The sequence below is a fragment of the Coturnix japonica genome, chromosome 5 (assembly GCF_054131305.1).
Source record: "Coturnix japonica strain WE chromosome 5, WE-NBRP24, whole genome shotgun sequence".
NCBI lineage: Eukaryota > Metazoa > Chordata > Aves > Galliformes > Phasianidae > Coturnix > Coturnix japonica.
This window is the reverse complement of record NC_140667.1, coordinates 24,073,495-24,134,001: the sequence shown is the minus strand read 5'-3', so window position 1 is coordinate 24,134,001 and position 60,507 is coordinate 24,073,495. Positions and strand designations below refer to the sequence as shown.

Below are 60,507 nucleotides of genomic sequence, written 5' to 3'. Positions count from 1 at the left end.
AGGCATGACATGAAGGCAGCAGGATTTTTCATCACAGAAATGTGGCCAGCTGAGCTCTGGACACAGCAAATCTCTCTGCTCCCAGGAGATGAAAGACATCTTGGAGAGGAGTTTGGTGGCTCAGTGTTTACATGTGGGTCTGAGCAGCTGCAGGGCAGGGCAACCTGTGACAGCAGGCAGAGAACAAGAGCCACATCGTGGCTCAGCAGGCACCTACAGCTGCCTTCTTTCCCACATTCTGGCTTAAGCATAATCCCAAGTCAACATCAGATTTCACCAGAATCAAACAGAGATCCCCATGGGGGCTTTCTGCCATCCCTGTCCCAGAGTAGCAATAACACACAGAGGGATGCAGTGAGGTTTTGTGAGGAGAGACATCTTTAGGCTTCATCAGCTTTGCTGTAAAGCAGAATGGAGATGGATGAGAAGTGGATGAGAAGACAGCTAGACTGTACTTCCACACAGATGCTGAGCATCACGCATTTATGCTGGAGTGCAGGTCTCAATTAGATACACTTAGATAAGGACATATCACTATCAAAAATTTAGCTCTAAGACTGAAGATGCTTCTCTTGTAATTAGAGCCATCATTGTTTTCACAGCAGAGACACATCTTCATTCAAGAGGGCTCCCATTATGCTTTCTGCAAAGCAGAAGTGTCCCACATCAGGCATTGCATGGTGCCAAAATCTCCTCAGTGGTTCAAAAATGTCTTACTGCTTCCTTTCCTGACATCATCGTGCCCTGTGCAGAAAGGGTGTGGGGGACGTTCAGAGAGGCACACTCCCTGTGTGACCAGAGAATGATGTTCTCTGGCTGCCTGGTGCTGCTATATTTGGGCTATACCACATGGCTCCAGACATCTTGCAATGCATATCAGAAGTCCCACCCACCTTTAAAGAAAAAAAAAGACACAAAAGAAGGGAGTGCTGAGAGTCAAACAAAGGTAGAGTTTATGGGAAAGTGGAGAGGGGTGGGGGGGGAGCAGGCACAAGGAATAGGAAGTCAGGCTTTGAGCAAGCCCTGTCATGTTGCAGGGACCTGCTCTACCTGCCCTCCGTGTGACCGCAGCTCTGCCTGCCCGCTGCAAGAGGAGCACAGCATGGCAAGAAGGGATCTGCTGGTTGGGATGCTCCTGTAGAGCCGATGCACCTGGCAGTGAGTGTGTCAGTACCTTGCTGAAGGTACACATGTGTGTGTCAGGTGGCTCTAGAGAGGAAATGAATGTTTATGGGTGATGTTGCCTACTGGGCTTAGGAAGCTGGCTGTGGGATGGTGACAGAAGACAGTTCAGTCATCTCTGACCTACAGGCACAAATGGTTGCTGAAAGAGACCAGGCATATTCACAAGTAATCACAGCTTATCCTCCATTCCCCTTTTTATAGAAATGAACAACCCCAATACCCATAGCATCCACCTTTCTCCAGTCCTGCAGAGCACAAGTTCATGGCCAAGCTCTGAGCTCAGTGACAAGAGCCAGCACTCAACAAAAAGTAACTACTTAGGCACACTGGACCTTCTCTTTGTCACAGCAGAAGCAGCAGACTCCAAAGACAACTGCAAGCTGAATTTAAGCATTCTGCATTTCATTAGAATCACCAAGGGTAGAAAAGACCTCTAAGATCATCCAGTCCAACTGTTCACCTATCACCAATACTTCCCATTGAACCATGTCCTTCAGCAGAACATCTAAATGTTTCTTGGACAACTCCATCAATGAGTCTATTCCAGGAGGGAAAGTCACTATGAGATCTACAGTAGAAAAGGCATCTCTTGGAGGAAGCCTGGTGGGACAGAGACCTCCAGGGAAGGACAAACACGCTGTGTTCCCCACTGTCCTCTTTTCCCAGTTACTGCTCCTGAGTCAAGGTCCCAAGGCACACCCAGCTGGACAGTCCTCATCCTAATGACTAAAGTCAGCTGTGCAGGATAGGCAGCTCCTTTTGCTCTAAGTACAGATCCTGCTTGAGCCCTTGCCCCATACTGTCCCATCCAGCTGCCTTTTGCTGCAGCAGGCCCAGCTGCAAGGCAGAACGTACAGATTAATACACATTGTTCACCACCACTGCTCCCTGGCTCCTTCCTTACTGCCAGGATGCAGAGAGCTGTAAGAAGAGTTTCCAGCCCACAGTCAGTTAATCACCCACAATTAGCATAAACCCAATGCAACAGCGGGGGAATAAATGAAAGCTGGGAAAGCCCCCTCTTCCCAGCAGCGGGATGAGGCAATTTGCAGAGGGCCCGGAGGTGTGGAGAAGAAGAGCCTTTCATGAGGTTGCAGGTCCATGTGAAATGCTGGGTGAGGGCAGTCAAGGGCAGCACTCCCTCAGCCCAAGCTGGGTTAGCCATCCCAAAAGGCACTGTGGTTTCTGTTTCTGCAGGAGCCTAGAAGGCCTCCTCCTGCCATCCTGTGCTCAGCTGGTGCCCCAGGAGCTGGCTCAAGGAGTAGCACTAGTGGGAAACACATCCCTGACAAGTGGAAGGCATTTTGCCAGTACGTTGGGGGGAATTCTAGAAGAAAGAAAGCAGGGGATTACCCTTTTGTTCAGCTTTCTCAGATCCACTCCTTCCATCTGTGGCCTTGTGGGGAAAGAAGGCCCTAGAGGTGAAAACAAATAGGTATTTTTTCAGAGCTCCGGCTTCTGTCTGGACCTCACCTCACTGCCCCAGGGTTGGCCAACAGAGGAAGTTTCCCTCTGTTAGCATTCAAAAGGCAGTATCTGGCTTCATGGGTGGTGTGCAAGCTTACTAATTTTCCTGGTGGCCAGGTGTCATGGAGTTTACAGCCTTGTGTGCCTCATAGTGTGACAGAAATGCAAGAGAAAAGGAAGAAGATAAAGTCTTGCTGGCTGTGAACATGCATGTATAAATTGATGGGGAAAACAATATTGGGCACATGTGTTGTGCCAGCTCTTTCCTCTATCTACAGGCCTGTTCTCTGAGCAGATCCTGTCTCCAGTTCATCTCAGCAGCTGAGCAGGGAGATAAGGGAGAGGAGCATGGAAATGGTACAGCTGAGCAGCAGGGTGCGGTGACGGACCAGTCAACAGAAGACACGGCAGGGAAGAGGCACATTAGTTGTGTGTTTAAAACAGATTAACTTGAGCTTCAGGGAAAGGTAGAAAGACCTCCCCCTTTCCCAAAATACCAGGGCAAGAAGGAAAGGAAGGTTTGTCGACAGGGTGTAATTCTACAGTGTGAGCAGGGATAGTTTCTAAATATGAGAGAGAACCAGTTCAAACTGGTTTAACAGATACCTTGTGCACCAAAAACCCCTAGCAAGGGCATTAGAACAGCAGCTGTGCATAGAATCATAGAATGGTTTGGGTTGAAAGGAACCCCAAGGATCATCAAGTTCCAACCCCCCTGCCATAGGCAGGGCCACGAACCTCCAGATCTGGTACTAGAGCGGGCTGCCCAGGGACCCATCCAGCTTGGTCTTGAACACCTCCAGACATCCTCAGAAGCAACTCCAGCTGCACAGCCACATGGTCCTGCTACAACCCTGGTGCTCTCTGGTGTCTGCCCTTGTGCAAAGACCATAAATGCCCCTCTAGCCCCTAATATAGATTTTTCTGCCTTCTGAAGGTTATCCCAGCTCTCTGCTGCCTCCTAGTTGGTTATGATGCTTGGAGACTGGCTGGGATATGGTAACATTGACCATAATGGATGGGGAGGAAGGGAACAAGATCCTGCAGCTTGAGGGACTCATTGATGATCATGGCATCTCATACTGAAGTGTCCAGTGTCAGCAGCACAAGATGTCCCTGTTGGTTTGACACTGCAGTGTTCAAGGCATCACCAGTGGGACACTAGGAAACTGCTGCTCCTCCTTGTGGACACCTCAGTGGGGCTGGAAAACCACTTTGGGAACCTGCTCTGGCTGCACAACACCCAAATGAATAAAAAACCACATCAGTGCAACCGGCAGACTGTGGTGGAGGCACAGGGAGCAGAGCTTGGACCCGGCTGCAGCTGGAAAAAAAAAGAATGGCTCCCACCAAGCCTACATGAGAGGGACACAGTGACGTAATGTAAAGAAGGGATTCCGGCTGGGGGAGTCCTGGCAGCTCAAATTCTTGGGCCAGTACAGTCAGTGCTTTACTAGAGAACAGCTGCAAGTACTTTTTTTATAGTCTTGAAGCACGCAGCACGTGGGTCAGGTGTGTCAGAGGAGAACAAAGGCACAAGATACCTCGTCTATGCTGAGATATGTGGAAATTTCCCCTCTTCCATCTAGAGTGCCTGGCTGGATGCACCAGAACCCTGAGCCTCTGCAGCATAAGTTACCTGCTGGCTGCCATCCCCTACAGCCTCTCATGCAGGCAGGCTCTGGCAATGTGGCATACACAGTAATTAATCACTGGGCCTGGTCTTTGCTAGAAGTCCTGGAGATCTGTTAAAGGAATCAGTGGCAAGTTTCAAAACTTCTGATGCAGCTTTGGATGAGGACATTTTGTAGCAGCAGTCATTGATGAAGTTCTACAGTAACTCGAAACACCTCAAGTGGCACCTTGCTTAGGAAACAGATGTCTCCCTCTGATGCTGGTCAGCCAAACTGCCTTGCAAAAAAGCTCCTCCTAACATTTTTACAGTCCATGTTGCAGAACCAAGTGGATCAGCTACAGTTTCTCTTAAATAAATGTTTTCACTGCTGACTCTATTTCCCAGTAACTGTAAATTATTACAGTAACACACAGTTCTGTGCTTGAAGACCAATGCAGAGTATTTCCAATTTCTCTCTCCATTTCGTCAAGGAAAATAAGAGTGCCTGGAAAGCTTTCATAGCCCATTTCCCACACAGGCACCACTTTAGCAAGCAGTGCTTGCTTTCTAAATTCTGGAATAGCCATGGCACTTCAAATCTGCATCTGATCTAACTCTAAAAGAATGTCTTCAAACAGGACAAGTGTTGCAGACACAGGCCCTGAGTGACGCCAACGCCTTGCACAGACAACCCCAGATCAGTTTGTGTACCCCCTTATTTAATGATTGCCGGGGTTCATTTACTCATTCAAACCCCAGGAGGCTGTTACCCAAATGTGGAAGGAAAGAGAAGGGCAGAACAATGGAGCTTTGAAGCTGCAGAGCTCTTCCTCAGTTGGGAGCCACATTTAAGAGCTTAGAGCACGTCTGTAGAGTAAGTCCTGTCATTGCCAATGCTTCTAGTTAGGGGGAGAAACAGCCTTCAGGATTTCTTTTTACATTCTGCAGAGCAGGAAGACAGGCCCACTCCTCCTTCTGCATGGGCTGAGAGCTTTCTTGATAACCTGAACAAACTGTTTGACCTCAAAGCCAAAACAGTTTCTTCCTCAGGCAACAAATTAGCACAGGGAGCAGAAGCAACATATCAGAAAGCAGCACATCGCCGTGTCCTCTGTGCAGGAGACAATATTCCAGACTGCCAGGCAGGGCCAACCCCTGCGGTGCCAGCTGCCATGTTTACAGAGCCGTTGTGCCATAGGGGAGACAGAGACATCCAATATTTATCTGTGAGCTAATGCTTCCTGCCTCTGGTCCCACACAGCACTGCCAGGGACCATTGGGAACAAGTCACTCAGAAGCTCAGACAGTCGGTCCCAGGCTGTGGGACCCTCTGGGCAGCAGCACAGCAATGCATTTGCCATGGGGTGATATGGCTCTGCCTTGAAAAGACCAAGGCAGCACAGAGCTGCTTGTCTCTGGCTGCAGGCAGGGGGAGAGCTGAGATTTGCACGTTGTCAGGCAGAAGCAGGGAGCCAGGGCTCTGCTTGCAATGGGGTGTGCAGTCAGGGCAGGGTGACCCCACATGGTGCAACTTGGTCTTGCAGGGCTTGGGTGTGCAGCTGAGCAGCAGCAGAGTTTCTGTGCTTCACTGTGCTGTGTTGTAATGACTTCCTGATGCCCCTCGTGCCCTCCATCACAACTTGAAACACAATGGCATGTCTTCAATGAATGAGAGTGTAAAAACACAGTCTTCTCTCTTAGGGTATATCGAGGGAGGCAGCCTTGGCCTCTAGCGTCCACAGTGAGTTGCCCACTCCACACTGGGACTGGTGACTCCATCAGCAGGCCTGAGTGCCTCCTGGGTGACCCTTCAGAGAGCACACAGGGGCAATGTGGGTGTCAGCAGCTGGACAGGGCAGCTGGTGTGCGTTGGGGGATGGGGTGTTGTGGGGGAGGTGACAGTGACAGCAAAGCACAGTCTGCAGCTAAGAAAACCCTCCTGTAAAGGGGAGCAGTGCTGAGACACCCTGTGCTGCCTGTTCAGTGAAGTTTAATGTACATCCCTTGCCATTATCTTGTGCCTGAGCCATTGCCAGCCCAGAGATGCAGCTCGAGCAGGTTCTGTTTGAAGTGTAGTGTCTGCTCTTGGTTTCAGACCAGAACCTGTCTGACCAGCTGAAGCCCAGTTTCAGGTTACACCCTGCCTCATCTCTGAATTAGTGGGCAATGATCTCACTCTCAGCACTCCCAAGGAAGGGCTTCTCTCTCTGGTTAATCCTACCTGCTGCATTCACCTGTTCGTGGTGTGCCCCCCTCCCCCCCAAACCGCAGGACCATGGCTGCAGCAACACCTGCAGATGAAAGGGTGGGAGATAGCAGGCATGGGAACAGCACCTTCCCCTCTGCGGGTCATTGGTTTTCAGACACCACTCCCAAGACAGATAAGATAAACAATTCCCTTTTATTGCAACTTGTATTATTGGAGCAGGTGCACAAAAAGTAAATCAAGATGGTAAGTTTATTGCATAGGCTGGAAGAAAAACAGAGCAATGGAAGAAATGATACAAGACAGACCATGAAGAGCCATGGGGGAATCAAACAAGCCCTCCCGCAACAGGGAGAGACATGCAGCTGGACTGCCACCAGGCTGTGGGCAGCCATTTCCTCCCTTCCAGCCTTGAAAGGGTCCAAGAATTTAAACTAAAATCTGTACATGAATTTGTGCTTTCTTACACCCATACACACACACACGCACACACACACCCTGATTTCCTCTTTTCACAGCAGTTTTCTAGGAGCAGCAGGCACAGGGGTTCAGGGACTGGTACCAACCCCACAGCAGACAGAGCGTACCAGGGACTACAGGAACATCAGCTTCTGTTCACAGCAGAAGCCCTCAGCATCCAGAGGCACAAGCCTGATGCTGGAGATGCAGCCATACAAAGCTCTGGGCACCCTGCTCCATCAGCCATGGGGAAGACACAGCACCTCAATGAGGTGGAGGCGTTACACCCTGCCACAGGGCCAGGGATGAGCTCTGGGCCCACTGGGGTGGGAGGACAGTTGGGGAGATTGTCTGGCCATGTTCCTGATGCCAGGGACTTAGGTGTGAGGCTGTGTGCTCAGAGGAGAGGGCAGTAACACTGAAGCAGCAGCACAAGCTTCCTGCAGGAAGCATCAGCTACCAGCTCTGCTCACTGGCACAGCCAGGACTACACAGGTGGCATCAGTGCCTCCAGGAAACCCTCTGGTTCCTTCAAGCATCCCTTCACTGTGCCCCACCAACATCTCCTTCCCTTCCTCCCTCAAGCATGTTTCCTGCACTGCAAGCAGTGCTTCCCCCGGGGTTTCTCTGGGAGCAGAGATTTCCCATGGGCAGCACTAGCTGGCACCACAGCAGCAATGAGGAATTGGATCCTTCTGCCCTCCCCTCACCATCAGCGGGAAAAGGTGGGGCATTCCCTTTCATTTCATGTGAGAATAAATAGGTATTTTGTCATTGTGTTCAGGGTCAGAATGAACACTGGAAAAGCAACCAGGGCAACTCATAAGTGGAGGACACATACTATCCTTAGGTGGCTGCAACATGGTAGCCAGGTAGAAAAACTCTAGGTGCGCTTTTCTGTTAAAAAGCAAAGCCTAGTAATTAAAACAGGTTATTTGTTTTTCCTTCCGTCTTGAGAACAGAAACCACTGGAGAGTGTCGCAGGGCTCTCAGAACAGGTCCAGCCAGTTACCAGAAGCATGCAGCCCACACGGGGCTCACCACGACCAGAAGGACAGCTGGAAGGCAGGGCAACTTGGCACAGGTTTGGGGAGAGGGCAGAAAACTTGAAGCAGAGTGGCAGGAAGTGGCACTGCAAAAAAAGAATTGCTGGCCGTGGTGAGCTTGTACCATTCACCATTATGAATGCTACACAGATTCAATCTCGGGGTCCTTCGGTAAGCAGAGCTGAGCTGCGCTCCAGGTTTGAGCAGGAAGAAAGATGTCATTCAGAGTTTCACTGGATTGTTTGAGGTTAGGAAGGGATAGACCTCAGAGAGCATCAGAATGCTCTCAGATCTCAAGTCCAGAGCAGCCATTTAGCCAAATTAGAACCACATTACTGCCAAACCATGGCTAGATCTTGGCCTCAGGCTACCAGTGTCTTCTAAGAAAGAGCCGTACAGACACAGGCCCCCATCTAAAAGCAAAACTCCAGAAGTTCTTGGGAATGTCCCAGTGGGTGGCTGGGGAGAGACAGGAACAGGTCAGACTGGTTTGGTGGCACCATTGTAAAACAGATGCTCAGTGTCCTCCGTGGTGGACAGGGTAGAGTTGGTAGCGGTGGTTGGCTGGCGGCGGCGGCTGTTCTTCCTTCTGTTCTTCAGGAAGAAGTAGCCTATGATGGCCAGAACCACCATGATGCAGATCCCAAGGAGGACAGCTATCACCACTTCAAAGGCACCTGCAAAGGACACACGAACATGAACAAGTTAGGGGGTCTGCTCCACAAGATCTGCAGCAGCACACTAGGAACAAGCAAGCACAAAAGCTGCTGGAGAAGCTCTGCTGGCAAAGAGGAGGAAGTGTGGGCTGACAGCAGGGTGGGCACTGCAAAACTAAGTGAAGAAGACAACTGCATGAAAAAGGGTCTGGCAAGAGTATCACCGTTCTCCCAGATCACAGCTTCCATCATTTCTTGGATGCACCACGCCCTCTAAAGGCTATTTGGTGACTCTGGCAGAATTGGCCATTTGACACATCTATAAATGTCAGACTCTTCTCCAGCACTGCCTTTTTTTTTCTTTTTTTTCTTTTTTTTTTTTTTCCAGAATTTAGTGGTCCTTTTGTAAACACAGCTCCAAGGAGGAATTTACTGTGACATTTTTTGATGTTGAACACTGCAGCATTCATGCAGATTGATGGAAAAGAAATGAGAAGCCTCTGCAATGATCTACAGAGTCACAAAGCAGAAATTGGACCAGAGGTGCATGAAAATTCTCTCTAGACCCTGTTAGTGTCCTACAAACACTGCATTGTTCCCTTGGTCTCAGAGGGGGAGTGGGGAAGAGGTTAATATTTCCAAGAAAGGGCAAAATATTTTTCAGGGCAGAGTGAAAGCAACAAATAAGCTCTGTATGAGGAGCTGTTACTCACTTAACATATCAGTGTGAGGTTCAAAGGTTTCCCATCTCCGACCAATGGCATCTCTTTCTGAATTGGGAATAAGAAGGGAGAAAAGAGTTTTACAAAAAAGGGAACAAGTGCCTAGACAGGTTTCTGAGGAGTGCATTTCCAGCACTGTGAAAAGACTGAACGCATACAGCATCAGAATTCCTCCTATTTATGCTGTTAGCCTCCACAGCACTGCCTGTAGAGCACTACAGTGTGAAACGTTTCCCTCTTGATTGTTTAGAACTTTTGCCTAATATGGAGAATTTTCTTCATTTCTCTCCTCCCACTTGTGGGGAACTGGAGCCAAGCTAGAAAATGACATTCTTTAGAGTGGCCATTCCATACCTCTGGCTAGTTTTGTCACGCTTCTCTGCACCTTTCTAAGCATTAGCATCTACAGAATTTTATCCAGCTCTGACAAATGACAGGCTGCACTGCAGACATGCTGTAGACATGCACTGTTGCTCATATCAATACACTGCAGAACATTGTGGGGCATGGCCAGGATTTGAGAACAGAGCTGCTTTGTTTGAAGGCTCCAAGTCACAGCCTCTTTGTCACCACAGAAATTAATCTGGAGGGATTTTCCAAGATTGATCGGTATTCCAGCCCTCACTGTTCCTGCTTACTTGTGACACCTGAACACGATTTCATGCACTCTTCCTCTTCTTCAAAGTTGTTCATGTTGCCATCACAGCCCCCATAGGTGAAGCGGTCACATTTCTCAGAGAAGGGATTGTAGTACCAGCGAGGGATGCTCTCTGTGCACTGTCCAGTGTCAGGCAAGTCCACGCAGTGAGCTGGTAAAGCAAAGGAGAGGTGCTCTAGCCCAAGCAGCATCTTGTTTGAGCACCAGCCTCTGCTCATGATAGAAGAGCACGAGCACTGCAGCAAAGGGCAACCACGGTGAGACCCATAGCACTCAGGTGCCCACTGCCCAGCAGGCAGATGCTCAAGTTGGCAAAGCCAAGGTGAGCTGCCACTATGGAACACCGGGCTGAATGAAAAGGCAAGAGCTGGCAGATGTCAGCCAAAGTGCTCCTGACAGTATGTACCTTGCTTACGTGTGACATTGATTTTCTGCAGCCTATTGAACTCACGAGCATCTGCAAGAGAAATATTTTATATTAATCTTAGTTGGGGCACTGCAGCACAGTTATTTGCTACAACAAGCCAGGGAAAGGGAGATACACCCTGAGGTTTGTAGGTAGCTCAAAGCTATGATAGGAACATGGGAAAATACAGTGTAGTAACTAGAAATGATTCCCAGTTTGAGTTCAACTTTCTTAGATTTTTCCACCAAGAAAAAAAGGGGAAAATATTCTCACTCCAGGTTTTAAGAAGTATGAAAAAACGCTAGTCTAGGAAATAAGAGAGGGCAAAATAGGAAGCCTGGAAAGGTAACAAAATGCCCACAGATAGGGAAGAGATTACGTGAATTCAGTGAAGAGGATGAGAGAGGAGGAAGAGATTACAGACTTTGGCAGCTCACCACTGTGCATTTATATTAGCATAATGTGAGGGTGTTAAGGGGATTTTTGATGCTGGACCATTTGGGAGAAATCATGGCTTAATTTCCCACCTCCATAAACTAGTATGATCATTCAGGAATAAAACATTGGAAGGGGAGGGGAAGGCAGGCTCTGAAGTCTTACAGGCAGGCACAGGGAAGAGAGTAGGAGGAAACATCCCAGCGGGGAGATCAGCTGTAGCAGTCAGAGATATGGGAGATGGCAGAACCTGAAAATATGGCAATAGTGCAAGCTCATGCAGGATCAGGAGAATACAGAGCAACAAAAAGCAGAGTCAAACATTGAGCACTGCACTCATCCCTGTGCAGATACTAAGTTTTCTAAGCCAGAATGTGAAGAACTTACACTGTTCACAATACACCTCGTCTGATCCATCAGCACAGTCTGGAGTTTCATCACACTCCAGATAGGCATCAATGCAGCAGCCATCCTTGCATCTGAACGAGGAGGCCTGACAGTTCCCATTGCATACTGTGTCAGAAACAGTTCAGATAGTTCATTAAAATTTGTTCATTTTCCCTGCCAAGCAGATGTGTTATGAAGGGCTTAAAAAGCGGTGATAGGGCTGGCAAAGGCTTCTCTTCTGTGACACTCAACTCAAAAAAGAAGAAAATCATTTCTTGCTTATAAGCCAAGCACTGCTCTGGGAACAGCCATGCTTCCCATCAAAACAGCACCGAAGCTGGAGGCAAGGCATGGTAATGCCCCAGTCACCATGGGGACACAGTGACAAAAGAACCAGATGTGGCCGAAGTACTCAATACCTTCTTTGCCTCCGTGTTTACTGGGAAGGAGTGCCCACTGACTTCCCAGGTCCCTGGCTTAAGGGCAGAGTCTGGGGCAGTGGAGCTGCAGAAGAGGAAGATCACTTAGAATTTTGTGAGCAATACAAAAAATGTGGGAAGCAGGGAACTCAGTGCCATGCAGGGAGAGCTGAGCAGGTGGAAGGCTTCCAACTCTGCTCATAAAGTGCAAAGGCAAATGCAAAGACAAAGCAGAGAGTTAAAAGCCCCACACCTGAGACAGAACAACTCCACGCAAGAACAGTGTCTGGATGCCAAGAAGAAATAAAGTTGTGCAGAATAGCCCTGGGAGTCAAGGTGGACATGGTGAATGTGAATTAGCAGAGAGCTCTTGTGGCAAGGATGTCCAAATTCACAGCAGGCTGGGAGAGCTGGCAGAGACAAGTGGCCTTTCTCCTCTGCCCCTGAGGTGGTCCCAGCTGATCAGTGCTCTGCCCAAGTCTGAGCTCTCCAGTGAACAACAGACACCAGCATGCTGGAATGAAGCAGCAGAGATGCAGCAAGAGGTTGGAGCACATGACCTAGTGTGAAGTTTTGGAAAAAGACAGACTTTTTTGGAGATGAATAGTAATAGGGTGAGCAGCAACAGATACATGATCCAATAAGGGAAACTGATTCAAACAGAAGGGAAAACAAATAAGAGGGCTGTCCAGAGAGAACATAAAATCTCCTTCCTCAGAGATACCCAAAAGTAGCTTGAATAGAGCCCTAGGCAACCTGACATAACTCAACCCTGGCCGTACTTTGAGTAGTGGGTTGTGCCCCAGGCATAATTTCCAACCTGAATTATCCTATGACATGAAAGTGAAAGGTTTGGTAAAGAAATTAGTCCTAGACACCTCACTTTCCACACTGAGTGCTAATCAAAAAGCCACAGGAATGGATATGAGACACTAAGCCTGAGATTACAGCAGGATTACATAGAGGAGCAGAAGGCTTACCTGGCATTTGTCGCCCACTGACAGAGCCTGAAGAAACAAGAGGAAAAATAAGTAAATTTACCACCACACTACTTTGTCAGCTTAGGATCAGCTTTATATTGCTTCATGTTTCACCTAAGAAATGTGTATTTTCTGGAACACAGCCCTGTAGTGGTGAGGAGCAGAAATACAGAATTTAGGTTAAGGATGCTGGATGAAAATTTGGTGAGGGTCTGTGCAGCCAGGGACGTAGCAGGGACATCTGGCACTGAAGACACTGTGCCAGAAGGAGCCAGTTCTTGCCGATGCCCATCCAGGTTGGTTACACCAACATGTGGCCAGTGGTGATGACTGATGCTAAGGAAAGCTGATCTGTCATCAACTAGGGGAACAGAGATCCAGGAGCTGGGCACTGTGGGACCCTCATCAGCTTCATCTCCCCAGCTCTCCAGACTCTATCTGCCAGCCACAGAGGTGCAGTACTTGCTCATAGGGACATCCCAAACCTATGAGAAAGAAGGGACTGATTTTTGAAGCAGACTCACCTTTAACATTCCTGCAGGCAAGTTGACACTCCTCTTCTCGTAAGTAGTTATTCTTGTTAGGTTTGCAGCCACCAAAAATGAACTCCTGACACTGCTGAAGAGTTGGGTTATAAAACCAACGTGGAAATGAACCCCGACACCAGCCAACCTTCTTTGGACTCAAGCAATGCTCTATCAAGAAAGTTAAAATAAAGGGGTCTGGTTAACATGTTTTACCTGCACATACAGAAAATAAAATCTTCCAAAGGAAAGTTTGTCAACAGTGCAGATGTTTGTCTGAAAAAGAAATTACAAAATCCCAAGTGACATGGAGAAGGTAAGTAGGGAATCACATATTACATTTTCTTCTATCAGAGGACAGAGTACTAAATCAAACTGGAAGGTGCCATATGCATAAAAGCAAACAGCAAAGAGTTCAGCTGTAAAACTCCTTGCTTCAGGAGTCCAAGAACTTGTCCAAGAATTCATTGCCCCAGTGCAGTTGTAATGCTGAATACTTTGATCATTAAACAAGGCCACTATATTAAAACATACAGATAACGCCAGGGCCATTTTGAACATCGCACAGATGGCTTCACCTGTCCTGTGGCTTAAGGGAATTGGGCCCTTCCCAATAAAACCATGGGGTCAACAAGTCCTTTTAGCTTCTTCACTCTTTTGCATTCAGATGTACCCCCAGGATCCAGCTACTCTGGGATTACCCCGTAGAGGGGGCAATGGCATGCAGAGGGGATCAGATTGCAGGCCACCTCTTCTATGAGAGGATGAGAAAACCCTTAAATGCAGAGACTCTCACTGTTTCTCAGGTTCAGGGTTCTACAGTGAGAAGTTGACATGCAAGCCCACCCTGCTGACTGTGCTCTTTTCCCACCTGCCCCCTGAGAATAGGGCTGGCAGAGCTCCCCAGCTCAGGCACACTAACAAGATGTCTGTGGGCTCACCTTCAGTCTGCTCAGAATTCAGCACTATGATGGTGATGTTGCTGAAGTCTTGCTGCTGGGCAGTGTCCGTGACAGTAAGCTGGAAAACGTAAGTGCCCACCTGTAGGTTGGAGACTTCTGCCTGGTCTTTTTCATGCATCTGAGAATGCAAAATAAAAGCAGAAAAGGCATGTGTAATGAGAGGATGAATGAAGCCCACGTTTCTGCTGTATGAGGAAGAAACAAGCTTGGTTGCAAATCCCCAAGCAGAACTCTGGCATTAAAAATAGCCCAGTGCTTTGGCTTAGGATTTTGCTTTTTGAGTTGTTTTTTTCCTGGAAGTTGCTTTGGCTGAGCTAAGGGAAAGGAAGAAGGAGAGCAGCATCTCCAGATTTCCACAGCCCCTTACAGCTAGATATTGCTGCTCCTCAAAATCAGCCATTAGCTGGTAAATTAACTCTCCCAAGAAGGTGCCACAAGAGCTCCACAGGCTTTCTAGAGTATTTTGCTGAAGTTTTACAACAACTGTTTGCTCTTCTAAAGCCACAAATCCCATTAAACATCTACAAAGTAGTGTCCATGCCCTAGAGATGCTGGAGCTAGTCAGGAGCCTTGGCTTCTGCTCCAGCTCAGCTAAATTGGAAATCCCAACACAGAGCAACTGCATGTGACAGAAACCAAATTGCTTCCTTTGTGCAACTCCTTACCGTTATCTCTACAGAGGGGTCACCAAGGACCTGTTTCCATTCATACGTGACAATCCCATGGTCATCTGTGCTGTCTGCACCTCTCAGCATCACTGGCTCCCCTGGCTGCACCCGCATGTCCATGCCAGCACGGGCTACTGGAGGACGGTCATCTGTGGAGGAAGAGAAGAGCAAAACATTGGTAGGAGGCAGACCTCCAGTCCTTATTCACATTATGAGAAAAGGGGACTCTTCCAGGGTAAATCAATATGGATGCCATCCACTAAAAGGAGAACGCTTTGATACAGCTGTGCTTCTTGCAGCCTGTGCAAACAACACATGATCAGTACCGTTACTGCTGCCCTCAGCCGTTTAATAAGTCCACAACTCTGGCAGTGCCTTTTGAGCCACGTCTGCCCACAGGAATCCCAGGAGGAGGCTTTCCTTGTGGCTACAGCCGCTGCGCTTTCAGCAGCAGGACCACAGCCCCGCAAACAGCACAGAACAATCTCCACCCCATCACTTATAGAGATGACCTGATGTGGGCGGTAAAGAATGTGGAATGGACTCTCATAATTCCTTCTGCTGGTTCTGTGCACTGCGTTGTGTGCTTAACTGGAGCTGTGCAAGGTGGGATCAAGTTGGACCCCACCTCATCTGCCCCACTCTCTGACACAGGTGCCTTAGAAAAAGCACACAAATGCCATTCACGCCATTGCTATTTTTTGTCTCATTCCACAGACTGGCTTACTAGCAGCCCCCGCAGGCCATTAAACTCATCTACAAACAGTGAGTATAAGAGATGAAAACTGATCTCTGCCAGTGCCAGCAAGGTCAGACGGTGCAGTGACACACAATGAGCCTGACTCATTGTTCCTTTTGGTCTGAAGGCCTTCTGCTTGGCTCAGACCATAAAACACCACCTGGTAGTTCCCATACCAGGACTCAATGGTTGGGTTCAAACTGAGCCTTTTGGAAAGGCATCAGTTTTCATTTTCAATCTAGATGTGTCACTGCCATTTTTATAAAATTGGAACTGAAGAAGTGGATTACTGCCCAAAGCCTTTAGCTGGAAACCTATTCCATCAGTTAATTACTTTCACTGTTTCAGACCTAGTCTTAATTTTCTGCTGTATTTCTGAATTCATGTCCCACCTGCTGCCTCTTGCTAGAGCAGGGACCTGTAGTTTAAAGCATATATGCAAACAAAACTGACATTAAAAACAAGCCATTTGTTAGTTCCTTCATCAATTATTTAAGCAGTAAAGAAGGTTTTGCAGTATGTACTCAGGCAAGAGTGGCCACAGTCACAAGACCACAGTCACAAGATCAAGAGATCTTGAATTCTACATCCAGAATTTTCTATTTTCTAGTATCTTTTGATACTTGGTGAAGACAACAAGCAAAATCAATCATCCCTTTGAGCACTGTTCCTGGCTGCAGACCTGCAGCTCTCCTCCCTCATTGTCAGGCTGCCTTTTGCAATGTGAGAACAACTTAATCACCCTGTGCAGCTGCGGGGCTTCTGGTTAACTTCATTACACCAGCTGCTCTCTACTGTCTGTCACCAGCATTATCTTGTAGTCCTCCTCATGTAGCACCATGGGATGATGCTTTTAGCAGCAGCCACCAAAACAGGCAGAGGCCAGAAAGATGGCATTTCCATTAAAAGCAGAGGGGTCCACTCCAGTGTCCTTTGGCCTTTGGGTGAGGCATTGCTCCCTGCTGCTTCCTTCCAAAGGGCTGCCTGCCAAAGTGATAGAAACTGGCCTCAGCGAGGCACAAAGACAGCTGGAAGACACCAAACTGTGCTGGGCCAGCCTGGCCCTCTTGGCTTTGATCAGGGCTGGCAAAACAAATAAATGAAGTTTTGTTTTACTTTCAAGAGATCTTGCCAAGGGTCACAGGAGCATTTGTAGCCAAAGGAGTGACCGCAGCTGGCAATGCACTCCAAACAAACTAGGAAACAACAGCCCCACAGCTATGTGGCACACAGCGCCATGAGCTCTGGAAATGGATGCTCCTACTGTTCCACTGGGCCTCCTGATTGCATGAACCCGACCCATCAGGTGGGGGCAGACACAGGGGAAAGACCAGTTAGTTCTGCAGTCACAGATTGGTCGTTAACTTACAGCAAATCCAGGTGGTGCTTTTCCTTGACATTTTTAAGCACATGCACTTAAAACCAAAACAAACCAAAACAACCAAACACACAAATACCAACAGAAAAACAAAATGCTTTACTGAAGGTCGATTGAGTTGTTTTCAGTTATGGATTGCACAGTGAAACAAAGAGTTGGTTCTGATTATGGGGTCAGCTACCTCTCCAGATCCCATCTTTGGTGAGCAAAGTTCCCCATGTGTGCTCATCCCCAGAAAGCCAGAGGGTTTGCTTGTGTGCATGGACTACCAAGGAGGACCTTTCCCTAGAAATGAAGGACTTCATTTTCAGAGGGTTCTACTTTCTCTCATAGACTATGAGAAAGCTCACCAACATTGGTGTATTTTCATCACTGACCCTTTGGTGAGTGTTCTCCACCTGAGCTTCATAAACAAGTGCTCACTGAGCTGGGGTCAATACCAACAAACTGCTCTGAGAAGGGAGGTTCTCCATTCAGCTCCTTTGGCTCTGAAAGGCCATCTGAAAAACGAAAGCTGCCTTTGTTCTAATGCTCTTTGGACTCTGGAAAGTTTCTGTAGAAGTCTGTAATTAACAGGGATATTAAAGCTTTATGATGCCATTGCACGTCATGCACTTTTCTGTGGGGCACCAGCTGCTGGAGTCACGTCATTGAGTGACAACTTCAGTTTCCAATCAAAATACATAGGAAAATGATTTATCTTCTTTGTCACTGATCCTGCATAAAAACTCAATAGAGTAAATGCTCACAACTAAAATCTTCCATATTTGAGTGGCTCATACGGTATTCAGGCCTCAGTTTCTGTTTTTTGCTTTTTAAAAAATAATTTAATGCCACTTCAAGGCTTATGCAGTGAATGGATTACTTGGCTTCAGCTCTACCAATGAGCAAACCTGAACCAAAGTTGATGGGAAACAGAAACTTGAAGGATACTGAATTCCTATGAGAGTTGTAAAAGTAAGTACAGGGCTGGGAGGAGACCCCAGCAGGGACCTTAATGTCAGAAATGGAACATGCTGGAAAAACCCTGTGGAAGGCAAAGCTCCCAGTGTGAGGATTTCTGTTTTGGTGCTCACATACCAACTACTGCCCTTGTGACACAAATTCACAGAAAACCAGATTTCCTCCATTCCAGCACTCACAGAGATAACACCACACCATGGGAACCTGAGACTGTAAAGTGATACCTCAATATAGCAGAATGTGCTGAGATTGCCTCTGCTTGTTTATCATCACTCCCACAGCCCAACACTGTGCCCTGGTATGGCTCACTTCAGCCCCTCAAGCCAAAAGGCCAGACACCCACACTAGGAAGATTTCCCACAACTCATGCAGTTCTCAACACTTGCTGACATGAAGCTTTGCAGGAGGAGAACCCAGCAGCTCAGCTGATCCCTCAGCAGGCCATGAGGCAGGAGCCCAGCTGGAGCTGCAAGACCCTCCCTACCACCCACCCGTCTCCCACCCAGACTGTGCATTAGGAGCGTGTCACCCAACGTTTCACAACCCCCACAAAGGGTTCAGTTCAAGAAACGGACAAAGGTTCAGGGAGGTTATTTTTCAGCCTCACACCCAGAACTGGTTTGCCCAGACCAGAATAAGCTCATGGTGGTTACCTCAACACCAGCCTCCATGATTACCAGCAAAGTGCAGGTGAGCCTGCCCCTCCCCAGTGAGCCAGGCAGAAAACTCGCAGCAAAGTTCAGGCTGTGGAGTGATTTAAGGGGATAGAGCTTCTTAGTTATGCCAGCAAGAGCATTTGCTGTTGCCAGTACCCAGAGGTTTTCTCTGAAGCTGTAACGCCTCAGCAGGGTGGCAGTGGCACACTTCAAGGCTGCCCTGACCCTGTGCTGTTTCCATATGCAATGCTTCCCCCATAACCCCCTCCTAGCTTCCAGCTCTTTCTATCAGGAAACACTCCACAAATAAATTTGTCTTTCAGCAGCCCAGAAAAGCTGTGCTTTCTTTCAAGTGTTGTCTACCTCCGCTTGAAAAGTCATAAGCCTCTGAATCCAACAGGTCTGTTGTTGCAGTACTGTGAATCCTACGACATGTGGCTGTTCTCTTTAATGTCACCCACCGGGGCACTGAGCCACATAAACACATATTTCACTATTGGCTAGAAAAGTATGCTTTTGATCCTCATTTCTGTAGAGCCCATCTGGAGACTGCCACCGAGCACACTCTTGGGGCTCTGAGGAAGCTTGACAGCATATAAAGGAGGGCATCATACAGTTCCCTACCCCTCTTCAGAGCCCAGCCCTGGGGACGATGACAGCCCAGGTCCAGAGCAACCACAAAGCTTTGCATTTTCACAGGGAAGCAGCACAACAGTGAACAGACAGCTTTGTCTGCAGCACAAACTTAGGTCTAAGAGGAACGTGTAGGAGGAAAGCCCAGTGTGCTGAAAACAGCTTCCTTACCCCCAGTTTCATCCTGCCTCTTCAGGTATCCCCAACAAATCGGAAGCAAAACCCACATCCAACTTCCTTATTGCTGCAGGTGGGCACACAGAGCATTTCTGCCATGTTCTCCATTTTCACTGTGGTGAAAACACCTGCTCCACCACTGCCACCCCACACCCAACCCTGCAAAGCCATGGACAGCCTGGGGAGGGGGCTGCAGCCTGCTGGTCTGCAGAGGTGAATGGACCTCATTGCTCAAGAGCACATCATATTTTTAATCTAACCTTGTGAAACCAAGATGCATTGAGGATGATGCATTCCCATTTCTTCCTACAGAAAAGCACGTAGGAGTTCAGGCAGCTGCCAGCACACCAGTTCTGCTCCTGGAGATGTGGCATTCAGTGCATCACTAGCTGCACCCCCATGGGAAGGCTTTTGAGACTGGACCGGAGGCATGGGAATGACTGCTGCTAGCAAGGAGCTCTGATTCATGAGAAAGCCCTAAAATGCAGTGGGAAGCGACTAGGGGAAAGAGAGAGCAGGAGAGCCATCTCTACTCTGACAAAATCTGTTGGCCTTGCAGGCTGGCACATCTTAGCAGAAGATCTGAGACTATACAGCTCAGATGATCAAGTCATGCACCCAACTGCTCCCCAGGACACCTGCACTGTGCCCCAGGGGTGGGCTGGAGGGCTGGGGGATGTTTCCTGGAAGCTCTGCCCATCCCTCCACAGGCAGTAAGCTGGTTAAAGCTGCCAAAGACCAAGTCATGTCAGAGGCTTGTTAGGCTTCCTCCAAAACAAGGGAGGAAGGAAGCAATAGGAGGAATTGGTTTTAGTGCTTCTGAACACGGCATTTTAAGGATACTGCAAAGCACATGGCTGGTGGCCAGCTACAGATTAGCTTGTTTTCCACTTGGATTTCTAGGCCAGGTGCAAACTTTCTGAGCAGGTAAGTGGAGGCTGGGAGAGAGAAACAGACACAGAGTGGATGCAATATGATCAAAACCAAGCAGCCCCAACAAGTCCCATAGAGGGGCCTCACAAGACTGGAGCTGTGGCAAAAGGAAAGGTATGCGAACTGTGCCCTGCCTCCAGCCCCCAAGCAATTAGGAGCTTAATGCAGCCCTTTAAATACAGGCATGTTTCAATTTTAGAGGATTTCACTTTCCAGCCTTACAGGGCTGCAGGGGAGGAGCAAGGAGGGAGAAAGAAGAAAAACAATATATTTTTCTCTGCCTCTTTAAGGATCAAAACCAGCCTGCATTTGGTAAACACACGCTCCACCCGTTTCAAATAGGTTACAGAATGGCTCCTGCTCTATTTACTAATGAGCAGACTGAGGAACAGATCTTGAATTGATGAAATGCAGCAGCACAAATCATATTTGGTAGAAATGAGGCCCAAAGCCCTCACTGCTTTCCGATCCCCAGCTTGCACAGATCGTTTATGGACTCCTTACCACTAGATCCATGATTCTGCATTGCCTGGTGATAGGTATCGTAGACATCCTTCTTCAAGAAGTTGAGAAAGCCGACCTTCCTGGCAAACCTGCAGACAAATGTCTGCTCGTAGAGGCAGTTGAGGAGAAAGCAGCCCTGGATATGGTCTTCCCCTAAGGCTGGGTCCTGCTCCACAAGGGCCAGGTTACAATCAGGGTCCTTACAGCAAGCCCTCATGCAGTCCCTGCTCCGATGGACCATGGGGGATGATAAAAAAGTGGCTCCATTCTGGACGGAGGCATCTGTGTCCAGCACCAAGCCCGGTATCCCTGCTGTAAAGTCCTCCAGGCACGTTTCTCCAAAGGGCTTTCTCTCCTGCTCTTCACCGAAGACCACCCCTGCTACCAGCACCAGGCAGACACAGAGTCCGGTCTGTGGACCTGGTCTTCCTCTGGCCATGTCGGCACCCCGATCCTCCCCACCTTGTGACTCTAGTCCTTTCCTAAAGGGAGAGAAAAGAGAGATCAAGCTAAGAGGGATGGTGTCCAGGTACATGCCAGCGTGGGGTGAGCAGGGACCTGGAGTATGTCCAAGGCCCTGTTTGTCCAGGTGGACAACATGTCCCCCCACCCTGCAGCTCACCCCCAGACCCACGCTCTCAGCCCCCACCTGTATGGCCTTAGATGGGACCGATGCCAGCAGTGGGGTGTTCCCCTGGTCCCCTATACCTTCACCCCTCAGGTGTGCCCTCAGCAGCGTCCAGTGCAGACAAAGGCACAGAAGGGGCAGGAAGTGAAAACCAACTCCCAGAGAGAGGGGAAAAAAAATCAAGTCACTCCTCTCCACGCTGTGTTGCGTAAGAGGAAGGGGAGGAGAGCGGGCTGATACCATCTCCAGCTCAGCTGGCAAGGGAGCGAAGGCTCACAGGGAGCACCCAGTGCAACCCTGGGTGTTTGAGAGCCATACACTTCCTTGCAGAGATGCAAGGGCACCCAGCACCTTGCTGTGCTTCAGCCAGCCAAAAGCCCAGACCTGCTGTGCTGAAAGGTGGTAGCTCTCACAGCCCGGCATCACTGGGGGGTGGCACGGAGCGCAAGTTTCTCTGACCCAAATGAGTCAATCCCCAGCTCGGTCTCACAGCCTGCACCCACAGCCAGAGGTTTCCTGCTCAAAATTATTAGTTTCAATCTTTGGGGGCACAGTATTCCTCTTGTATATACTGTTTGCCCTAACTCGGTTGCATTCCCTACCTTCCTGCTTCTGTAGAGCGGAGATCAAATTCCCTTGTTCCTCAGCTACATTGGTACCACCCCCTTCCTCTACAAACAGTCCAAAAAGCCCCTGGGTAAACTCTTCTTATCTCTCTATCGCAGAGCTTAGGAGTGCAGGGAGTGCTTATAATTTGCCTGGACATTATTTTTAATGAAATATGGCATCACTTCAAAGGCAGCAGCAAATGCAGGATGGTATTGATTGGCAAACATCTGAACAGAGATGGTGAGCCATGGCTGTGCCTTCAGCTTGTTCACATCCAGAGTTTTCAATTTCTGCTGCCTGCTTCTGCCTGCAGCCCCAGTGATGCTGGAGAAATCAAACAACGCCAGGATTGTCTCCTTTTGTTCTGCACCGCCTGAGGCACTCAGTCCCCCCCCCCCCCCCCCCCCTCCCTTTTTTTCAATGTGTGTGGAATGAGTAAGCCCCTTCATAAAGTGATTCAGCCTAAACTGATCTAGCCTGCAGGGGAGTGGGGTTTAATCTCCTTTACTCCCATTAGAAGTCTGTACCAGTCTCCCATTGCAGGCTTTTCCGTGCTCACCCTAAAGGGTTTCAATGTTACTTCACATTCATTTCTTTTTTTTTTTTTTTGCATTGCTGTCCTTTAATTTCAGAAGCTTATTTCCTATTTTCTTCAGTAAAATCACACCTTCGTTCTGCTAGTACAAACCTGCCACGAGCTTTCAATCACTTCTTTATGGCTTAGCCTCCATTTCACCTCCGTTATCTTAGTGGCTTTTTTTTTTCCTGAGCATTTTCCAGATTCAGGGCTTTGTTGTTGTTGTTGTTTTATAATTGTTAAGACTGTTGCAAAATTACAGACCATAGGTTAAAACATGTATCACCAGGGATCTCTCTCTCTGCTGGGAACCCACTGCTAAATACATCTTAGGATCATACGAGTATGGTTCATTGAATCACAGAATCAGTGAATGTCAGGGATGGGATGCACCTCGAAAGATCATCTAGTCCATTCCCCCTACTGCAGCAGGAACACACAGATCAGGTCACACAGGATCAGTACATCTTTTATGGATAGTTCTCTCTGCTATTTTCAGCTGAGCAGCCCCCAGCTAAAATTCCTATGATGATTTCCTAAAAAAGTGACCTTACTTTTAATATTCTTTATATTATGAAAACGTGACCCACTTCTGCTTGGCAGATGAATATGGCTTGTTCATTAGACTCTTAAGCATCGCAGGTTTTGTCCTTCGATGTAGGAGTGATGCATTCCACTTCAGTGCCAGCAGCATTAGTGAATATACCTGTTGTGGGTTAGTTTGTTTTGTTTTGTTTTCTGGACAGCTCCAGTAATGACTCTTTTAAGTGAGGACGGCCCCAGGACCAAGGAATTCTGCTGGAAACCTCTCTCCAATGCAGCATATCTCCTTCCAACTCAGGACCTGCTCTGAGCCCAGAGCTCCCAACTCAGGCCTCATCTTCTGCCAAATGAATTATTCCACATGACTCCAGCTGGGCTGTGTGTTACTCATATTAGCATGAAGAGAAAGCAGGCTGTGTGATTTTATGGCTTGGGAGTGTTTTAAAAGTGGTCCTGACACAGTGAGTCATGGTTACTGTTTGTCTTTCATGGGCCAAGGAGCACCTGCTCTTAGCTCTGCAGTAATAATTATTCAGCTGGGGGGTTAAACTACACAGTGGCTTAATATTTGACCAGGATCACTGCAGCTCTTTGACATGCACGGCTTGCAGTAAACCACACAGGAGCCTATGTCACCAGCCTTGATGTAACCTCTGTGGGGACCCCAGTACCTCTGGGCACCTGGCTGCCGTGAGGTGTAGACCCAGGCAGGCAAACAAACAAGGAGGACTTGCTCCAGGTACTCTTTGCTCAGCCAAGTGGCACCACAGCTTGCAATGGCTTCCCAACAGCACGCAGGCTGCTGCAGATGGCTCCACTCTGCCTGGCTTTATCTGGGAACCGCTCTGTGTGTACCTGATGCTGGGGAGACAGGTTTGCTTGCTTGCTTGTTTTGTCATATTTGCCTCAGGTTAAACCTCCTGGTGTGGTTTAGGGGCGAGACCCGGATACAAGTGACGGCACAAAGATGTGGCAAGGGAAGGAGACAGGGAGGAATCTCACAGGCCGTGACTAACAACCCGTCCTGCGGAATGCAGCCAGGGAAAGGATGACAGGCTGCTGAGTCCTCAGCAGAGCCTTTCCCACTGCTTCAAGGGCAGCTGTGAGGAGGGCACCACAAAGAGAGTGTGTTGTTTCTTTGGGGAAGTTCCTGTCTGCGTCCTGTGTGGCGCTCAGGCTCTTATTTTACTGTTGCTAGTCACGGTAAGGTGTAAAGGGCAGGAGCCTCAGAAAGGAACATGAAATTGTGCTGGAACTAGCTAGGCCAGAAAGCATCTGCATTTTTGCCATGCCTGTGCTAGGTTTTTACAGGGAGATAGGTATGGAAATGACCCCTTTTGTGAAGCAAAGAGCCTCCAGTAGGCAGGAAGCAGAAGTTTAACAACTCCCATTGAAGTCCCCAGAGGCATCCTCAGCTGTTCTTGCTGGGCTGTGTCGGTGTCTAGGGCTCCTCCTTCTCCCAGCAGCCACAGCCCCTCGACAGTCGCAGACAAGCCATCTGCCAGTGCTTTCTCTGCACATCACTGTGCCTCACGTCTGGGGATGGAGATTTCCCAGCAGGTCCCTAGCACCCCTTGGAGGTAGTTGTGTCATAACACACTTCTTGGTACAAGAACTATACGGACAGCCTGAAATGCTGTAAGCAGGTTGGGGAACAAGAAGAATTCCCTTCATCTTTCAGCTACTGCTTCTCTTGCCTCCAACTTTGCTATTGAAGTGCTCACATGAAAACACCTATCACACTTTCAGCACTGCAGGTCTCCTTCTGTAGGGGAAGTGCAAAGCAGTATGAGAGATAGAGCAAGAAAACAACACAGATGGATTTTTCAGAGATCCTGATATAATCCATTTGGAACCTGACTGTCAGCTTCACCTAAGCTTTGAGAGGCGGGGGTCATTCCTGTGCCTACCCCTGCCCGCAAGAGGTTGCAGCACATCCTTACCTTGTGGTGTCAACCTCATGTTGGTACAGTCACCTCTGCTGCCTTTCCTGGCTTAATTTGTGATAACTACCATGTTTGTAACCACAGGGAAAGTGATTATTTTCTAAAGCAGGCAAAGAGTGGCTTCTGGATGATTGGAAGGAAAATTTTCCTCTGGGACTCAAGGAAAAGAAGCCAATCTGCTTCTCCAGAAAGAAGAGCTGGAGCCCTGATGAATTATTGAAGGTGTATAAAAGCCATCGACTTGCAGAGAAGGAGAAACACCATCATCAGTCCCAGCTGCAGATGGAGGTGATCAGCTCCAAGAGGAGAGGAGCCTAACTGGAGCACTCATGCCCTGGTGTCACAGCTGCTTGGCACTGCAGTACAAGCATTCAGTTCTCCCTGACCCAGGCCCTGAGCCTTCACAGAAGCCTTCCTCTGTAGAATTAAATCCCACTCTGCTCCTTTCAGAGACAAAACTCCTCTCTTAGGGCACGTGTGCAGGAAGTGGCTGTACACCCATGGGGATGCAGCCTACCTGCAGAGAACCAGCCTCATGTCCTGCTCTGCATGGGATGCCTGGTGCTGTGCCCTGAAGCCAGCACCGCGCCTTTGCAGGGTGCTTTCACACATAGTCTTTGCACTTCTTCCTCTTGTTTAATGATTGATTCAATTAGCTTATTACCGGAGGAGCCCTACTTTATCTGTGAACATTTCTGTATCTCCAGCTTCTCGTAATAAAGAATTCATGACTAAGCACGTATAATCCTGAGTGGCATAGCAAACATCCTGTGAGGCTGCTTCCTTTGGCTTGCAGCTATCCTGAAAGGCCTCTGGCATTCCCCTGTGGCTGACCCAGGCAGCACCAGGGCACCATGCTTATTGCTTTGTTGACAAAGTGCAAGCATTGCAGTGAGATTGCCCATGGCCTTCTCACATGCCTTATCTCAGCCTGTAGCTTGCACTTGAATGAAGTTACAAGTAACAGCTGCTTGCAGAGCAGGCATTAGAGCCAGGTGTTCCCCTCTTCTCCACATCTATCTCTTGCTTCATCAATTTGACTCAGCCCATTTAGAGTTGGGGGGGGGGGGGGGGGGGGGGAGTTATGGGGGCTGTATGGGACCTGGGAGAAGGGTGGTTTTTGCTGGAATCTTCGATCACTGTAGGTTTTGTTTCAACTGCTTTTCCTGGTCTTAGTGCCCTTCCCTCAGAAAAATCTGTCAGTGTCTGGGGCAGTAGGAATAAAGGGGAGATGTCAGTCTTTGAACACCAGGATAGGGTGTTTCTGTTTGGAGACAACTGATGCCTGGGCAGAGCGTGTCCTTTGGTTCAGATTTACTGTGTGGTCAGTCTGCCTATTAACCTCTGAAAAGTCAATAGTTGTAAATGTGTCAGAAGATGTTTGAAGGGTTTTGGAATGCTTTTAACTGTTAAGAATCTCTCCTCAGGGAATATGATCCCAGTTTTTCATGGTATCGATTTTTCTGGGCAATTTTGGTGTAAATAAGACAGCTTCCAGGGTGAGACTGGAGAGGGAATACAATCAAGTAGTGAGGAAAGCTTAGTAAATTAATTTCCCAACAGCTGTCTCCTGAATGCAAGCTTTAGGCTGTCTGAAAAAGCAGGGAACAAGGATACCATCTTTAGGTATACTTTATCCTTCCCTGTAATGGTGCTGAAGCAAGCTTCAGAATCAGAATTCTGTGAGATTTTCTGTAAGAAAATCTTCGGGTTTGTTCAAACGTAGGGAAAAAGAAGGGCTGGATTACACCATTTTCTTAGTGGCCTATGTAGGACTTGCTGTTGGCCAGTTACTGCTGTCCCCCTGGGCACAGTGATGTGGCTGTGACGGGGGACTTGGTGCAGTGTCCAGAGGAGGCCAGCACTGGCATATCTTCTTTTCCTATATTGCCCGTGGGACTGGAACTGCTGATGTGCTTTGTGATGGAATGAATTGGTTTGGAGCAGTGTCTGCAGTAGGTCATGGAAGGGCTCTGGAGATGGGTGGATAAAGGAGTGTGACACAGCATCTAGGGGACACTGGCACTGCACAAACAAGTCTGGTCTGATTTCTGTCCCTCTGAACTACGCTGCCCATGTGCCATAACATAAGACAGGGCAATAATGTTGCAGACCTTTAACCCCTCTTCTAGTAAGAAAGAGATCGTAAACTAAACAGTGGTAATAAACACCCTTTTACCAGTTTACAATGCTTCAGCAGATGGACCTATTTACCATCTACAGCTACCTTTTTTATGAGAAGGAGATAATGCTTTATCCATTAACCTGCAGTACTTTGCCACACTATGTACAGCTGTACAAACCATATAGCTCTATTTTATTTTTTTAATAAAAGCACAGCTGACTTGTTTTATTGCAGAAATGCCTTGATCAGATGACCTCAAATTCAGGTCACGAGCTTTCCTACACAAAAGTTTTACAGAAAGCTGGAAGAAAACTACAGACTGTGGAAAAGGCTAAATTGGGAGCGCTGATTCTGAGTTTGGCTTGTAACACCACTGACCTGGCATTCTCGTCCTTGTAAAAGAGTGGATCAGTCCATTGGATGTACACACACACGTCAGTCACACCTGTAGGAAAGGTAATTCAAAACCTTCTCTTCCCCACCTCCTGCTGCTTCATGGAGCTGACGTATGTTAAATATTAACAACCTTTGTTCATCGGTTCCCTGCTTCACTTGGCTTATTTTAACAGCAGATGTTATTACACCAAGCCATCTCCCCTCCCTTCCCGCTCATCAGCAGGGCCCACAGTGAAACCCAAGAACCTGCTCGGGTAACCCTGCCTACAGCACCTGCCACTGCGCTCTGGCATCACCAATGCTGCCTGCCTTCAGCATCCACGAGTGGCTCATGCAGTGAGCCAGGAGCTGCAGGGAGACACGCATTACAAGACAGAGGAGAGCATCCAGGGATAAGGAGGAGGAAGTGGTAAGGATGGCCAGCAACTCCAGTGCGTTGCCCCGAGTGACTTTTGAGACTCCAGAGAAACCTGGGGAAGAATCATCACACAGGAGACTGGGCAAGCTAACCATAAAGTACAACCGCAAAGACCTACAGCGTTGGCTAGACCTGGAGGAGTGGATCAATGCCCGGCTGCAGGAGCTTTATCAGTACCCGGTGAGTAGCTGGGGCAAACCAGCTCCTTGCTTGTTAGGGGAATGGGGTGAGAGGCTGTGCGCAGGGGTAGAGGTGTGTTTGCTCAGCTTACTGCAAATAGATCCTTGCCATCAGTTTTACTGCTTGCAGTACCTGAGCTAGCTGGGTTTGAGGTATTCATTGCATCCTTCATCCCTTTGGCCATAACTTTGTGACTTTATCCTGAGGCACCGAGGACAAAGCTGTATTTACAGATGCTGGACATGCTACTGGCAGCAGGGGAAGAAAAACAAAACACATGCTCAAATTACACAACTCCCCAGAGCAGCCTTCCTGGCCTGCATTTTTGTTGGCACCAGCAATGGTCAGTCCTACTTTTTTCCTATGTATCTAAGAGTTGTCAAACCAGGAGACTTGGGAGCAACTAGATCCAGTGCCTGAATGGTGCAGGATATGTGATGTTTCTGGAAGTACTTCTCAGTGTGGGAACTGGCCTGAGATGATGAACATACATTTGCCCCTTTGGAGGCAGGTTAGACCCTGGCATTCCTTGGAAATTTGGTTACATAACTATCTTGGGCTGGACCTGCCTAGCAAAATGCTCCCTCCAGCCTTCTCATGTCAGAAATGTCTGCTTTTACCATTGAGGTTTATGTAGCTTTAAAAGGACTGGAGCCATTTCCTCTATTTCATCCTGTCAGTCAAGATGGTGCTAACTCTGCTTTTATTTTATTTGGTTTTACTGGAATCTCTCAATTTAACACCATTATAAAGTTAAGTGCAAGCACCTCAAGGCTGCTATGAAGAAGCCTGCAGATTTCATCTATCCAAGTTCCCCAAGGGGAAATGGTTCTAGCCACCCCAGAATACCACTGTGCTCTAAGAGGAAACAAGTGTTCCTGATAGGCAATGTCTGAGGGAGGAGATAGGAGACAATCTCATTTCCATCTTAAAATACGTATTCATTTATTATATCTGCATTTATGGAACCAGCAAAAAGAGTGAATTCGGAGTCCTACTGATGCTCACAACTTGAAGGACTAAGCAAAAGGGACACAATAGTTCTGAGGAAATGAGCAAGGAGAATAGCAGCTGCTTTGAGCAACGGGACCTTTTGCCCTTTGGGTAATGGCTGTAGCTTTAAAATATTAGTTCAGAGAGGGTGTTTTTTTTGAGATAGATGTGAGGCATTTCTTGATACCACCAGTAACATAACGCAATGAGAGCAGATTGCAAATAGATTGCCTTTGCTAGCACCACTCCAGCACAACAGTTTTAGCGACTCCCTGGTGTACCAGGTCATACTAAGACATTCCTGATAGGAACTACATCCTGCAATGATGATCCACATCAGAGATTGTTAATACTACAATGATTTAGTAAGTTGATTTAGTTAGCCCTGTTAGCTTGGGCTTCTCTGGATCCATGTCTTCCAGAAACCCACATGACAGCCGGAATAAATGGCACTGCAGGGTCAACTGCCAGCAAGATTAGATCCAACATAATCTCCCAATACAGATAATCTGATTGCTATGCTATTTACTGCCATGAGGCTTTTCACAACAAAACTTAGACTTGGGTGACAGTTTGGGTTTTCAATACCTTTCCCTGCACTTTGAAGCTGGACCACAGTCCCTACTTAAACCAGATTAACACCTGTTATCTAAATAGTCATGTGAAAACTATTACTTTTATGAAGAAATGCTGTATGGGTCACAGTACAGTGTGTGCAACTATTTTGTTCTTAGTTGTTAAGTCAGGTGTGTAACAAAGCTGATCTCCTACTGCTTTTCTGCTTCCTCTCTGGCATCGTGTCAGAGACTGATGGGAAACAGTTCTTTTATTTTCCTGTAAATACTGTCCTTATTGGTTAATGTTTTACAGGGGTCTATATTAGGTGCTGCATTGTTCACTCATTATCCTTACTCTGCTGAGTACTGTGACAAAATGTCACTAGTGTTGTGTTGTTAAAGGTTCGTTTTGCAACTACATTGGAAACAGCAGCCCGCCTTACAATCTTGTAGGGGTTTGTGAAGCTAAAATGTACCTGTGGCCAAGCTCACAAGTGTTCCTAAATAACATTCACTTGTGCTGAGACTCCTACCACCAAAGCTTGTCGGTCTCTCTTACATTAAATCTATATTATATCCCCCCATTCCTATTAGAGAAAGCTGATAAATAATAAGTTATGCCTTTCAAAAGTACAGCTGTTTGCTTCTTCATTACTGCAAAAATCCATAGTATAACTACTACCCATGTGAATGTATGGAGCCAGAAAGCTTAAAATCTCCTTGTATTTGTAGTACCTCTTAAAGATTGAACCTGACCAGCTTCTGTTTGAACACTTTACATGCACTCTTTGCAGAAGTAGGTTGTCCTAAGCTGGATTACACTACATTGCAGTTAGCAACTGACATTGGATATTCTTGAAAAGGTGTTCCCATCACAGATCGTGATCCCTGAGCAGGGATCAAGTGTTGAGGTGGGAGCAGATGATGAATCAATATGTGTGCATCCACCACAGAAGGGCTGGAATACACCTCCTCTTGGTAGGAACCTCCTTATTTTGAGATGATTTGTGTCAATGTCAGCTTTGCAGTGTGGTTTTCTTGTAACTAGTTTCTTCTCAGATTCTCAGTTCTTCAGATGGTCTATAAAGTTCTTAAGTTTGAGGGTTTATGAACTATGTTGGTTTTCATTTTCTTCTTTTTAGCTAAGAGAGAAAACGGATGCAGAAGTTCCTGGGCCAGTAATTGACCTTGAAGATCTCCTGGAAGTCCCTAATGAAGAACAGAAATTAAAACTACAGGTCAGACAGAGGAACTTGGTAACTTCAAAATAGGAACTGCTGGTATAACACAGCATAGCAGTGGTGTCTGGGTTGTTGAAAATTATGCACGCTCTAATGAATGCTGCTTCCCTATGTCTTGTAGCCAGTCACGAATAGCAAGATTATACATTCTTTTTGCAGCTGGAGGGAAGGGTCAACTTATGAAATATTGAAATGATTTCTCCTTGGCTTTCAGGAAATCCTCCATGAGTGCTCCAGCCCAACAGAGGTGAGTCAAGCACCACTGACATACATATATTATGCTGTGCTCTAAGAGTGTGTTTGTTCGTACAGATTGTTGTTGAGCAGTGACCCCTTATGCTAGTTTTACACACACTTTTCCCCCCTGTGCACTTTACATGTCTCAATTTTGAGTTAGGGAGTTAAGGAAACATCATTAACTGTCCCTGTATTCAAAGGAACAGAGCCCACTATTCTGCTGGGTGGCACAGGCATCAGACAGCTATTGCCTTCCCCATATGTTGCAGTGTGCAGAGTCCCCCATCCCTGATTCAGTCGCATGCATTGCAGGTGAACATTGTGCTCAGATGTTTTTAGTCAATCTAAATGCCTTATCCAGCCTTTCAGTTTAGCTGCACAATGACAAACATACAGAAAGTGAGACAAATGCCTTTACAGTGCTGCCTTTACTGTGATGCTACTTGCACTGGAGAGGGCAAAGTTTGCACAAGTCACAGAGAGTCACAGAATTGTTAAGGTTAGAAGAGACCTCTAAGATCATCTAGTCCAACTAGACTAGAGTGGCAATAGATCCATTATAGCACTAATAATTACAAATAAACAAATCAAGAGCTAGCTAATAAAAAAGAATTTACAGTGTGAACAATTCCTGGTCTCTGTGAACCAAGAGTGTTTATTTTTAGTATAATGTTAAATAAAACAATTTAATACTGTTTAAACTCTTTTAATCTACTGGAGTGGAGAGCATAACCTGAATATCAAGAAGTCAGAATAGTTGCTTAGATTTCTGTTTGGAATAACAAGATGACCCAGTTTGGTCCATAGTGCTTGGCTGTGTCAGCAATGGGGTTTATCTCCATTAACTGCTCAACTACCTGGCCTGCCAATCCTCAACCCCTGCTCCAGGTTATCATTAGTCTTACGTGTGTCCTGCTCCACCCCCTTCTCTGCCAGCCACTTCCTTGTAGAACTGGCATTGATCCAGTGAGGTTTGCAATCCCCTACATGAAGCTTCACAGGTTCAGCAAGGAAGCAAGAAGAGGGACAGCGTGCTTTGCCCTACATTGGGAGGGCAGCAGGAGTGGGCAGGAGGTTATTGTGGCAATGGGAAGCAAGGGAGCGTGAGATAACAACATCTTGAGGTCACCTAAAGGTGGAACAAGCAGGCACTGGGAAGAAGGCAGGCTAGCTGTTGCAGGAGGGGGGAAAAAAAGCAAACATGGCTGCTCTAGAGGAAGCCAGGGAAAGAAAAAAGAAGGGTTTTTAAACGCTGTTCTGTTCAGCCATCAAAAGGTTCCAGTTCCTAAGCTAGAAGATGCATTTGCTTAGTGTATGTCAAAATCCTGGTTTCTGTTCAGCATGAAGAAAAACGTGAGAATAATGTAAAAGACATAGTACTCTTTGGGCCAGTGAAAAATGGAATTAACATCCTTCTTCCTACAATTCTTACTGTAGGACTTCATTACAGAATTGCTCAGTCGATTGAAAGGTCTCCGGAGAATCACCAATCCGCAGAAGAGGTTACCTCACCAGTAAGGGACATCCAACTTTGGCCACAAGGAAAAATGTGTCTTCCCCATAAAAAACAGATCAGCAAGATCACTTCAGAATACATTTAGCATTTTGTTATTAAGAAACATGACCGAGTTTGTGAACTTTGTACCAGTGGCTTGAAGTCTCCACTCCTTCCAGATCTACATGCAAAGAAGAAGGCTAAGCTGTATGTTTTCCTGATTCTCAAAGGGCATTTTAACCTGGATAACAGGACAAGATGTCCTTCCTTTAGTTTCTTCTAGGAATTTCCAAGCTGGCTTGGGAGCATCAAATACAGTTCTCAAGAGCACATAAAACTTCCTTCTTTCCATCCACCACAAGGAAAACAAGGCCCTGGTTATCACTCCTTCATCAACATGGAAAGTTGATTACTGTAAAGCTGCACCTGGTTTCAAGTCTGGCTGGGACCCAACTGCGATCTTTTGCCTGTTACTGCCATACCTGGCTCTACAGCATGGCTTGTACTTTGTAGATCTTATTAAGCCTCTGTTAGCCATGAAGGTTCAACAGAAAATATACGGTAGGATCAAAGGAAAACATTCCAGTGCATCTGGTCTTTGCAGAATTTAGAACTTGATGATTTGGAAGCATCTTCTACAGGAGTGAAGCCTGGAAATGATTTTTCTCACCATTTAAAAAGACATTGTAAAATACTTATTTTGTATATTAAAACAGAGAAGATCAGCTATGTGCTGCCTCAAATTGCTCTCTTTTTAGACACTACAGAAAGCTGAACTGAAAACATACCTGCTTCTAAGCAGCAAGTCTTTCACAGACAGGTAGGTCTCACAAATTAAAGTAGGACACAGCCTTGCTGCATAAACTCTTCAGGCTATAACTAATGTGTGGCTGGAAAAACACAGAGGAAACTACATCCAGGCTCTCAGCAAGTCGGTAACTTGACACGTGTTGCAGGGAACTAAGACATCAAATGGAGGATGACTACTTAAGCAGAGCAGTCTCTCACATTATGTCCCTATGCTCTCATGCCTGCCACTCAAACACAAGAGATGAGTTGCTGAGTTGCATCTGGAAGGACTGCTATGTACCAATATGTACCCAGGGGCATGCACATAGTTTGGCTTGATATGAGGTTGACAGGACATGCCTGCCTACCAAGTCTCCAATTTGTAAGAAAAACAACAAAAATATACAGTCCAGGTTTGCACCTGCTGACACTGACGAATCACAGCTCTCAAGAAAAGAAAGCAGCATAGTGCCAAAGAGCTCTGAGCACTGTTAACATCACAGAATAGGTTTGAACAGAAGTTCAGGTGAAAGATCCTGGTGGACAGGCCACTGAGCTGTGTCCTACACTATAGCTGTCATTTGCTGCAGTGCAAGTTCACAGATGTCCAGATTAATTACATATTCCATAAAGAAGCTTTTATTCTTCTGAGCTGTGACAGCACAAATACCTGTAGGGCCATTTCTCTGACACAAGAGACAGATTTTTCTCCATGCAGGGAGTTAATTCTGTACTTGCTCAATTTGGAGTGATGGAAAGAATTTTTTTTTTTTTTTTTTTTTTTTTTTCCGTACTTTAAAGGTGGATGTAGAATCCAGGGGGGAAAAAAAGCAGCTTTTAGAACTCTGCTTGAGTAGAAGTTGTCTTTGTGTATTCTCTTCCATCAGCAGAAAACTGAGTGAGCTCTAGCCCCTGTGATATGCAGTTTTTCCAGCATATCAAAACATTACTACAGCACAAGAGCACACTTCAGGCAAACACAAAGATACAACAGAATACAAAGCAAGAAGATGTAGCCAGTGTTACTGATTTCTCATCTCTGGCAGAAAAGAAAAACAACAGCATAAGGCAGAACAACTTTGGGATTAGTTCTTGAAAGGAAGAAGTCGAACTTGCTTTTATTTACTTTGTAGCTGCTCTCAGCATTTAAGGACAGACTGAAGTACATTTTGTTTACAAACAGCTTCCAGTCAACCTTCTCTTCACCATCACACTACTAGCATAAGGCTGCAACATTTGGTTTGCAAGTAGCATGGATGGAAAGTATCTTTCAGGTAACTTTTGCCTCTTGATTATACTAAGATAATTTAGAACATGTGAAATTTCATGTGTTTTTCTAATCAAAATTTCAAGAAGGTGCATAAAATAACCTTCACATCATTTTCCATTTACTACGAGCTACTCTTACATTCCCCTTAAAATTATTCAGGCAGCTATATTTGGACACACTTGTTACAACAGTTAAGGCAAAGCACACCTGTATGAACCAAAGCAATAGCAAATTAATGCAGTTTATCTAAGACCTCTCTTTGTGAACTAATCTGATTTCAAACTCATCTGTTAGCATGAGCTTGAATTTTTGCTGGGGAGGAAACTACTTTTGATATTTCATGTACAAAACGCTTTGAGAGAAAATGGTCTTATTTCCTTATAGCATGCAACAATGAAGGAAACAAACAGATTCTATTAGATACCAAACTCTCTTCAGTCCTTGAATGGCTGTCACTGAGGTTGATCCTCCCAGTGAGGAGCTGATGGTTTACCACTACCTTTGCTGCTTTACCAGTACCTTTTCAGGGCCAAGGTCAAGGTGTGTGCAACACAGTTATGTGTGCACTGACCAGTTAAAGGTCACACAATAACAATCTGTCATTTGGAAAGAGGAGTAATTGTGCTTCTGAAGACAACTGATTGAGATCACCCTCCTGCTTCTTTTGCATGGATGCACAAGCTACAGTGGGGATGGCTTTACAAGGGGAAAGTGATTGGCCAGCCACTAAAATGGCCAATTACATGCAGAAAGCTCAGCAGCCACAAAAATGTCCATTAGTGACAGGGCAGTGAAAGAGTCAGCATGTGTGTGAGTCTCCCATGTATGACTAAGTTCTATTTCAGGTATTGGGCTGGTTACGTTTCTGGATTCCTTGGGATGAACCCACAGAAACCAATCCAGGAAACTAAATAAGCTGCTTCAGGCTGTTACCTGTTGCTTTATTATTGATGAACACAGGGCAGGGCTCGGTGGACTCACAGTGGAGCACAAGGAATTCAAGTTGTGCTGTGGTGGATGAAACATTTAAGCTGTTTCAAGTAAATCACCAGCTCATAGATAACAAGAAAAAAAAAAAAAAAAAAAAGCTGTAAAACAACAATCAATTTGCCTATTATCTGCTTGGAAAGAACCTTGGGAAGGCTGAAGCCAAAGGAGTGGATCAGTCTTGGAGAGCTGTTTACATCTTCTGCACATGAAAAACACAAAGGATTTAACCTGAGACAAAATACTCAGTGGGTCGTCTTGCTGTCATCACTAACTGCCCTGGTCAAATAACAACAAAGAAAGCATCATACCCACAATGACATGAAGCCAGAACCGCCAGAAAAGTCTTCATTTTTAAGACTTCAAACTCCTCAGGACAGTAAGTATCTACTTAGATCTTGTGTAACACAGGATTCATTGTGAGCTCTTGCATCAGAACAATTCAGTACTTTTCCCTCCTGACTGTTCTAAAGTTAAGGCACTTGCGAAGGATGTTCTTTCCTCTAACAGTCTGTGCTTCAGTGAATTAGGTTTCACCATCCCTTCCTAACAATGAGTTTAGCCAGCACTGTCAGATATGCTAGCAATTTCTCACTGTGTTAACCAGAAATATTACCACACCAAGTTGTCTGATAAAGGTTGCTGCTGAAACTCCTGATCCAGTCCAGCATATTAGCACAAATCCACCTTTGGATGCAGCTTAAGGTATTTACTGTGCTCTGGCCAGCTAATGTGCAGGCAAACACTGTTTTGTCAGCTCACTTACAGAGGCAATGACCTGCACAGGGGCAGGGCAGACAGCTGGGAATGGCAGTGTTAAACCAGACAGGCAAGATCAAGTGGAAACTCTCTGTCAAAAGCAAACCTTTTGTTCGGACACTCCTGGAATTTGTCAGCCTTAGACAGCTGTCTCAAGTCGTGCTATAGTCTTGGAAGAGCTCACCCTGATGGGATATTAGTGCTGATTTCAGGAAAGTTTAATCATGTACTTCAAACAGTTCTGGGTACTACAGCCACTGGCACATGTCACATGCATCTGGACTAGCCCTGGGTGGTATACAAGCATAGTACACTGAGATTCTCTCATAGCCAGGTAAGAAAATAATCACACATACAGCATTTACAACTAATAATCAAAGCCAAACCTCACATTCATAGTAACATACACTTTTTCCAGATTAGCGTGCTGCTTCCAAAGACTACTTCCAACTTAGGCACAGTCACTGCTGGTCACAACAAAGTGCAGCTGTAGCAAATTATCTTTAAAAATTATTCTTCATTTCAAATATATAAGCAACACTGCTCATCAAGGCAGAGTAACCATCACTGGAGCACAACACCCCTGCACCAGCCCAGCAACACCACAGAAGTGTTTTTCCATGATCCTTCATATTTTCCTGATCCACCTGGCAGCACAACTGAGATACCATTGCAAGAGAATGACCCTTTATAAAGGGCTATCAGGAATTTCCAGAAGAGATTTCAACCACAGTCTGCTGTAAATAGTTTTATTACATTTCGGAAGTTTTCATCACACATGTGACCATGACATAGACAATTTCTTAGTGCAAAGTGCTCTGCTGACTTGTGAACCAATGCGTAAGCTGTTAGCAAAAGCAGGAGGTTACTTAACAACCAGCCAACACTGCCTTAAGCATACATCTTCACTATTATTCATGACGCCTTACTGTCTCTATCTGTAGACTCAGACCCACCAGCTCACATCAAAACCTCATTTATCCCAAGCATCGGTGACAAGCCCAGCACTTCTCTGGTTGTGTTTCTGAGGACCAAGACACATGCCCTCCAAGCCACTCTTAGCTAATAGCACATCCTTTTACTGTTCAAAACATCACCCCATTTTGGCTGAAAATCCACTTGGAGACCAGAAGAGAGAGTGGGCCAGATGGGAGGAGTTCATCTCCTTTTCTGCCAGCAATGACTCTGATCACCACTACTTGCAAGGAAGACGATACCGAGAGGTACGGTGGTCCTTCATGTCAAACTCATCATGGCCTTCCCTGAGGAGCAAAAACAAACAGCAGTCAAGTGTAAATATGCAGGCAGGAAACTTGCACTTAGCCACTGTTCAAGAGCAGTCTCTAGAAGAAGCCCATTCCAAGGGCTAATTGACAAGACCACACCAGCAAATATGTGGATTGGTTACTCAAGAGACTTGTTTGTAACAGAAACCTGTGACATGCTTTATGAAAAGCTCTGTTCATCTCTGACTGCTGAAATGGGGGGCACAGCAACAAACTTCAGCCCCCCTCTCTGAGGGCTTCATGTAACCAGAGACTCATCTTCAGCACCACATCTGTGATTTGCAGGCACATTAGCAACTTTGATGACAGCAGCTAAAACTACAGCCTGCTCCATAGGACCTTGAAAAATAACTGCTGTGGCTGTCAGTGTATTGGCAGCCATCATTGTCTTGCTACAAAGTAGTCAGTGTTAAGACAGAAGCTTACATCTCCCACACGGAAACCGTATACCTGACATTTTTAATACAGTTTAAGACTTCATGGTCTCAAGCTAAGTATAATTTCCTGAAGCTTTTCTATCTCATCTCCATTTCTGGTCGAATCTAGCCCAGATTATCCATCAGAGTCAATAGAAAAAAAAAACAAAACAAACAACCATAGGAGGTGCTGAACAATAGTCTCCCTTATTCCACACACATCAATTGTTCCAGATAACAGTCGAAACAAAGCGCCCAAACATGCACTAAAGCAGTACAGACAGAACGTTCCTGTCCACGGCCAGTTTAGTGCCTGAAGCCTGGGGTAATCGCTGATCATAAAAAGTATTCCCATTCAATACTACCGTTCAGCTCAGACCTGTGTTCCTCATATCTCCCCACCTACTTTCTGTTCTTCTGCCCAAGAGGAAGAACAAACAAAAGCAGCTAAACTTACCTATGGCCTATCCCTCAGACAAGAGGAGCTGGAAGACTTACCGAAAACAGCGTTGGCAGTAGAGGTCCCCACTGCAGCCATGGCATCGCAAAGTGGCATCATCGTTGCAGATGCAGCACCAGGGTAACTCATGTTCATCACTGTCATCTGCCTCAGCAAGAGCTATGGCAGTTGGAGTCTGGCTCTAATTCACAAAGAAAACAAAGACACAATTGAAACCACAGCAGATACTATACAGGACTTCCATTGTAATGCAGCAGAATGTCAAATAGTTCAAGGGTTTTCAGGCATTGCAAGAAAGTCAAAGGATAGGCTCCATATGCACGTATGTAGGTGGTTAAATAAATACCCAAGATACCACTAGCATTTGCCCATGAATCTGTATTGCTTAGAAGGAAAACACCCTCATTCAGTATCTAGAGCAACATACATCAGCATTGCCTGCACTGTGCTAAAGGCTGAAGCCCAGATCTTCTAACAGGCACCACAGCAACACCAAGTAATGGACTATTCCTACTGCAAAGGAACCTCTGCAATTCTGTGATCCCAAAAGTGCAACGTGGCATACCTATGAGATGGCTGTTTTCAATAATGCTTACAATTAAATAATTTACTGCACCGGGGACAGGTCAGTCAGGTGTCTGTGACTCACATGTCCACTTAATTCTCATAATATACATTAGAGAAGGTGTACACATTTCCATAATGGGCTGGTATCCACTCTGAACGTAGAGTATCTTGTTACCAGTACCTTCCTCTGACGTTTTAAGAGAACCCAGCCAATTGATTACTATCTAGAGATTCTGTTTTGCACATGCTGAAAGCAGTGGCAACCATCCCACTTACCCTGGTTCAGGCCCTGGTACTAGACCATGGTTTTCTTGACCTAATTTTATTGGCAAGTTAAAAATTCTGTAATATTCACCTTGCTAGGTCAGTTCTGGTTGACTTTTCTAGATTTAGAGGACACTTTCTCATTCAGCAGAAAATCAGCCTGAAAGGATTCCAGACAGCAATTCTTTTCAGAAGTAAAAGATGACTCACAGCTGCGCTCAGGATTTGCAGATGCCACTAATTCTCAGCTTGTGTGCTCTGGAGAAGCTAGGTAGTCTTTTCCCCCTCTCAAAACTGACCATGGGGTACATCAAACTTTTCTCGCAGAGCTGCACTCTCCTTGGACCTTAGAGTATATCATTCCAAGAGCCCCTGACCAGCTCACTTACCCCTTGCTTTGTTTTTTTATGTAGGTTCTGCTGCGAGAATCCTGGCTGAGTGGTCTGATCTGGAAGAATGTTGAATCCACATGCTTCATCTAAGGCTGCTTCCTCTGTAAGCTGACAATAACAAAAAGCAAGAACACTCTTGTTTTGAATACATTTGGGAGCCTTGTTCTAAACAAACCTTCCTCTCTTCTCCTTTCCCTCCCCTCCCCACCCATGCAGTAACTGGAGATGATTGGTCTGAACACATCCATGTAGTATTATCCAGACAAACGTGAGTCTGTTCTGTCTGCACTCTGAACAGACAGTGCAACAGCAAGGGCTAGACCTCAGCTAATGCACTACTCTTTGCAGTGCATCTATCAGCAAATGCTCCTCCTGTAGCTGAATGGCTGCACAGGAACTAGTATTGGAAAAGCACTAGGAGAAGGAAGGAATGAGACTGCCCAGGAACAGAAACATGCTCATTAGTAACAAAAACACTGGGAATAACTGAAAGGAAAGTAAGGAAAACAAGGCCACAGCTGCCACTTCTGACCTGTTTCAGCACTCTCTGAATGGCTTCCTCCTCATCCAATTCCTCATCGCTGTCAGGGAACTTGTAAGTTTCCAGTGTAACTGCAGGAATGAGACAAGAGATTGTGACCCGTATCTGCCTCATACTTTGTGGTCACTTACGTTCCAGAGACAATCTTTTCTAGTGAGAGCTGGTTTAGGCATTCTGGCTCTGGCAGAGACACATCATTTTAGAGGGGGAGTGTTTCAAAAAGCACATTACCATATGTTTTTGAAGTTGGAAGGGAAAGATAAAAAGAGAGCTTTGCTTTTAAAAAACACCTCAGAGCATGCTAGAACAGTCTCAAAGAAGAGGGAAAGATAAAAGCCTGTGCTTACAGTTCCAGCCTTAGTCTTAGCTAAAACCTTTCCTGCTGACTTCATAATGAACAAACCTCTACAACTTCACAGATAACAAAATCCCAGCCTGCTTCTTGCAGAACAGAGGAATTAAATAGGTAAAGGTCTCTCAGAAGAGAAATTATTCTGACACAGGAACCTGGTCTCTCTTTCGGGACTGTACTCTTCACTGATACCCACCTTCCTCAGGGTCTTGTCCTCTGAGTACTGCCAGTCTCTTAGCAACCTCTAAGATTTTTTCCTGCCTAGTGTTTTCTTCTCGCAGCTCAGCAGCAGCCTCTGCCAGAAGTCTATTTTTTTCTTCCTCTAGCTGTTTTGGGTCCAGATTTGCATGGGAAACACAATCTTCACTTTCCCTACTCAGGTCATTCAAGTTTCGGCCACTAACAGCTGAAAAGAGACACAGAGAACACGCTGCTGACTCAGCTGCAGTGTTCCTTGAGTACAGCCAACACCACTAAAGCAATTGCATGTGAGAACCTTGATACTTTCCATTTATAAATAAGAGAAGGCATGTCACAACAGGATCTGCACTTTATGTGAAGAGAAGAAAGCGAGTCAATCTGCATTTTACAGGGAGATTACAGAGAAAACACTGCAGCTGGGAAGACAATGGTATCCCAGATTTCTGATGTTTTCCAAGAGAGTACAGACACATTAAGAATAGCAACAGCTTCTCTCTGGGTAAGTGTCAGCTTACAGAAACAGGGCAGAACAAGCTGAGTAATACAACCCAAAGAAAATAACAAAATGGAACTATTTCCCTGGCAAAGACAATGAGAACCAATATTTATTGGGTGACTGTCCTTTGCCAATCCGCGCGTCACAAGGGGGACATAAGGGCAGGTGATTTAGGTGCCCAGTGTGTAAGTTAGGCAGAGCAACACATGTTCCTTTCTCACTATAGCACACACATTAAGAGACAGAAACAGATCTTCAGAAGCCAAAATAGATACCTTGAGGTTGGACTCCCGGACTATAATGCTCATCAATGGAAACTTCCTCAGCCAGCTGAGTTAACAGGTCATCTGTTTGCTGAGACAGACTTCTGGTATCAGGGGGTTGGTGTACCTAAGGAATGAGGAGGGCAATGGGAGAAAGCAAATGTGAGGAAAGTGCCATACTTAATTCAAAAAAAAATATATGGGAACAGTATAAAAAATGCATCTACTGATGTGGGAGACTCAGTTTATAGATATCTGGTGCAACCCTTTCAAGATTTCATTCTCAGTGTTGCCGAATGCAGACAACTCTAACAAATCACCTAAACTAGGCAAAGTGGGGCTGAATGTACAGCAGCTGATGAATCCCAAACCCAGCTCTGCCACTGCCCCTGGTATATAAACAAAGTGTCCTTCTCAACAGTACCTGTCACCATCCCACTAAAGCCCACAAGAACAGCTGCACGTGCATCACTGCTGAAAAAGGAGCACGAGGAAACAATTTCTCAGGAACGAGACCATTGCTATGGCCAGTAATAAAGTAAACAGGAAACGGAGATTTCTGAAGGGAGACACCTGGGCAAAAAATGCTGAAGGACAAAGAAAGGCCAACATGCTGTACCAGCTTAGAATACAGAGCTGGTGACACAGGTGGGAGAGCTTACTGGTCTGGGAGCCTTGGAAGGAGGGTCCCTCCCCTGCAAGACAGCCAACCGGTCCTCCATTTCCTGCACAGATGGAATGGGTCCATGATAGTCCTCCTTCAGTGCAGCCAGCCTAGCTTCGATCTCAGCCTGTGAAGGGATGGACTCTGCAATTCAGAATAATCCAAGGGAGGGGTTACTGAAAACAAATGGCTTCAAGTTGGTTTTATTTTGTTTTTGTTTTTCCAGAATCATACTCTAAACACCTGCGCAAAAACCTCCCTCAGTCCTTAACTCAAAGGAAGAGTCATCGTGCAGTAACTAGATTACTTTGCCACCCTTTTCTCCTGAATCACTGCCTCCTCTTGAGTTTATTCTTCCAATCCTAAGACCAGTGTTAGTGTAACCTCATTTGGCAATCAGCTGACTACAGATACTAGGGACAGGCAGAGAAACACATGTCCTTTAGGGAGTACAGTCCACTGCTCCCACACCCTTTAACATATTCCCAGGCATCAGACTGAAAACTTGCCTGCATTATCAGGTGACCACTTTGGAGTGCCTTTTCCCCCTTAGAGACCATATGCAAGTCCTTTTAAAGGTTTACTTTCCAACAGTCACTCCAAGGCTGTTCCAGAATCTGACAGCTGTGGACTGGGATAAGAGCCTGGTTTTGTTCTCTGTGAGGCAAGATTCACAGTATAACCCCACAGAGACTGGTACTGCTGTGACTCAGCACAGCAACACATAGGATGATTTCTGCAAAATGATTTGCCCCCCCCCCCCTTCCATTCTGCTGCTACTGTGCCCAACACAGACTTTTACCACCAAACAATGAAAAAGGAGGGAGTGATTTCATAGGTAAGACACTGCCCCAGGATTGTGAAGCCATTTCAAGAGAAATCCCAAGTGGAAGATTAATCTAGAACCTGGCCACTGTGGCAGCTCTGATCACATCACTGCCTTCAGTTCCCTAAGAAGGCAGATACTGATTGCCCAGCACTTCCCTTTCCCTCCCATAGTTTTTCAAGTAGCAGTGTTCCCTTCCAGGGAATTTCTGGTGCCCTCCAAAACTCACTGGGTTTCCTTTCCTCCCTGAGCTTCTCCAGTCTCTCTGCAATAGCTCTATCTTCTTTGGAGAGCCCTCGGTATCTGGAGTCATCTTGACTGAGTGGTTTTGCATCTGCTTTCTGTTGTCCTCTCAGATGCTTTTGCTTAGCCTCAAACGCTGCTACGCGCCTGTGACAGGGATGGAAAAAGACAACTGAAAACAGAGGTTTAAATCTTGAGATTTGAAAACATCCTCTGTGAGCACAAGCTATTTGAAGGACATCAGCATAGAAAAGAAGCCTCTCATTCCTGTACCAGGCTCTCCCATACCAGCACAATGAGGCACTGCTATGAATAAGGAAAACCATAACTCTCAGGTGAAGCAGCCGTGACACCATTTCTGAGGAGACAAGGAACATTTCACCAGCAGACTTATTTCCAAGCCAACCACAATCAGTCAAAGATTAACACAGGCTGCTGTTTGTGAGCGTATTCAGAATTAGTGTCTCCTTCCACCCTCCAAAACAACCAACAAAAAAAACCAACAAAAAACCCACAAAGCAAAAAGCCCATCCTTTAATAATACTGAACAAGCAAACATTCACATCACAACCTCCTTCTTTTGCTGGTCTCTATGAGGACAGAGGGGTTAAGAGCTGAAGGTCTGAAAGGTTACCCTACAGCGGAAACAGGTGGCTGATCAGTAAGTGTAACTCACTTTTTGTAGTTTTCTGGTGGTGACCATTTTGCTGAACTGCTTTGAGATTCTTGTCTGAAATATACAAAAACATCATTATCTCTGAACTCAAGGCTCCAGCAATGCTTCAATCATCTATTCTCTCAACCCAAGAGGAATCAGAATATGTGTGTATAGATCACCTGGTACAGTCCTTTCATGACCCCATTAATATAGTGATCAGCTTATGAAAGTGACTAAGATGATACAGCCGCTTTGGACAGGAGGTGACTTCATTTCTAGTCCTATGTTCTTGTTGTTTTGCATTTGGACAAAATTTGTTTCATTTACTCTGGACACCAGGAGGAGCTGAAAGACTCTTGGCCTCCCAGAGCCTGCACGCCCCAGTTCAGCAAGCAGAGAGCGCAGTTAGGTAGGACTCCCAAGGTAATTAGCTTCCGTACAGTACAGCTCCCTGAAAGGAGCAACAAACACAGAATTATATAATGCAGAAGCTAAATAAAACGTTACAGAAATAATTATGTAATCACCAGTATCGTGACGACATCTTCTAGGGCACTTGAACATCAGTCAATCCTGTGTAACTGTTTTCTGCCTCTCTGTGTTTGTGTCAAGCTGCTGACCTATGCTTACATAAGGTAGTTAGCACACTTTATTCATTCTTAGAAGGCACAGTTACCTGCACTGTGCTAAGGACAGGCAAAGTCAAACAAGGGCAACACCTTCACTGGACTATTTTCAAGGGTTCAACCATTTCTAAGGGTTCAACTGTGGAAGCTGGGTGAGTGCAGAACACCAACTCACGCAGCCTACAAAACCACAGCCAACACACACTATCTACCTGCTATCCACGCAGGGAAAAATTCCTCCTGCTCTAAATCCATAGTACCGATATTAAACAAACAAGGGAAGGAAGAGGCCACCAAACTACCATGCATCTGAAAGATCACCCTTTCAAACGGCAAAAATATAGCGGGGCTTATTCTGGCCTCTCCTAGCCGGGCCATCACGGTCTACCCACGAACACTGGGAGGAAAAACCAAAGGCAGGAAGCAGGGCAGCGTGGCACTTACCCGGTGATCTTCCCGTGGCACTGCTTGCACACCTTCTGCGGAGCGCTCCCGCAGCGGGGCACCGTGGCGCTGCAGCTCAGGCAGGCCGAGCAGAAGGAGCGCCCGCAGCTCCTGCAGCCGCACTGCGGGGACACGAAGCGGGCGGATCAGCTCCCGAGCGGCGGAGCGCGGCGCGACCCGCACCGGGCTACAGCGACGGGACGCACCGACGGCCCAGCCCGGCCCCGCCGACCCCTCGGCCGGACTTGCCTCCTTCTTGAAGAGGCTGAACTTGCAGGCACACCCGTAGCAGCGGCCCTCCATGGCCCTCCCAACACCGCCATACCACGCTCCGCAGCGCCGCGTTCAGCCGGCAGGCACCACCCCGCCCCTCCGCTTCTGCGCGCGGCCCGACGGGAGCGGGTACGGGGAGCGTCGTTTGAAACACGGGCGCTGTGACAGAAGCAGCGAACCGTCACCAAACTGGATCTGGAACCTGAGTTTCAGTTTTTGTCCAGGTGAGGAACCAGCTGTACTATCAGCGTGCCAAACTTGCCCTTATTTTCTGCCTTACTCTTGTTTTCTTGGTGCTGTAGCCTCAACTTATGTCAGGGAAATACACTTTAACAACAAAAACAAACCTAGGAGTGGTAGATTTTTGGGGTGTGTTTCTGTAGTGCTTGATTTCAGGCTGCTTTCGTCTCATAGAAGTGACTGGCAAATCTCTGTCCTGGTTTTACAGATTAAGAGAGCATGTTGCTCAAAGGCCCTGACTCACCTCCCAGATAGGAACCCTGACAGTCCCAAGGCAGGTAAGGTTGGGAATCCTGGACACAAACACTCCTCATCTCATTTCCACAAGCTCGTGGAAATGGCTGTTTGAGCACAGACCTGTTGTGTAACAGCTGCTTGTACATACACAGGAATACACTTATACATGTGTAATCATTACTGCTGTTACTCTGATTTTTAAGATTAAATCCTTACATATTGGTTTTCCAGGCTGTATATAGTATGTGATGAACTCTGATTAGAGCCTCTCAAAATCAGTGCTCACATTTGAATCCTAAACCTGTGACCATGGTGTCCCTGGTGTCTGTTGTCTGGTGAATAGTAATTCATGTATCTCAGAAACTGAATGTTAATAGCAGGCCTCTACCTCATTATTATACATGGGCAATGCCCACTGTGGGCTGATAATTGTCTATTAGATGCACATCCTCTTCTGCTATGCAATTGAGCGTACCTAAGCTCATAGCAGGTGTCTGAATTGTTTGAATCCTCCATTTAATATTCACAGCTAATGGCAGGTGAAAATGAACAGTGGTTAGTATAAGAACGTTCTAGATGTTGCGTTTCCCTGTTTGGTGGGCTGCAAATTTGTAGCAAAATAACAAATTTAACTGAAGTCTGAAAGCAGGAATTCAAAACACAGCTGGAGAAACATTGAAGCTTTTGATATCTGCAGAAGGGAGTGGGATATAGTCTGGAACACAAGTGGAATCTCCAGCAAACCTGCACGTTCATTAAGGAAAGCAGTTAACAAAGACCCCTAACATGACTGATGAAAGGTGGAAATGTTAGACTTCAAAAAGAAAAGCCCTTCCTATGAAAGAGAGAACTTATGAATAATGTATTTCAGAAAATGCATTCCTAAATGCAGCCTACATCAGTACTGTTGAATTTGTGCTTTCAAAACAAATGAGAGTGGAATTTTTATAGACAGGCTTTCTGCCCCTTAGGGCTTATGACTTGCCTGCAAGAAGGGCTTGCTTACAAATAAAGCACCCTGGTCATGCCACATTCCCACATCTAAGCTTCCTATTTAATACTATATTCCCAGGGACTAGTTGCAAGACTAGAATTCCTGTATGCAGTAAATTACTGTTTCATGTGTTGTTCGTGTTTCTCTTTTGAATTTGTGAATGTTAAAACACTGAACCTAGGAAGCCTGATAGTAGAGCCCCACATCTGGCCATGAAAAGAAAATCTGAAGTAGTACTTAGGTTACCATCAAAGCTGTCAGCACTGCATATTTAAACTAGGGACCCATTCAAGTTTGCACTGGCAGTTATTACTTTTTTCCTCCTTGGAAGTCAGACCCAGAGAGAAGAATTAGCATTTATACAGTCTGAAGTTTAGGGTCTCAGAACAGCCTTTTCCCCTCTTCCACAAACACACACAATCTGTATTCCAGTTCTGTATGGAGAACATAAATCCAGCAGGCTATGAGCCGTGCTGAACTGGAAGACATACATTTGACATTTGACATACATACATGTCATACAAAACGTTACTGTCTCCGAGGTTGGGTTCCTCCAGCTCTCATTAGCCCTTTGAGATCAACAGTTATTACCCTCCATGAATGGGATTATACTTACAAAAACTTTGGAAGATCATGGAGTTTGCATCCTGAATGAGACCCAAAGTACTTAGGCACCCAGAGCCACGTTTGATGGGTTTTGCCTGCTGCAGCTTGTTAAAAACAGCACCAGTTTTCAGCAGACTAGTGCACCTTCTGGCTACAGTACAGGTGTAGCCCTCAGGTACTGCATCCAAATTACCTGCCACACTGAAAAAGGAGAATAGACCATATTCTACTATGTCAGCATTTCTCCATGCAGATACACAAACTGAAGAAAGCATTTTATTAGTAAGATAAAGAGATAATACCACACAGGTACTGTCCCAGGCTTATGCCACAGACACCCAAGTGTCTCCTCCTCGCTTGATTTCCTCAATAGTTTGCATAGCCAGATCAGCTCATAAGAACTACAAGTATTTGTTGTCTGCTTTACATACAGTTTCCTTCCACAGTGCAGCCAGGCTCTAGACCTTTATGCCCACAGCTCATCAGATGTTCTTCTGAGGGTAAAAATTATCCAGTGCTTAAAAAGCAAAGCATTACAGATCATTAAAAAAGAAAAATCTGCATAATTCAAGATTTTCTTAGTTGCCTTCCTGGCACTGGGAAGTCAAACTGACATTTTCTATGTGCTGTTCTTCACAAGGATACAGTTGCTGCAAGAAAATTTATTACATTTTATTGTATTCGAGCTTTGCAGTGGCATTTTACTTTAACTTGGTACATCAAGAATTAACAGAATGTTAATGTCCAGAATAGTGATTTTTTTTTTCCTCTTCTTCAGACTTATGAGAGGGAGGAGATGCCACTCTGAAGTCAAGATACTTCACACACCTAACATAATGTTCTCTAAAGTTATTGGCTCTATTTCTATCCAGAGGGCTTTCCATTATGTTTTCAGGCCTCATTTTGAAGAAAACAAACAAGCAACAAACGAAAACCAAACATGGTAATATCCCAGAGAAAGATTTCAATACCTGACACAGGCCATAGCTTACTTGTACAAAGTGGCAGCAATATATACTTCCCTCCATTCCTTCTCTCTCACTGCTGGTTCCTGCCATTCTTAAGTTTCTTCAGTCAAGTCTGCTCCCTGCTCTGTTTCTGCTTATGCAAGTAATGCAATTAGTTGAGTTGAAGTGCTGCACAGGAATGTTAACATGTATTTTCAGTGTGAAGTTGTCATTTCCAGGCTAACCACTGTGCTTGTACCTACTGTATAAGCAAGCGTGGCTTCAAAGCACAAACGAATGTGTCTGAAGGTTTTTCTATATGAATACTGGAATGCAGATTATGGTTACATAGTAGTATTGTCAGAATACAGGCCCCAGAATACAAGTTGCTCCATTGCAATACTCCAGAACTTTCATGGGTGGTTTCTAATGCTACAGGTAACAGAAGTCTCTTACAAAACAAAAAAAAACAAAAAAAAAAAAAAAAAACAAAAAAAGTTGTTTTTCCACTGTATCTGACCGAGAAACACCAGCAATGGGATTACTGTAACAAAAAGCTTAGAGCCTCAGAAGCAGTGGCTAGTTGTTCTCATACTTTCATTCTGCATTTTCCAGTTCCCATCTGTATAGTGTTACCTATGAAATGTATAGCTCAGCTTGAATCCAGGCAACTCCCAAACTGTGTCACTGTGAAATTCAACCAGCACAAAGTTTGCAGTGGAAGTGAAGTCTGAAACCTTCATTGTCCCACAATAAGGGCCAGCTGCTGGTGACGTAGGTCGGCTTCCGTCATGTATGAGCAAATAGTCATAGGTGCATCTGTCACTATCCTCCAGCTCAAAGAATAACATTTTAAGAGATACCTGAAGGAAACACAATGAAATTACAGTTTCTGGATTATATCCATTTCTGTTAGCCTTTGTATTTAGAAAGTACTTATTGTTTAAAGCCTTTATGTACAAGCCCTGTGTAAATTCTGTATTCGTCCCACATCCTGACCCTATGTTATAATACAAATCATTAGTAGATTGTTTGCGTAGTTCATAAGCATTTGGTCTGAAAGGAGAAGCAAGAGATCAAGATCTATTTTGTATGCTTTAAATGTCTTTCTCAAGAAATAGCAAACAACACCTGTGCAGTATTTCAGTTTTCTAATGGGAGCTCTTACCTAGGGATTATTATGAGCAAAGCCTACAAAGTACAAGCTGAACTCATAAAAGTTTCACATACGTGTGTTAAGATTTTCCCTTGATGATCACCTCAAATACCAAGAGCCAGCATAAGGTCTTAAACTGAATTTATGCGTTCAGATTTTCACTCTGAGAATGCCGTTACAGCTGTTATTTTACAAGGCAAAGAAAAATTGATTCCATTAGGGAACATCACTGCAACCAGTGAAAGAATCAGTCCTTTACCTTGTATCCTACTGGAGAGCTGATGACCCAGAAGCATGCCCGGTTTTTGGGGTATTTATTGGGGTAGTTTGGAGAGGTGATGACTCCACTGGGGTCTGTGAAAGTACCTCCACAATTCACTGAGTAGTAGAAAAAACAGAGAAAGGTTTATTAACAAGTATTTTGACAGTAGAAAGAAGCTTGCTTGTACTCTTCTGTATTCTTTCTTCAAGCCAGGAAAGGATGTGCTACAAAGAAAATATTTCAGCAGTGGATTTTCACTGCTTAGCATTTTTATCAGCAGCCGTACTAAAGGAACTGAAAACTTTGCTGCTAAAAAGAAAAACACCTTTGGAGGACAGGGAACAGATGAATCTAAAGCTATATTTGCCATATGTGTTACCACAATAACGTAGCATTCTTATGGAAATACCATACAGCACTTTCAGACAAGAATTAGATTAAGTATTAGAGATTGCATTACTGAGATAAATCTAATGCCATCTAGAAATTACTCCATCAAGCCCAATACAGGAAGAGTAAAACAGTGATATATTTTTAAGATGTCTTCAACTCACATTTTTAAAAGTTTGCAGTTTAAGCTGAAATAAGACAATAACCACTTATTTGTTCACTGCCTTCGGATTGAAAGCATCTTGCAGCACAACAGAATTTTCTGCAGCAGTCCACAAAGCATTCTGTATGCTTGTGAAACAGACTTTCGATAAGTAAATGCAATAAGCACCGAGTTTCATGCAGCAGAACAGAGGTGTTGAATTCACAAAGTATAAGTTACCCAAGGTTATTCTCTCCTGTTGCCTAAAGTGCCCTAAAACCCTTGATAACATAAGAACCAGATCTTGGGTTTGCTTCTCTTTGGCATGATTTCTCTCGGCATTTTGCAGTCTTTTTGTTCTTTGCTTGCACTGCTCATGTTAGTCACAGTCATTACATTGTTCTTATTTACATGAATTCTTTTAAAGATGTGAAGACGCCCAGCAGAGGCTCTGAGAAGAATGTTAATGGTTACACAGAATTACTAGTGTGAAACCCGTGCAACCTCCTGTTTTGCCTACTGCTAACCTTCAGCATCATCACTGCTCATCCTACCATGTTAGTAATGCCTATGGAGGTGCAGAGATGAACAGATAAACCTGCCCTGGATTATGCATTCAAAAATGTGCAGTTCCTCCACGCAACTACAATACTGTACTCCAAGCTCTTTCAAGGAGTGTTCATACCCCTGCTATAGGAGGCTTTGAATCCTGTGGCTGTAACAGTCTCATCACTTGCAAACTCTACCAGCATTGTTGATCCCGAAGCGACGATGGAAGGCAGCGGCCCTTGCCCACAGTATTTGTCCAGCAAGACAGGAGAGTTCTTGCTGTTTCCACTGTAAACTTTCACATAGTCGGATGAACAGTCTGAGGAGGTTTGGAGATCAAAAGCCTCAAACTGCAGGAATACCTTGAGAAACAAGAAAACACATGTTGGATTTATTGCTACATACAGAGAGAAAGATTCAAATTACCTAAGTGTTATGAAGTGAGTTAAGAATTTTTATTCATGTTACTATCCGTATGTGACTGCAATTTTACTGCCTGTATAAGAGGAGTATAGAATTCCAACTGGCATTGCTGCTGCTGTGCCCAATAACTGATGTTTCATTACTGCTTATCCTTAATAAAAAAACCACATGATCTTAACTGGATAAAGTAGTTATATAGTAATGTTTTATGATATTATCAGAAGCGTTATGAAAACTATTGAGACTTTCTTCTTATTCACCATATAACAGAATAAATGTCATAAAGATAAAACAATGGGGTGTAGTCCTGATGCTGTTGTTCAGACTTTCTATTAAAAATTACCTTATTCCGACGGATGCGGATCAACCACAGGCAGTTGCTATTGTTCGGGTATGGGGATGGGTAATTGACAGAGGAGAATGAGCCTTTGGTTTTTGGCAATACAGAGCTACAGCAATCTGAAGGGAAGAACCAAACAGTGCTGAAGAGAATGAGAACTACACAAATCTTTCTGCAATTCCAGACAATTCTCTCCAACCATTATGATCAGTCAAGCTTGTAAAAAAAAATATGCCTACACTTGTGTTGATGTTCCCTGGTATAAAAACTATTCAAAACCATTACCAAATTAGATCTACTTATAAGTGTACTTGCTACTATATCTACTAATTTGATTATTTTTAAACAGTAGGACTTCACCCACTTATTTCAGTTTACTGAAAAAGATCTGGATCTTTCATTAACTTGCTTAACCTTGATCAATAGCAGTTCCAGTGACATTAGTACATAAATTCCCATCAGCAAATGTATGCGCATTCTTAGATGCATGCAGAGTAAAACTTAAAAGCATTCTGTCAAAGAATGGGATAGGCCCTGAGGAAAAATTAACACAGCACTGAAGTCAGGTTATTAAGGTGGGGATTGGTATACAGTGTCTGATCTCATGTATGTTAGTTTTTCTCTCACTCCTTGCTTTCGCCAAGAGAACTGGACCTTTTGTCCTTTTTATTGTCTGAAGGGGTCTGTGTCAAGTCTGTGTTTTTGGTGTACAAATCTAATTAGATAATTACACAACAGTGCTATTGGAGAGTGATTCAACACCCAGCCCAAGAACACTGTTAAATACTTTTTGTAGTTATCTTTGGGACTGTGACAGGTGCAATTAAATTGAAAACATGTCTTATTTGCAGTTCAACTGAAAAGTCATTGCTGGTAGGTTCCTCTGTACCTACATACACAAGTGAAGAAATGCTGATTCTTTTTAGTTACTGATGACTCTTTAACTTAATTACTCACACAATTCAAAGCAGAATTTGGCACTAACTGTAGTCGTGTTTCTTACTCTTCCTGTGGAAACTAATTGAGTAACGTATCTGAAAAGTCAAATACTTTATAGATCAATTAGCCTATGCACTGGGAGTCAGCACAAAAACTGCACATGGCAGGAGCAAGTCTGGTGTCTTACTTACACTCTTTTGTGCCTCTCAGCTGAAGAGTTCTTGCTTTGGAAGAATGTTAAGTATTTCTAGACTTCAGATACCACAGCAATGAGTAAGAAGTTGATGTGGGCAAGGAGTTAGATAACTGAACAAAAAGCTAAGGGAATTCCTCCCAAAGATGTTCCAAGCCTAAGTGATACCCATACTTACAGCCCCACAGTCATTTTTTAAGTGAAAGAAATTGGAAACCCACTGGCACTACTGCGGAATGAACACTCTAATCGTGGCTGTGGATTGCTCATATGCTTTCCAGCCTTCAGAGCTTTCCTAAAATAAGGAACTCACAGAAGCACTTCCATGATTTCTAGTGGATTTTGCTTATGTCAGAGGGCAGGGAATAGGTCAGCATTACTCAATGACAGCATACTACTGAAAGCAAAGTGTCCTTCCCGAGAAGACTGCAGCTTGGCACAGGGACAGTTCTGATCCACATACATAGCAACCCTCTTGTAGAGCTGGGGAGAGATGGGTGGTGGGCTGAGTTCCTCTGGGGATGACTGGCAATGGTTGCAATAAAAATCAAGCTGGCTATCTTACTGCACTTACTGCACTTGTAGAGCTTGTTGATTTTAGCTACATCCAAGTTACTTAGCCCATCTCTCTGCCCAATGGGCACCAAAGGGTTAGGAACTGGTACAATAGTTGGTTTCCCAGGAGTGCTGGAGAAATCATACCTGTAGAAATAAGGAAGTCATATTTCTAAATCATTTCTATTAAGTATGAACTTAATCATACTTGTGTGCCTCATAATTTTTATTTCACTGTATTGTTTAGAAGTCGATTCATGCTAACATAAATGAAGGAGATGGTACATGATGTAAGCTTGTATGTTATGAACTAGAATGATGGTAATAGTCCTGGATAAATACTTTTCACGAGACAGAGTACATTTTAATGATGTTAAAAAAAAAATCCACCTTCTCTCTGCACCCAAATAGTGTTGTCTAAAATGAATGCAGTAGTAACTAGTAACTGCCCAGCATGGACTACCAAACTGTTTTAGCTCAGTGACTCAGTCTTTGGAACACACCCACATCTAAGGCCTCTAGTAAGAGACATGAGGAGTATAGTGACAGAAAGCATCATCCTATGTTTTTTTCCTTGCATCAATATCAATTCTGTTTTCCAAGCATACTGCTGACAAAGCATACTCACTCTTATTACAGCCATTAACTCAATTGTAAGCTAACAGCAAAAAGAACCATTCCCTGCACAGAATGATTTTTTCTCCCTAGATCCGAATAGATCCTATGAAAGCACACATTGGAAAACTCACGCTCCGTAGTGCATCACAGAAGAGTAGTCATAAGGAAGGCCCAGATTTTTGGAGTTCACTTTTCCAAAGTTTCCTTGTTCTCCTGTAAGGCAGAGCAACTTTTCATTTAGAGAAGTATTATTGCTATCAGACACTGCCTGCTATTGACACTGTCATAATCCTAATAAAAATAAATTGGTGTACAAATCATGAAGTCCTTGCACACTTGAACATCAGAAAGTTTTGGTTGTTTTGGGAGATCCATGGGAGCTTTTTCCCACTGAACCTAGTAGGTTTTAGAATATAAACTGAGGAAAACAAGAAAATGTTTCAATGTAGTCCATGATTCTACTTCCATTCTTCAAGAAGATATATTTGTAAATGGAGGTGGAGAGATAAATACATTTCAGTACATTATAATAGACATTAGAAGCATCCAGCTTATGTTCCAAGAGCTGTGTTCACACCTTCACAGAGAAAGCTGTCTGGCTATCTAGATCAACAAGTTTGAAGTGTATATGACTGACTCACCAAGCTTCTTCCTGAGCCTTTCCACTGTGCATCTGCGATGAACTGCTAATACAGGGGTATAAGACCTCATGAGAAAGATACTAGGTTTATCTGTTACTCACACCAAAGTTATCAGCTATATTCTGGCTTTGATCAAATCCGTCAGCAATGGCTACAGTCAAATGATATAACTTACTTGAAGAATGGACACCCTATAAAACCAATCAGAAACAATCTGTCCAAATACAACTGCTGATAATTTTTCCCTCAGCACAGCTGCTGAGCACCTCCCCACTTCATCTGTTTAATCTTAAACTCCTGTAATAAAGAATCATTTTGATAAGGGGCTGGTGACCAATAGCGTGCGTTCTCTGAGGCACAGCTGGAGGGAGTTCCATTCCATTTTAATATGAATGCACCTATTTCTCTCCATTGCCTAGAGGGCTTTTGAATTGCATCCTGATCCTCTTGTCCATTAGAGGTGAGCAGTGTCAGAGCAGAGCTGAATGCAGTCAGCATTGCCCTGAGGCTAACATCCTGACCACTGAGCACTCCTTAGTTTATTATCTGTACCTCTGTTATTGTAACCAGGGGGTTGTAAACAACAAGCCATCTGGACAAGAGTTCAATGCTGGAAACTTATCAGAAGATTCTCCTGACTATCTGACTCTTGAGTTCACTCAACTTGGCTGGCAAACTTGCAATCAGAGCCAGTCTCTTCCCGTAATATCCATCTGTGTTGGTCCCAGTGAGGGCTAAGAAATGCAAAGAGAAACTTCTAAATTATGCAAGGTATGGGAATGAACATTATTTTGGAGATTTTTGTAGCTCAAAAAACTGCGTGAAAGCTCAAACTGGTTCTCATTAGCATTGGCTTTCCCTGCTCATTACCTTTTTATCTCAGTTCCTCTTATCTCCTGTACTGACTTAAAGAATTGTCAGTAACTTCGCAGCTTCTTTTGAGTTAACAAACTGAGAAGAGAGCATTTCAAAGGCAGTGAAATGTTGCAGCATGTGGCTACTGTTTGGCATGTAGATACTGCATTGAACTCCTGTCTTTAATAGAGGAGTTACAGTAGCCTGGCTGGACAAGGGCATTGTCAGCGAACTGCTACCTTGTAACATGATGGAGAGCTGAAAGCTACCTAGGCGTGGGGACTTAAGCCACTGTCTCCACTAAAAAAATAAAATAAAAACCTTCCAGAATCTAAGTGCAGTGACTCAGAAGAGTGAAAAGGAAGCTCTGAGTACAGTTTTGTTCCCAAGAATTTTAGGAAAAACAAGTAGAGATTCAAGTAGTGGACAGTAAACAATCAGGCTATACTGTCAAAACAAAGGATTTGGATAGCTTCCAAGGTTAACTGAGGGGGGTAAAAACAAACCCCAAACATCCATAGTTATGCAGTCCTGGCAAGGGAAAAGCAGATTATGTGGAAAAACTGGGAGCCTACAGAATGTCTTGAGCTCTATTTGTGTACCACTGAAGTCATGAGGATCTCCACCATCAGCCCTATTAGCCACATTGTTTTGTTGTTTTTCTATAAACAGATGATGCACACTAACAGCATTCATAAACATAGATATCTTTTCAGTTCATTTCCCCTGAACGTCTTTGCCTTCCCACCACCACCCCCCACCCCTCCACCCCTTGTTGCATAGTCTAGTCTTCCTTCCACTTCCCCTGGTCAGCTCAGACCATAGACAAAGAGCATAAGAGCATCAGAGAGAGCACTACTAAAAAGTAGTTCAGGAATATCCTTTAAGAAATCCTGTTAATAAAACATCATGATCTAACTGGACGATATATTCCACTGCTTTACCAACTTTGTTTCCAGAAGTGTTTTCCTAATGTGACCTCAGTTCAAGTGATGGTAACTGCTTGCTGCTTGTGCTGCCCACCTCAGAAAGCAAATGATTCCTTTTCTTTTTGCAGCATTTCATGATTCTTATGATCTCGGTCTTGTGAGTAGAAGTCACATCTGGGCTCAGAATGGCAATCACAACAAGAATTTAGAACTACTTTTTGGCTGCACTTGCTGCAGAGTACCAAACTCACATTGGACAAGAAATCCCACCACAGTGCATGCGCCTCTGTGGCTATTCAGCCAGGTGTTAATGATGATGATTATGTGCACTGCTGTTCTCAGAAGAAATATTCACCTACATCTCACAACATTTGTTTTCTTTTAACACTGAGGGGGCTTACCTGCCATAATGTGTTCCCACATAATTTTGACAAACTTGTCCCGATCACTTCGTGCCTGTTCATGGATGAAACCCAGCGCATGGTTCATTTCATGCTGAATTGCTCCTTTATCCATGCAGCCATTTTTCACCAGGCCTACTGCTTGACGACCTCCAATTTTTCCAAAGTAAGACCAGCAGCTAAGAAAAACCAACGGATAACAAAAATGGTTGCATTCAGCAAATACAAAAAAATACATATACTGAATACACCACACTGGGCCTCCAGATATGCAGCCAGACCAAAATAGAAAAGAAACCGAAAGACATTTTGTATACTTACAGGCGCAGGAGACAGGGAGCTTACCTCTGTCCACGTTCCACATACACATAGTCAGTTTCTGTAGTGCGATTTACAAACTTGACACAGGTCAATGTGGAGACCTCTTGTAGAGCATCAGCAATCCAAGACCTCTCTGCCAACGCTAAGATGAGAAAGGGGCCAGAAGTTTTACTCGCTTAGCTATTCAAACGTAAGTTTCAACCACAGAATATGTTTCTGTAGATCTCTACAGCACTCTTTACCTATTTATCCTGCAAGTGTAATGAAGAAAGGCACAGAGCCTTCAGAGATCAAGTTGATCAGATTTTGAAGGAATATGGAATAATTACAGCTAGTCCATATGCATTCTGCAGGAGGTAGCTGATGAAAAGCAAAAGACTGGCATTGTTTCCTCCATTTAGGCAGAACATAAAAAATTAAACAGTTTGAGGTATAAATAATTGGATTAAAATATCCCAAATAAACCATCTGACCCTAATTAAGTTCAGAAAAAAAACCAGCTTGTTTATCAGAGGTGATGAATGTCTGCCACACACCCCTTGAAACCATTTGAGACATCCAGTGTTAGGAAGCTCAGAAACTCAGTGTTTCTGTTCAGGTACCAAATATAGATTGGAGTGTTTATCTGCTCCTGAACATTTTAGCCTATTTTGGCTTCCTCAATTATGAGTCATCTACAGTTATCTTTCATATCAATTTCCTCATCTTTAAAGTTTGGAGAGAGCAAGGCAGAGAGAATAACCCCTACCTAACCATGACAATTAGATACATTCTAAAACACATGGGCAGAGAAGCAATTAAGACACAAAGGCACAAAGATTTCCTTTTCTCAGGAATGGGAATTGGGTCCAGGCTGCATTTTGCTTCAGTTTCAGCTTCCCTTTAAGGTATTTCAGGAAGAGTCTCCAGGAAAGCCTGACATCAGGGAAGCCAAAATAAGGGAGAGATGGAAGACCTACACAGCTCATAAGATGCCTTCCGGAACAAAGCTCTCCAGATGAAGGCCCTGCAGCCTTTTCCACTGGACGAATCTATTTATGACATATTTGCAAGAAAGTCAGTGTCTAAAAAAAAATTGCTTCTAGTGGTAATTATGACAAATACTTTCCTAGTGTGGATAAATTATGTATTTTTTTCTTCTTTACTTGCTAAATATCAAAGTGCATAGTAGCTAGCAGAAATGAACTGTTATTTGCAATTAAAATTAATTAACTGGTATTTATATAACAAGTACTGCTTGATTTAACACATTTTAGTGTTTATGCCTAGAATATTTGGAGTCTTAGCCAAAGTGCCGTAGGGCCAAGAGATTAGCAGAAGAGACACGCTGATAAGCTCTCATTTGGACTCAGAGTCCATCTGATGCATGGCACAATACCATAAAATGCAAGAATGAGGACTAAAGAATCAATGCTAGCCTAACAGTGTCCATTTGTATACACTTACAGAAATCAGACGAGATGCTAACTGGAACTTTGACTAGTCCATCCTGTGACTTGGGCCATAAACAGCTCTCACAATTGATTGCACTGCGTTGTCCTCTTCTCAGGAGAATGTCTCCTTCATGCACAGCTATTTCACTGTCTGGCAGATGAAGAAAATGAACATTCAAGGCACTGAGAGGTCAAAGAGAAGTACAAAATGGAGATGAGAGTGATAGACTAACCAAACTTTTGTACCTTTGGAAATTGTTTCCAAACAACGTGACAAAAGATAAGTGAATTCAGTTTGAGTGAATCTAGTATACATAGTATGCGAAGACTGGTCAGGCTTGCTTTTCCTTGCCATATATTTATCACAAGCTGTAGCTACTGGTTATGATGTCAAAAACATATAATAGTTTGGGGTACAGCAGAGATGGAATTGACTCACATCACACAGGGAAGAAATCAAAGTCAAACATATACTCATTTGTTGAGGGCAAATGTGGAAAAGAACATTCAAAATAATTACTCAGTAGTAGTTCTTAGTTTCTTTTATTGCAACAGCATAAATAATCAAACCATAATCAAACTGAATGTAACTTTAAAACACATCTGAATTTCATGGATTTTCTTCCGTGGATGTACTAAACATTTACAAGAAGAAAAATGTACCAAATATGGTAGTATTGAGAAGCAACCCCCCACCCGAAATTCGCAGTTATTTATAGAATAGTTGCAGTCAGACTCACCTAAGTCACTGTTTCTTGTAGCTATCTGGAAAAAAAGTATATATTTTTATGCACACTTAGCTCAACAGTGGAAAAATTCTATTATGTAGAATTATGGCAGTTTATAAATAATTTTAAGAGTCAGAGCAACACAGCAACAGCAATATGAAGTCTCAGCATCTCAGAGCAGCAACACACCTGGACAGGTTTACTTAGAACAAAGCTATAGAGAAATGCAAATTGAGTTGGCAGAAGAAAGCACTTCATCTTCAAGTTTCTGAGATGATCTTCTCTGCTCTGCAGCTCAGCTCTCAAAGCCGTGGCTAGCTTACTTGGGACAAGCTTTATGGGAAAGCTGCCGTTAACAAGTGCAACAGAATTAGATAACTAGTAGTAGTTTCACAAAATAAACAAGCTGCAGGACCTCAAGAGAATTGTCAGGCTCTTATTTCTTATTTATCTTCAGAGAAAACAGAGGAAGTGGAGCAATAGGAAAGAAAATCCAGCAACCTTGAAGTGACTCATCTTTAAGAGCCCATGAACTGCTGCAAATTCCCTCACTGCTGACCCAGGGACAGGATATCTGGTAGTAGTCTGTTTACAGCAAAACTCAATGTCAAAGAACTCTTTGATCCATCTGTACTGACCACCTGTCCTAGAAACAGCTTTGCACACTGCCAGGAGCCACCCTACTCTGCAGAGCCCAGCCCTCAGCTGGATACTGCTGGCCCAGAGCAATGGAAATGTGTTGGAAATAGAAGCTGACCATTGTTTCCCTCTGCCTCCCCCCTGTCACCCTATTATGCAATATTACATCATCACTGGGGGCGACTGTATCATTTATAAAACCATGAGCTCCCTGACTTTTGGCTTCCCATCTCTGGGATGCCTTTCTTCATTTGATGTCCATGAACAGAAACAAGCCCAAAGAGATGCACTGCACTGAATCCTAGAAAACCCACAACATAAGAGCAAGCTGCACAATGGAGATGCTTGCACTGAGGCCATGTGAGAACAGTCACAGGCCTGCTCCAAGTTTCAGTGTCTGTGCAAATATCCAGAGATAGAGAAATGCCTAAGGACATTCAGAACATTAGGAAGCAAACAAGATATATGT

The 60,507-nt window shown here is 44.9% G+C and overlaps 4 protein-coding genes and 1 long non-coding RNA gene across 12 annotated transcripts; 2 read left to right on the top strand and 3 right to left on the bottom strand.

The window, feature by feature from the left end:
• Positions 1-6,649: 6,649 nt before the first annotated feature.
• On the bottom strand, positions 6,650-21,528 carry SPINT1 (serine peptidase inhibitor, Kunitz type 1). 5 transcript variants are annotated; one of them, XM_015864543.3, is made up of 11 exons: positions 21,428-21,528; positions 20,779-21,260; positions 14,793-14,944; positions 14,107-14,245; positions 13,166-13,336; positions 12,642-12,668; positions 11,243-11,368; positions 10,421-10,471; positions 9,995-10,165; positions 9,348-9,404; positions 6,650-8,655 (listed from the first exon to the last, which is right to left on the bottom strand). In XM_015864543.3, exons 2-11 carry the CDS (start codon positions 21,215-21,217, stop codon positions 8,459-8,461), a joined length of 1,530 nt encoding a protein of 509 aa, XP_015720029.2. In that variant the 5' UTR covers positions 21,218-21,260; positions 21,428-21,528; the 3' UTR covers positions 6,650-8,458. The 5 variants fall into 5 exon arrangements, with proteins under 5 accessions (XP_015720029.2, XP_015720030.2, XP_015720031.2 ...); XM_015864544.3 differs by having other exon boundaries at positions 21,487-21,528; XM_015864545.3 differs by lacking the exon at positions 11,243-11,368.
• A 6,285-nt stretch (positions 21,529-27,813) lies between these two features.
• Positions 27,814-33,452, top strand: PPP1R14D (protein phosphatase 1 regulatory inhibitor subunit 14D). 2 transcript variants are annotated; one of them, XM_015864457.3, is made up of 4 exons: positions 27,814-28,200; positions 30,893-30,988; positions 31,206-31,238; positions 32,666-33,452. In XM_015864457.3, exons 1-4 carry the CDS (start codon positions 28,018-28,020, stop codon positions 32,744-32,746), a joined length of 393 nt encoding a protein of 130 aa, XP_015719943.3. In that variant the 5' UTR covers positions 27,814-28,017; the 3' UTR covers positions 32,747-33,452. The 2 variants fall into 2 exon arrangements, 1 of the variants encoding a protein (XP_015719943.3); XR_014947135.1 differs by having other exon boundaries at positions 27,892-28,200; positions 31,151-31,238.
• A 3,811-nt stretch (positions 33,453-37,263) lies between these two features.
• ZFYVE19 (zinc finger FYVE-type containing 19) lies at positions 37,264-45,607 on the bottom strand. Of its 2 annotated transcripts, none has more exons than XM_085550267.1 (11): positions 45,477-45,607; positions 44,337-45,349; positions 44,176-44,229; positions 43,486-43,646; positions 42,429-42,574; positions 41,779-41,893; positions 41,003-41,212; positions 40,446-40,525; positions 39,911-40,021; positions 38,729-38,871; positions 37,264-37,790 (listed from the first exon to the last, which is right to left on the bottom strand). In XM_085550267.1, the coding sequence occupies exons 5-11, from the start codon at positions 42,486-42,488 to the stop codon at positions 37,724-37,726; spliced, it is 786 nt and encodes a 261-aa protein (XP_085406393.1). In that variant the 5' UTR covers positions 42,489-42,574; positions 43,486-43,646; positions 44,176-44,229; positions 44,337-45,349; positions 45,477-45,607; the 3' UTR covers positions 37,264-37,723. The 2 variants fall into 2 exon arrangements, with proteins under 2 accessions (XP_085406393.1, XP_015719940.2); XM_015864454.3 differs by having other exon boundaries at positions 45,228-45,349.
• Positions 45,529-51,741, top strand: LOC146760718 (uncharacterized). 2 transcript variants are annotated; one of them, XR_014947137.1, is made up of 4 exons: positions 45,610-45,724; positions 45,949-46,018; positions 48,356-48,520; positions 50,902-51,741. It is a non-coding gene; the product is annotated as an uncharacterized LOC146760718 (long non-coding RNA). The 2 variants fall into 2 exon arrangements; XR_014947136.1 differs by lacking the exons at positions 45,949-46,018; positions 48,356-48,520 and having other exon boundaries at positions 45,529-45,724.
• Positions 48,229-60,106, bottom strand: LOC107314720 (embryonic protein UVS.2-like). The gene is made up of 11 exons (XM_015864245.3): positions 59,589-60,106; positions 59,412-59,436; positions 58,685-58,822; positions 57,263-57,380; positions 56,918-57,096; positions 54,223-54,304; positions 53,493-53,620; positions 51,790-51,905; positions 51,160-51,385; positions 49,940-50,058; positions 48,229-49,387 (listed from the first exon to the last, which is right to left on the bottom strand). The coding sequence occupies exons 1-11, from the start codon at positions 59,655-59,657 to the stop codon at positions 49,157-49,159; spliced, it is 1,431 nt and encodes a 476-aa protein (XP_015719731.2). The 5' UTR covers positions 59,658-60,106; the 3' UTR covers positions 48,229-49,156.
• Between the last annotated feature and the right edge of the window lie 401 nt (positions 60,107-60,507).

Excerpts from the sequence above, each read along its gene's own strand:
- LOC107314720 (XM_015864245.3), bottom strand. The coding sequence starts at position 59,657 with ATGAAGTGCTTTCTTCTGCCAACTCAATTTGCATTTCTCTATAGCTTT. Across the intron at positions 57,381-58,684 it reads TAGCATCTCGTCTGATTTCT|CGTTGGCAGAGAGGTCTTGG; the intron begins GTAAGTGTATAC and ends TTCTCATCTTAG. Across the intron at positions 49,388-49,939 it reads GCTCTCCAGTAGGATACAAG|GTATCTCTTAAAATGTTATT; the intron begins GTAAAGGACTGA and ends TGTTTCCTTCAG.
- PPP1R14D (XM_015864457.3), top strand. The coding sequence starts at position 28,018 with ATGGCCAGCAACTCCAGTGCGTTGCCCCGAGTGACTTTTGAGACTCCA. Across the intron at positions 28,201-30,892 it reads AGGAGCTTTATCAGTACCCG|CTAAGAGAGAAAACGGATGC; the intron begins GTGAGTAGCTGG and ends TCTTCTTTTTAG. Across the intron at positions 30,989-31,205 it reads AACAGAAATTAAAACTACAG|GAAATCCTCCATGAGTGCTC; the intron begins GTCAGACAGAGG and ends CTTGGCTTTCAG.
- SPINT1 (XM_015864543.3), bottom strand. The coding sequence starts at position 21,217 with ATGGCCAGAGGAAGACCAGGTCCACAGACCGGACTCTGTGTCTGCCTG. Across the intron at positions 14,945-20,778 it reads GCAGAATCATGGATCTAGTG|ATGACCGTCCTCCAGTAGCC; the intron begins GTAAGGAGTCCA and ends CTTCCTCCACAG. Across the intron at positions 9,405-9,994 it reads ATCGTGTTCAGGTGTCACAA|AAAGAGATGCCATTGGTCGG; the intron begins GTAAGCAGGAAC and ends TTCCCAATTCAG.
- ZFYVE19 (XM_015864454.3), bottom strand. The coding sequence starts at position 45,530 with ATGGAGGGCCGCTGCTACGGGTGTGCCTGCAAGTTCAGCCTCTTCAAG. Across the intron at positions 44,230-45,227 it reads TGCCACGGGAAGATCACCGG|ACAAGAATCTCAAAGCAGTT; the intron begins GTAAGTGCCACG and ends TGTATATTTCAG. Across the intron at positions 40,526-41,002 it reads AGGACAAGACCCTGAGGAAG|TTACACTGGAAACTTACAAG; the intron begins GTGGGTATCAGT and ends TCATTCCTGCAG.